Genomic DNA, 72,089 nt, shown 5'->3' with positions numbered 1-72,089 from the left:
GCTGTTGCACATGGCCAGATTTCCTATGGCAGAGGGCAGCAGCTCAGTGGCGTTAGGGCCAAGCCACACAAGTGCACTTCGTGCTTCTAACCAAACAGGGCTCACATCTGCCCACACTCCAATGGCCAAAGCAAGTCTTGTGGCCAAACCCAAAGTCGATGGGATGGGGGAGTATACGCCACCAAGAGCAAGTTTTCCTCAGCCTTAGTGCTGTTGACACTTTGGGCCAGATAAGCCCCTGTAGTGGGCTGTCCTGTGCGTTTTAGGCCACTCAGCAGCATCCCTGGCCTCTACCCTAGATGCCAACAGCACTCCCTTGCAATGGAGACAACCAAAACTAGGGAACAAGATCGCCACCAGCAGAGAAGCACTGACCTACTGGGAAGTATGGGAAGGTACGGATAACTGCAGATAAAATATACAGTCTACCACGCCTAGCCAACTCTAAATGCCCCTATGTCACACACAGTCTCAATTTTGGGTTCAGAAGCGCCAGCCAGCTTATGGGGACTCGTTTTTGAAAAGGACAAGCGAGCTAGGGCCCGCATTTATCAGCCCCAGGATTGCCCAGCATGGCTGCAGATATGGGATGACCCTCTCCTCGCCCCCTCACCTGACACAAAAAGCCATTTGTCGCTCTTATTCAGTGGTTCTCAAAGTGTGGTTCCTGGACCAGCAGCAGCAGCGCCTGAGAACTTGTTAAAAATGCAAATTCTTGGGCCCTACCTCAGGCCTGCTTAATCAGAAACTCTGGGAGTGGGCCCAGCAATCTGGGTTTTAATGAGCCTGCCGGGTGACTCTGATGCACAACAGCATTTGAGAACAGCTGTTTTAGTCTAAAGAAGTGGATTTTAACCTGGAGTATAGAACAGGATATCCTGGGGCCCCTGCACCTGGAGATGCTCCTTCAGCAGGTCTGGGGTGGAGCCTGGTCTGTGAATTTTATGAAATCTCTCCTGGTGCCCAGGATGCTCAGAGATGCCCATTCAGAACCATCAGTGTAGAGACATCTCCAGCTTCCTGAGCCAAAGCATGCTGGACTAAGAGAGGGACCATCATGCATTTGTCACGGCATTTCATCATCTATTTCTTGTGTATTTATTGAGCCTCTATTATAGCTGACAAACCTAACAATGTTTGCTAGGCCACATCACAGTAAAAAAAAATGTGATGTGGAAACACAGCCAGCCAAATATATAGCAATAACAGTGCTTTCAGTAGCCTACCATTATTAATAGCTACCATTACACAGGGCTCTACACAGGTGATGAACTGGGCTGTAGGCAGTTCAGCACCCAGCAACTTAGGAGCTTTGTCTTGTACACACAAAGCTGACTGCAGGAAGGCTGCCGCTGACTCTGCCCTGTAGCGGGTGGTTTTTATCTGGCTGCTTGTAGCACACTCTATGATTTTGTTCTCTTTGTAATGTGGGTTTCTTTTGGCATCTGACTACACTGCCTTTCGATTTTCAGACATTTTTATTTTTTCTATATAAAGCATTTTTAATTTTTAAGTCCCATATCAGTGTTTGCATGTATTTAATCAGCATGTAATGTAATTTGTGTTTTGAGGGCTGACCATGTGCCAGGGAGGGCTTTATGTGTCTTTTTTAATCTTTTTGTCCCACTGTGAGGGGGAAATGATCTCCTGTTTTATAGAAAAGGAAACTGCAGACCAGAGAAGTAACTTGCCCAGGATCACAGAGCAGAGTCAAGTCTGTTTGACTCCAGTGCCCATGACCTTGCTGGAACATACATATAAGTGAATCTGAAAGAGCTAAATGATACTTACGCAATCCTACACTTCCGGCCAACCCAAGTGTTTTCCTCCTTTTAGGGGATCCCAACAAGCCCTCAGGATTCAGAAGTGTTAAGGCTCCAGTCACCAAAGTGGCTGCATCGATTGGAAACGCCCAGAAGCTGCCCATATGTGACAAGTGTGGCACCGGCATTGTGTGAGTATCTGCCTTCCAGGGCATCAGAGGCCCTGCAGGTTGGGTAAACCATGAAAATGTGGAAAGCGCTGGATGTTGCGCATTTTGGGTGTGATGGAGAAAAAAATCCTGCCTGGAAAATGGAGCAGAGAGGCCAGGTAGGTCCTGTGTCCCAGAGCCAGGTGGTGAAAGCTTTCCTTGGCTGTAGAACCCTTAGGGTATGAACATGTACAACCAGAAAAAGCAGGGCTGCTCTGTTGAAGTGGGAAGGACTTCCCGAAGGCTTCAAGGGTAACGTCTTTGGACCCCAGGCATGAGAAGCCCCTTTATGACTGGAGGCCAGTTAGGAGGCTCTGATCTGCCAGATGGGCCCCTTGGGAGGAAGCCCTGATCTGCCACATGGGACCCTTGGGAGGAGCCCCCAAGCCTGGTGCCCCCTTCAGGTGCTTGTCACTAAAGGAGCCCCTCTCCTCCCTCCCTCCTGCAGCGGCGTGTTTGTGAAGCTGCGGGACCGTCACCGCCACCCTGAGTGTTACGTGTGCACCGACTGTGGCACGAACCTGAAACAGAAGGGCCATTTCTTTGTGGAGGATCAGATCTACTGTGAAAAGCACGCCCGGGAGCGGGTCACTCCACCCGAGGGCTACGATGTGATCACTGTGTTCCCCAAGTGAGCCGGCAGCTCAGCACCGAACGCTGGTCTCCCAACGAGCCCCTGCTGCATCTTGTCCTCTGAAAGCTCTGTCTTCTCTTATCTAGAAAGTTCTCGCTTACTTTGGTTTTATCCCTGCTCGTCAGCTAACTGACTCACGCTGGCTGTGTGACGCCCGCTTTTATCATTAACGGAAGATGGTTTTGTTCAGTGTCCCCTTACCAGCATCACTGTGTCTTCTCTTCTCCTCCATTCATCTCTGCTGCAAATGGACACCAGCCAAACTTGAACCAAACCAAATTTAATATGTCTGACAATGATTTCCTTTCACCCAATAAATTAATAGACTTCAAGGCAGTGTGGTGTCTCTTTCATGTAACCATGTATCCTATTTCCTGTCTCAAGCCACACGAGATTTCTGAGGGCTCTCCTCTTGTTTGGGGGTTCCCATACCTCTGAGATTTGCAGGCCTTCTCCTCCAAGTGTGAGAAAACTGGCATCTGAAAACAGTCTTTTTTTTTTTTTTCTGCCCCCCCATGTGACAAATGGGACCTTAAGTTCCCTGAGCAGGGATTGAACCCGGGCCCTTGGCAGTGAGAGCTCGCAGTCCTAACCACTGGACCACCAGGCAATTCCCAACAGCCATGTTCTTACATTTCTTTGAAGATTGGTCCAAATCATCTTTCTCTGATGCTAATGTAAGATAGTTATGTTGTGATGAAATGTTTTCTTTACATCTGGCTGTTTGGGGACTTAGAGGAAATGAATGCTTTCCAAATAATAGATGGTGAGCTTTTTACCAGGCTGGTTTGCTGCCATCACAACCCCTCTCCTTTGTGAAGGGAAGCAAACTCAGGACCGTGGCCAGCAGTCCTAAACCTGCAGGTTGCTCAGGGAAGTGGCAAATGCATTCTCCTCCAGGAAGAGACCCGGAACCCTGGCCGTTAAGGGGCCTTGAGTCAGAGATCTTAGGTTACCGTAGGTCATCTTTTGGTGACCAACCACTAAAGGAGTCATTTGCTCAAACAGTAGCACCCCTGTTGCTCTAGAGACTGATTTGTTAAGAGAGACAGACAGGTCATTCCACCAGCCCTTCTTCCTCTGAAACAGCAAATCATCTACGCTTAAGTAGTATTCATCACCGCAGGCAATAGCTGATGTCCTTTACTGATGAAGGGACTAGCTTTCTAATAGTAAGGATTCTAGTTAGTGGTAGTGCTGGGATTTCACTTGGCAGATCTCTGAAACTTGGACACACTGCAGACAGTTTAGACACAAGCAGTTCTAATCTATAAGACAAAAACTTCCAGGCAGAAAATTACTTCATGTTAAAGCTCTTTTCTTTCTATCTTTTCCTTCCTTCCTTCCTTTCTCTTTCTATTAATCCTTATTTTAAACTCTTTCTAAGTTTGTAAAAGGCAAGGTGGCTGAAACTTTGTAATTTGGGCAAATCAAGATAAAATGAAAGCTCTCTGAACCACAGCAAGTTTGATGCATTTACAAATACAGTAACAACTGTGACCTGGGTTTATTGACTGAGGGGGATGAATGGGTAATATACATTCTTAGAACTTTCTCCAGTCCCTTTCCTCAGATAATGTGCCAAATGTCCGATGCTTTTCTTGTTCAACGACAGTATTACTTCTTAGGAGTGGATCTTACGTACAGGGTGCCTCCCTTCTGGTGGAGGCCAGATACTGGGAGTGTCAAGTGACCACTATGGCTGTTTTCCGTGGCCTCCAAGGCTAATTTGTTTCCCGACAAAATGAAACAGGATGTCAGCATTACTGTCCTCAGTGCAAGTTGTGTCTTGTGGCTAAGAACTCCTCTTTTCCTCCAGCCTTTAGTTTACATTGATAGAGTTACTTCCTGCCAAGAGCAATTTAAGATTTGACCTATTTCTTGTCCTTCTTGCCTACCATGTTCATCTGATTTTATTTCTTCTGTCACGATTACTCTAAAATGAAGACAAAATGGAAGAAATGTATTGGAATATCTCTGATCTGACTTGCATCATCCTTTAATTACTAAGCTTTTGGACAACTTCCTGGAGAGGAAAAACAGTCACAGACTTTGATGAAGTGATTCCCTCTGACTTGGAACGCTCTTCTTCCAGTCCCCCCCCCCCCCCCGGTACGCAGGCCTCTCACTGTTGTGGCCTCTCCCGTTGCGGAGCACAGGCTCCGGACTCGCAGACTCAGCGGCCATGGCTCACGGGCCCAACCACTCCGCAGCATGTGGGATCTTCCCGGACCGGGGCATGAACCCGTGTCCCCTGCATAGGCAGGCAGACTCTCAACCACTGCACCACCAGGGAAGCCCCCAGTTCTTGATTTAGTAAACATCAGTGGTCTTTCAGGATGAAGCCCCAGCGTCCCTCCTCTAGACAGTCTTCTCTGCTGGCCCACCAGGCCTAGGATCTGTTGTGCTCCTGTATCCAGGGCACACCTCCTGGGCACACATCACATGAGACACTAACCATAGTCTCCTGAAAGGAATGAAGCCCCCATAAGAGCTATTCCTCTATCTGTATCAGCTTCGTCTACTCGGCCCTGAGCAGGGAGATAGTCCACAAATGTCTGGTGAATGAATCTGTAAATGGATGCTTCATCATTGTCCAAAGAAGTACAATGAAAGCCACACATGTAATTTAAAACTTTCTAATAGCCACATGGAAAAAGAAAAAGGTAAAATCAATAAATCAATTTTAACAATATATTGTATTTAGTGCCATATACCCAAAGTGTTATCATTTTAATCTATGCCACTAGCCACGTGTCAAATACTCAATAGGCATGTGTAGCTACTGGCTACCTTACTGGACCACACAACCTGCACCTACCTTAAAACAAGACATCTTGGATTTCTGCTTCGCTTCTAGATACCATGTTCTTTTCCCTTGTTCCCATGTGTCCACCAAATCTCTTCTAATTGCCTTGTACTCTGGCTTCTCAATTCTGCCCGTCCTCCAGCAGGACAGCTATTTTGAAAGCATCCCGATGATTTCTCCAGCCAAAACCTATGTTGACTTAAAGAAAAATGCACAACATGAGAATTGTGAGTTTGAGTTTGATTCGGGGTCTTACTGAGGACTCCCGCCCGGGAGACAGCCACTCTAGCTCTGAGGAACTGCTCTGAAGAGGTGGGCGAGGAGCCAGGATACACATGACTTTTTTTTGGCTGGGAAATACGTGTAGTCAGGCATGCATCTTGGTAAAAGATCACTGCTAATCACAAAGAACAGACGTCTCAAGTTAATGATTTTAGGTTTTTCTATGTATGGGAAGATGCAAGAATCTGGGTTCCTTGAAATTCTTCCTGAGATATGCATCTAATTATCTAGGGTCCTGTTTATCCAAAGCAGAGTGCCTCATCCTGTTTTTCATGAATTCACCTCAAGGTGCACTGTTGGTGGCTGACTTCAGTGGGCTGTGATTTAACCCACTTGTGTAACTGGGTGATGACTGATGCTTGTGGTTCTTTGTTGTTCACTTCCCACTTTTGGTCATAAATTTGACCAAGGTTTGGGAGGGATTTCATGACCAATTTGTCCCATGGAGCTGGGAAGACTCATTCCTAGGTCAGGTGAGGATTTCGTTGATAGGCTATTCGTGTGCTATTCTGAATTAGGCCTTGTTATCCTAAAAAGTCTCTGGATCATCTATCTCACTAGCTTATTATGATCCAGGAAGTGTTTCTCCCTTATTGCTTTTTCCCATATTTAGAGTTACACTATTACAATTAATTTTATGGAGAACTATATATACGTGACCAATTGCCTCAAGACATTTAGCCATCGTTAATATTGTCAGAGACCTGGTTACACATTGGGTAATACAAGAAACAACAATCTTATAAAATATGGTATGAATAATAGCACTAATAGCATTAGTACGGCTATAGTACAGCAATGAGAGACACAAAGCATAAACAGTTAAAAAACAACGAAGAACAAATTAGAACAATGATTAGTATAACTGGTTGCAGTCTGGATCACAATACACCACCAAATCCAGAGGGAAGCCAGCTGAAAAAGCCAAATTCTGGATGGATCAGGTAGAGAGAAAAAGATAAATGCTTCATCTTTGTTTACATAGGTATACTTTAGTCAGGAGGAAGTAAAAGGAGGAAAGGAAGGAAGGGAGGAAGGAAGGGAGGGAGGGAGGAAGGAAGGAAGGAAAAGGAAAGGAAAGAAAGACAGGAAGAAAGAAAAGGAAAGAAAAGAAGGAAGGGAAAGAAAGAAAGAAGGAGAACAGGAAGGAAGGAAGAAAGAAAGAAAAGAAAGAAAGAGATTCCACCAAAGAAGAAAAACTTAAATTGATAATTAATTTTGCAACAGCAAAAATGGAAACTGGACCTCAATGGAAAGGTAGTTTTAATGTGCTAAAAGGATATAACAACAAACCTAAGAATTGTATACAAGCAAAAATATCTTTTGAAAGAAGTGAAAACATTTACAGAAAAACAGCAACAGATTTGTCATTAGCATAATGAACTAAAGGGTAATAGTAAAAATATTTTTTAAGAAGAAGGGGGGAAATCCCAGATAAAAGAGTGGAGAAGCAGGAACAAAATTAAATATGTGGGTAACTCCAAATAAATAAAAAATGTATAAAACAGTGATAATATGTGATAGAATTTAAATATTTGTGTATATTATACATAGTCATAGTTAGCAGGTTTCCTCATATCTGGAAAACAAATATTAAAAGCCAGTACTATTTCAGACAAAAAGTCATAAAACTTATAAATCATATTCATCAGTTCATTCGGTCCCATGTAATTAATTCTTATTGATCTTGATCTTTTGTTAGAAGTTTATGAAGCCATCAGGTTTTCTGTTAGAATTCTGTAATTTCTTACCCAGTTCGGTGGTATGATCTAAAAGTTATCAGAAACCTGTTTCTAAAAAGTCCTTTCTATGAACCGTCTTGAAGATCTTCATTTTTGTAAAAGCATCAGAGTAATATAAATGTCAAAGACTTTAAATGGCATGGTTAAAGACCTGATTACAATGCAATTGACAAAGAAACTTGGTTATTTATGCAACATATAACATCTTAAGTAAAATTATGACATAACATTATACCAGGACATATCCAATTTTAGGAATTTCACATAATTTCTAGAACATTTATAACATTTACCCATATAACCTAAGAAAGTTTATCATTACTCATTTGACAATGCTTCCCATGTAATTCAACATACCAAAAAAGCCTAATTAATCTCTGTCTTTGAGATGTTTCAGGGAACTTCTGAAGTATCCCAAATTTAGCTAGAGGTCAAAAGAACTTCATTTAGAATTTGATTTAGGGAAGTTTGTCAAAGATATCAGCAGATTTTAAAACACTTGGTCAGATAGGATAGTAGGTCACTATGAAACAATACTTATCTACTCAACCAATGAGACAAAAAGATTTCAAAGGCAAATACAGAAAGTTTCAACAGATTACTTAAAAGGTTAGAGAAACTTTACAATCTGTTATCAAAAGTTGATCAATATTCCAAGAAAACTTTGCCCTCTTAACAGAAAAAGAAAAACAAATCCTACTTTTACACCACCTTGCTTTTACTATTAAAACTCATTCACTTTTTCAGTCTTAGCCAGTCCTGACCACCCACAAAATTCCTTTCTAAAGATTTCTGTTTTTCTCACAAACCTTCTACAACTTTCTATTTCCATATTAGTTCATTCCTTATTTTCTTTTTCATTTAGAAATAACCAGGGACTTCCCTGGTGGTCCAGAGGTTAAGACTCTGCCCTCCCAATGCAGGGGGCCTGGGTTCGATCCCTGGTCAGGGAACTAGATCCTGCATGCATGCTGAAACTAAGAGACCACACGCCACAACTAAAGATTCTGAATGCCACAAGGAAGATCCAGCACACAGCAATGAAGATCTGGCATGCCGCAACGAAGACCCCGCTCAGCCAAAACAAAAAAAGAAAGAAAGAACCAGCTTCAGGGCAAACTCACTTTCTTTTCCCTTAACAAAATGTATTTCCATTCTTCGTATCCTTAAAAAAAAAAAAGTTCCTTGCATAAAAGATGTTTTCCTTATTAATTTTAGTAGTTTAAATTACATATACTAATCAGAATTGTTAACCTTGTAAACAAAGAATGTTGCCCACCATTCCAATTCTACAAAGATCAAGTCATTAGCCACTGCCGTTGCTGACCTACAAGTACACCCTGAAAGGAATTCGGGATTAAGCATTCTGTGTTTTGGATATATGGGCCCCTAGTCAAGGTGCATATCTAAGGAAGAATTTTAAGGACCCCAGAGTCTTGCATTTTCCATATATAAGCACTAAAATCATGAACTCAATTTCTTTTTTTTATCAACAGTAATTCTTTTTTTACAAAAATATATGTTTGACTACATGTATTTCCCAGCCAAAAACTTCATATATATATTGGCTCCTCTTTTACCTCTTTGGAGGGGTTCCTCAGAGCTATCTGAGAGGCTGTCTGCCAGGCTATAGTCTTCAGTAAGACACTCAATAATGCTCAGCTCATGGCTCTTACATTGTGAGGGTTTTTTTTTTCAGTCAAAAACCTTTAAAAACCTTAATTTCTAGTGAAATCTAGAAAGAGGAAGGAAGAAGCAATTATGAACTATCTTTTACATTACCTTTCTGTAGAATGGTAAACATAAATGCTATTCATTATTTCTAAAAACTCATGCCCCTTCTCAGAAAATTTTTCAGTGCAGCATCAAACATATTTATTTTTTAAATAAATTTATCTATCTATCTATCTATCTAGATATCTATCTAGATATCTATCTTTGGCTGCGTTGGGTCTTTTGTTGTTGCTCATGGGCTTTCTCTAGTTGTGGCGAGCGAGGGCTACTCTTCATTGCGATGCGTGGGCTTTTCATTGTGGTGGCTTCTCTTGTTGCAGAGCACAGGCTCTAGGTGCGCAGGCTTCAGTAGTTGTGGCACACTGGCTCAGTAGTTGTGGCTCGCGGGCTCTAGAGCACAGGCTCAGTAGCTGTGGCACACGGGCTTAGTTGCTCCGCGGCATGTGGGATCTTCCCGGACCAGGGCTCGAACCTGTAATCTCCACACCTGTAATGTGTGCGCTGAGTCATGGACTCCCCTTCCTTTATTCTATGGGGTCTTATTCCTTGCTTTGAGTCTGATACCAACATGATAAGGACGGAGCCTTCTTTCAAGAACTCATATAACGGGGCTTCCCTGGTGGTGCAGTGGTTGAGAGCCCGCCTGCCGATGCAGGGGACACGGGTTCGTGCCCCGATCCAGGAAGATCCCACATGCCGCGGAGCAGCTGGGCCCGTGAGCCATGGCTGCTGAGCCTGCACGTCCGGAGCCTGTGCTCCACAACTGGAGAGGCCACAACAGTGAGAGCCCCGCGTACCACAAAACAAAAACAAAAACACAAAACAAAACAAAACACAGAAGGGATGATAAAAATGGAAAAAATTATCATTTTGCAACAATTCAGCTTAGGACCATCAATAAACGCTAACACTGTTGGGTGAACGCTTTGGGTGTAGGATATTCACAAGGTCTTAAAGTACCATGCCATAAATTTTTATTAATTATGTATTAAATAATGGAACCTCTGCAATGTAGACATCTGGGAGATACCACTTTATTTAGTGAGAAGGTTGACATAACCAATAATGGGGTAAGTGATATTATGTGCCCTCACCTCCCCAATGAGATTCAGTGGGACATGCATATTACCTATGTAGTTCTCTCACCAAAATCATTCCTGGAATCTAATATCTAGAAAACAATCAAACATTTTACATGACTACTAGCCTGGACTCCAAAAAGGTAAATGTACTGAAAAGAAATAAAGAAACAAAGAGAACTGTTCTTGATTACAGGAGACCAAAGGGAAAAGATAACCAAATGATATGCTTGTTCCTTCACTGGAGACTGAATTGCAAAGAGAAAAGGCTATAAAAGATATTCTAGGAAAGTTGGAAAAATTTAAATATAGGTTGTGTATTAGACGATATTGTATCAACAGTAACTCCTGAGCACAGATATTATTACTGTTATGAATGAGAAAATCTTTGTTCTTGGGACATACATATGATGAACTGAGGGACAGACAGATAGATTTCAACACACTTTCATACACACACATTTAAAATATATACATTTTTGAAAGTTATTTAGATTTAAATTTTTTAAAGATCTTTTTTGATGTGGACAATTTTTAAAGTCTTTATTGAATTTGTTACAATATTGCTTCTGTTTTATGTTTTGGAGTTTTGGCTGTGAGGCATGTGGGATCTTAGCTCCCCAACCAGGGACTGAACCTGCATCCCCTGCACTGAAAGGTGACGTCTTAACCACTGGACCGCCAGGGAAGTCCCTAGATTTACATTTTTTAAAATAGAAAACTGGGGGAAAATTCCATCCCCTAATTCTATCAGATAAAAGGTATAATTTTGTTTTAAAAATTATTCCCTTATATATATATATATTTAATTTTATTTTTTTATACAGCAGGTTCTTATTAGTTATCCATATTATACATATTAGTGTATACATGTCAATCCCAATCTCCCAATTCATCCCCCCCACCCCTCCCACCCCCCGCTTTCCCGCCTTGGTGTCCATACGTTTGTTCTTTACAACTGTGTCTCTATTTCTGCCGGTTCATCTGTACCATTTTTCTAGATTCCACATATATGTGTTAATATACGATATTTGTTTTTCTCTTTCTGACTTACTTCACTCTGTATGACAGTCTCTAGGTCCATCCACGTCTCTGCAAATGACCCAATTTCGTTCCTTTTTATGGCTGAGTAATGTTCCATTGTATGTATGTACCACATCTTCATTATCCGTTCGTCTGTCAACACGCATTTAGGTTGCTTCCATGACCTGGCTATTGCAAACAGTGCTGCAATGAACACTGGGGTGCATGTGTCTTTTTGAATTACGGTTTTCTCTAGGTATATGCCCAGTAGTAGGATTGCTGGGTCATATGGTAATTCTATTTTTAGTTTTTTAAGGAACCTCCATACTGTTCTCCATAGTGGCTGTATCAATTTACATTCCCACCAACAGTGCAAGAGGGTTCCCTTTTCTCCACACCCTCTCCACCATTTGTTGTTTGTAGATTTTCTGATGATGCTCATTCTAACTGGTATGAGGTGATACCTCATTGTAGTTTTGATTTGCATTTCTGTAATAATTAGTGATGTTGAGAAGCTTTTCATGTGTCTCTTGGCCATCTGTGTGTCTTCCTTGGAGAAATGTCCATTTAGATCTTCTGCCCATTTTTAATTGGGTTGTTTGTTTTTTTAATATTGAGCTGCATCAGATGTTTATATACTTTGGAGATTAATCCTTTGTTGCTTCGTTTGTAAAAATTTTCTCCCATTCTGAGGATTGTCTTTTCATCTTGTTTATAGTTTCCTTTGCTGTGCAAAAGCTTTTAAGTTTCATTAGGTCCCATTTGTTTATTTTTGTTTTTATTTCCATTAGTCTAGGAGATGGGTCAAAAAACATCTTGCTGTGATTTATGTCAAAGAGTGTTCTTCCTAGGTTTTCCTCTAAGAGTTTTATAGTGTCCAGCCTTACATTTGGTCTTTAATCCATTTTGAGTTTATTTTTTGTATGGTGTCAGGGAGTGTTCTAATTTCATTCTTTTACATGTAGCTGTCCAGTTTTCCCAGCACCACTTACTGAAGAGACTGTCTTTTCTCCGTTGTAGATCCTTGCCTCCTTTGTCATAGATTAGTTGACCATAGGTGCGTGGGTTTATCTCTGGGCATTCTATACTGTTCCATTGATCTATTTTTCTGTTTTTGTGCCAGTACCATACTGTCTTGATTACTGTAGCTTTGTAGTATAGTCTGAAGTCTGGAAACCTGATTCCTCCAGCTCCGTTTTTCTTTCTCAAGATTGCTTTGGCTATTTGGGGTCTTTTGTGTCTCCATACAAACTGTAAAATTTTTTGTTCTAGTTCTGTGAAAAATGCCATTGGTAATTTGATAGGGATTGCATTGAATCTGTAGGTTGAGTTGGGCAGTATAGTCATTTTCAGTGTTGATTCTTCCAATCCAAGAACATGGTATACCTTTCCATCTGTTTGCATCATCTTTGATTTCTTTCATCAGAGTCATAGTTTTCTGCATACAGGTCTTTTGCTTCCTTAGGTAGGTTTATTCCTAGGTATTTTGTTCTTTTTGTTGCAATGGTAAATGGGAGTGTTTCCTTAATTTCTCTTTCTGAATTTTCGTTGTTGGTGTATAGGAATGTAAGATATTTCTGTGCATTAATTTTGTATCCTGCTACTTTACTAATTCATTGATTAGCTCTAGTAGTTTTCTGGTAGCATCTTTAGGATTCTCTATGTATAGTATCATCTCACCTGCAAACAGTGACAGCTTTACTTCTTCTTTTCCAATTTGGATTTCTTTTATTTCTTTTCCTTCTCTGATTGCTGCGGCCAAAACTTCCAAAACTATGTTGAATAATAGTGATGAGTGTGGGCACCCCTAAGGGACTTATGGGACATCAACAAGTGGATCAATATACACATTATGGGAAAAGAGAGAAAGCTTATTTGAAGAAATAATGGCAAAAACTTCCCGTATCTGGGTGAAGATTTATCACTCAGATTCTATAAGGCCAACACACTCTAACTAGGATGAACTAAAGAAATCCACTCTGAGATACATTATACTCAAATTGTCAAAATCAAAGACAAGGAGAGAATTTTGGTAGCAGCAAAACAAGTGACTTGTCACATACAAAAGAACAATCATAAGACTAACAATAGTCTTCTAAGCAAAACCACTGCAGGCCAGGAAGCAATGGGGGACTTCCCTGGTGGCGCAGTGGTTAAGACTCCACGCTCCCAATGCAGGAGGCCCAGGTTCGATCCCTGGTCAGGGAACTAGATCCTATGTGCATGCCGCAACTAAGAGTTCACATGCCACAACTAAGGAGCCTGTGAGCCACGACCAAGGAGCCCACCTGCAGCAACTAAGACCTGGTGCAACCAAATAAATAAAATAAATATTAAAAAAAAAGAAAGCAATGGGATGATATATTCAAAATGCAGAAAGAAAAAAGCTGCCAACAAGGAATACTGTATCTGGCAAAACAATTCTTTAAAAATAAAAGACAAATAAACACTTTCCCAAATATACAAAAGCTGAGGGAATTAATTGCCACTAGACATGTCTTATAAGAAAAGCTAAAAGAATTCCATAACATTGAAACAACAGAACACTGAGCAGCAACAGAAAAGCATATGAAAGTATAAAGGTAGCTGACATAGGTAAATATATAGACAAATCCAGAATACTGTCACAATGTAGAGGTGGTGAATAAACCACTATTACTTCTAGTATAGAAGTTAAAAGACAAAATCGACAAAACTTTATCTAGACTAACTAAGAAGAAAAGAGAGAAGATGCAATAAATAAAATAAGAAGTCAAGAAGAGATGTTAAAGCCAATACCAGTGAAATACAAAAAAAAAAGAAGAGGCTACTATGAACAATTATCTACCAACAAATTGGATAATCTACAAGAAATGAATACATTTCTAGAAACGCACAACCTGTTAGGATTGATTCATGAAGAAATAGAAAATCTGACTAACCAATAATGATAAGGTTGTCAAATCAGTAATAAAAAATCCTAACAACAAAAAAAAGTCCAGAATCAGATGGTTTCACTGGTGATTCTACAAACACTTAAGGATCGGCAAGCATTGCCAATCCTTCTCAAAATCTTTTGAACTTACATAAATCAATAAATGTGATTCACTACATTAAAAGAATGAAGAGTAAAACTCATATGATCATCTCAATAGATGCAGAAAAAAACATCTGACAAAATTCGAAATTCTTTCATGATAAAAGCACTTCTATAGTACTTTACTCAACACAGTAAAAGCCATATACGACAAGCCCACAGCTAACATCATACTCACAGTTGAACAGTTGGAAGCTTTTACCCTAAGATCAGAAACAATATGATTGGGCTTCCCTGGAGGCACAGTGGATAAGAATCTGCCTGCCAATGCAGGGGACACAGGGATCCCTGGTCTGGGAAGATCCCACATGCCGCAGTGCAACTAAGCTTGTGCGCCACAACCGCTGAACCTGCGCTCTAGAGCCCGTGAGCCACAACTACTGAAGCCCGCGCGCCTAGAACCCGTGCTCCACAAGACAATCCACTGCAATGAGAGGCTCGCGTACCGCAATGAAGAGTAGCTCCCGCTCGCCACAACTAGAGAAAGCCCATGTGCATCAACAAAGACCCAACGCAGCCAAAAATAAATAAATAAATAAATAAAAATTTTTAAAAATTAAAAAAAAAAAGAAACAATATGATTGTGCCCACTCTTATCACTCCTATTAAACATAGTACTGGAAGTCCTAGCCAGAGCAATCACACAAGAAAAATAAATAAAAGGTATCCAAAGGAAAAGAAAAAAGTCTGTTTGCACATGCACAAAACCCTAAAGACTCAACTAAAAATTGATAGAACTAATCAATGAACTCAGTAAAGGTGCAGGATACAAAAATCAATATACAAGAATCATCTGTGTTTCTATAGACTATCAACAAGCTCTATGGAAAAAACTAAGGAAATTAATCCCATTTTAAACAGCAACAAAAACAATAGAATACTTAGGAATAAATTTAACCAAGGAAGGAAAAGCTCAAGACGATGTGGTAGATATATACAATGGAATACTACTCAGCCGTAAAAAATAGAACGAAATAATGCCATTTGCAGCAACATGGATGCAACTAGAGATTTTCATACTAAGTGAAGTAAGTCAGAAAGAGAAAGACAAATATCATATGATATCACTTATATGGGGAATCTGAAATATGGTACAAATGAACCTATCTACAAAACAGAAACAGATTCAAAGACATAGAGAACAGACTTGTGGTTGCCAAGGGGGAGGGAGTGAGGGAGAGGGATGGACTGGGAGTTTGGGGTTGGTAGATGCAAACTATTACATTTAGAATGGATAAACAACAAGGTCCTAACGTATAGCACAGGGAACTATACTGAATATCCTGTGGTAAACCATAATGGAAAAAAATATTAAAAAAGAATGCAAAAAAAAAAAAAACAAGAGAAAGCTCTGTACAATGTTCTTTCACAAGACATTGATGAAATAAAGAAGGCACAAATAAATGGAAAGATACATACTGTTCACAGATCAATCTTAGTATTGTTAATATGTCCTTATTACCCAAAGACATCTATAGATTCAATATAATTTCCACCAAAATTCCAACGGTATTTTTTAAGGAAATATAAAAAACAATCCTAATATTTATATGGACGACCCCAAATACCCAAAGAAGTCCTGAGAATGAAGAAAGAAGCTGAATGTATTAAATTTTCTGTCTTCAAATTATATCACAAAGCTAAAAAAAAAAGTCAACACAGTAGTATACTGGCATAAAAACAGACATAGAGACCAATGAACAGAACTGAAAGCCCAGAAATAAACCCACACATATACTATCAACTAATATTTGACAAGGGAGTCAAGAATACTCATTGGGGAAAGGATAGTCTCTGCAATAAGTGGTGTTGGGAAAACTGGACGTCCAAAAGTAAAAGAATGAAACAGGACCCCTATCTTACAGCACTCAGAAACGTCAACTCTAAATGGATTAGAGACTTAAATGTATGACCTGAAACAATAAAACTCCAAGAAGAAAACTCAGGGAAAAGACTTCTTGACATTGGTCTTGGCAATGATTTTTTTTTTTAATATAACAAAAGCACAAGCAATAAAAGCAAAAATAAACAAGGGGACTATATCAAACTAAAAAGCTTTTCTGCGAGCAAGACAAAATGATCAACAAAATGAAATGGCAACCTACAAACGGAGAGAAAATGTTTGCAAATCATATATCTGATAAGAGGTTAATATCAAAAATATTTATTTAGAGAAACCATTACAACTTAATAGGAAAAAATAATCTGGTTAAAAACAGGCAGAGGAACTGAACAGACATTTTTCCAAAGACATACAGATGGCCAACATGTACATTAAAAAAAGTGCTCAAAATCACTAATCATCAGGGAAATGCAAATCAAAACCACAATGAGACATCACCTCACACCTGTTAGAATGACTGTCATCAAAAAGTAAAAAGATAACAAATGTTGGATAGGATGTGGAGAAAAAAGAACACTTGTGCACTGTTGGTGTGAATGTAAACTGGTGTGAATGTAAACAGCCAATTTGTAACACAGTATGGAGGTGCCTCCACATATTAAAAATAGAACTACCGTATTATCCAGGATTCATACTTCTGGGTATATATCTGAAGGAAATGAAAACTGGATATCAAAGAGATTCCTGTGCTCTCACGTTTACTGCAGCATTATTCACAATATCCAACATGTGGAAACAACCTATCTGTCCATAACATGATGGAAGGAATTTTCACATACTGAGGTATGGAGAAGTCATTCTGGCTTATACATGATATGGCTTAGATTTTATGCTGTCTAGAACAGCCTGTTTTGTGGCCTTAAACATGCATTGTACATCTGCTTTAACCATTAAAGAAGAGAACGCATTTATAAATTAAAATGGAGTAACTGTGGTTCAGGCATTCAAAATGGGGCTGGCTGGGTGGCCATGGTGGACGTGGTTTCAGACACATTCCTGCATTACTGAGAACATGAATTTTCCGAAGTGTATCAGACTCAAGGACACCACCAACCATTCTCTACAAAATATCTGCTGACAGCTGCCACCTGCAACCTTATGGTCTCAAGGTCTCCCTTGTAACTGTGCAACCATTTCAGACCCAAACCAATACCTCCTTAACAAGAATCCCTACTTCTTGTCACCTTCAATTATAGTTCTTGACAAACAACCCACGTATTTTGTGGGTTTTGCCTTTATAAATCTCCCCCATTTTGTAGTCTGGCAGAACTCAATTCAACTGCTTCTTGAATCTGTGTCTCCCAGGCTGTAATTCTCAGTTTGGCTCAAATAAAATCATTTTCTATTCCTATTATTATTTCCACTGACAAACAGATGAATGTTTTTCACTTATATCCATTTGATTCATGAACAATATGGGAGTTAGGGGCATGGACCCCCTGCACAGGCAAAAATCCATGCATAACTTTACAGTCAGTCTTCCATATCCACAATTTCACATCTGATGATTCAACCAACCACAGAACGTGTAGTACTGTACTACATATTTATTTTTTTAAATCCGCATATAAGTGGACCTACACATTTCAAACCCATGCTGTTCAAGGGTCAAATATATACACACACACAATGGAACATTACTCAGCCATGAGAAAGGAGGGAATCCTTGCATTTGCAATGACATGGATGGCTCTTGAGGGCATTATGCTGAGTGAAATGCGTCACATAGAAAAAGACAAATACCAACCATATGATTTAACTTAAATGTGGAATCTAAAAAAGCCAAACTCAAAGAAACAAAGAGTAGAAGGGTGGTTTCCAGGGGCTGGCGAGTGTGGGAAATGGGGAGATATTGGTCAAAAAGTACAAACTTCCAGTTAGATTATGAATAAATTCTGGGGAGCTAATGTGCAGAACTGTGATTTCAATTAACATTACTGTATAATATACCTGCAAGTTGCTAAGGGAGTAGATCTTAAATGTTTCCCAAAGATATGGTAATTATGTAGTCTGATGGAGCTGTTAGACAATGCTATGATGGTAATCATATTGCAATATCTGAGCATGTCAAATCAATAAGTTGTATATCTTATACTAACACAATGTTGTATACCAACTGTATCTCAGTAAAGCTGAGGGGGAAATATTGAGTGTAAATCACATCCTTTCAAGAAAGTCGATTTTTTTTTTTTAACCTGGATATGTAGGTGTAGTTACAGCTACAGTGCAGGGAAAATGTGTGCTCCAGCAGAAAACTATACTATACCTCACCCCGTGCTTTATCTGACTGTGATTTTATTGGAGATGTCTGTAATAATTTGTAAATTATCAATACCTAATAGCAGTACAAAATAATTCTTGCCTATAGACATACAAGCTCTGTTCTGTCCAGTAGAGGTTCAATTGACTTTCCCAGCTAGTTCTGTCTTCATTTGCACATTCATGTCAACATTCCTCTACTCTAAGTAAGTCTGTACTTTTTTACCCTTCTCCCTTGAACAGATAGTAACACCTTATTACAACAGGTTGTAACGGATTTCCTCATTAATGAATTAAATAATATCTTTATCTTGTGTTCACTTAAAAAAAGAAGAAATAAAAATGATCAACAGGTACATGAAAAGATGGTCAACATCACTAATCATCATGTTTTGTACTGGTCTCAGCCTCAGGACAAGCCTCACCCACCAGCAGGTAGGTAAGAACCCCAGGAGAATGACAGCCCCACAGCAGGCAGACCCAGTCCACATAGCAGTAGGCTAGCCCTGGGACCAGCTGGGCCCCTGCCTTGTCAACCAGTAAGCCTGCCCTAGCCTTGGGACCAGCCTCACGTACCATGAGTGGACACCAGTCACAGGACCACCACAGGCCCACAATCTGCAAATCCAGCCCAACCATTAGCAGGCCAGCACCAACCGAGACCTACTGGACCTCAGACCTGCCCACCAGTTAGCCTACGCTAGGTCCAGCACCAGCCTCGCCCAGCAGAGGGCAGACGCCCAGCCCCAGAACAATGATAGTCCTGCAGACTGCACACCCAACCCACCCATCAAAAGGCCAGCATGTGCCCCGGGACTCGCTGGGCCCCAGCCCTGACAAACAGCAGGCCAACACAAGCTTCTGGACACCCCAGAACCCACAGCCTGCTCTGTCAGGAACCAGCCCCACCTATCAGTGGTCCCATACCAGCTGTGGGAATAACCTGACTAGGGCCAACCAAGCCTACCAGGTTGCCTACAGTACTCAGCCCACCACAACAGAAGGACCAACACAGCCCACATAGGGGGAAATCCTGAGGAATACAGCTCCAATGATGAGAGGGGAGTGTGCTGCTGGGACACACTGGACATCTCCCACAAAAGGCCATTTCTCCAAGGTCAGGAACTATAACCAACCTAGCAGATACAAAGAAATAAAAACAGCAAGTTAGAAAAAATGAGGTGACAGAAGAACATGTTCCAAATGATGGAAAAAGATAAAACCACAGAAGAACTAAGTGCAGTAGAGATATGTAATCTACTCAAGAAAGAGTTCAGGGTAATGATTGTTAAGATGATCAAAGAACTTGGGAGAAGAATGGATACACAGAGCAAGAAGTTAGTAGTTTTTAACAAAGAGTTGGAAAATATAAAGAACAACCAAACAGAGATGAAGAATATAATAAATGACATGAAAAATACACTAGAAAGAATCAAGAATAGACTAAATGAAAGAGAGGAATGGATCAGTGAGGTAGAAGACAAAGTAGCAGAAATCACTGACAATGAACAGAAAAAAGAATGAAAAGAAATGAAGACAGTTTAAGAGATCTCTGACACCAACAATCATACTAACACTCACATTATAGCAGTTCCAGAAGAAGAGAGAGATAAAGGGGAAGAGAACATATTTGAAGACATGATAGCTGAAAACTTCCCTAACCTGGGATCAGTAACAGACATCCAAGTCCAGGAAGCACAGAGTCCTGAACAGGTCAACCCAAAGAGGAAAAAACCGAGATACATTGTAATTAAAATGTCAAAAATTAAACATAAAGAGAGAAGATTAAAAGCAGCAAGGGAAAAGTAACAAGTTACACACAAGGGAACTCCCATAACACTATTAGTTGACTTTTCAACAGAAACTTCAGGCAAGAAGAAAGCGGCATGATAAATTTAAAGTTAAAAAGAAAAAAAGTGATGAAGAGAAAAAACTGACGGGCTTCCCTGGTGGCGCAGTGGTTGAGAGTCCACCTGCCAATGCAGGGGACGCGGGTTTGTGCCCCAGTCTGGGAAGATCTCACATGCCGCAGAGCGGCTGGGCTCGTGAGCCATGGCCGCTGAGCCTGCGCGTCCAGAGCCTGTGCTCTGCAACGGGAGAGGCCACAACAGTGAGAGGCCCGCATACCGCAAAAAAAAAAAAAAAAAAAAAAGAAAAGAAAAAAGAAAAAACTGACAACCAAGAATACTCTACCCAGCAAGGCTCTCATTCAGATTTGATAAAGACATCAGAAATTTTACAGACAAGCAAAAGCTAAAGGACTTCAGCACCACCAAACCAGTTTACAAGAAATGTTAAAGAGACTTCTCTAAGGGAAAAGGAAAGGCCACAGCTAGAAACAGGAAAATTACAATGGAAAAAGCTCAGTGGTAAAGGTAAATATACAGTAAAGGTATTTTTAAAATAGTGCTGCATTTACAGAGAAATCATAATTGAGAAGAAATGCAATAAGATACACCTAAATGATTAAAACCCTTAGATGTCATTACTATTTGCCAGAATTGTAGGCCTGGGCCCTGGAAGTAACTCTCAGACGTCTCTGTGAGGTTGAAAATATAAATATAGTCCAATTAAGTGAACACACGTGTCACTTGTTTCATGCTGCACAAGGGTCATTCCCACCCTGTTCAATTAACAAGTATTTCCTGGTGAAATGCTCCGGAATAGATAACCCACATTAATGCTACAGGAAAAACATTGTTCTCGAACTCTTTCAGGAAATGACTTTAAACTATTCTTTGTGATTTCTGAATTGAACACAAAATTCAGGATAGAGTATGATTAAAACACATTTATACCCACACTGTGTGCCCCATCATTGGTGTACACACACAACAAGCATAGATACACAAAAGTTCCCTTGGCTGTCTGTGTTCCACATCCTCCCTCCTCCATCTGAGGGGTGACAACCATGACCCCTATGAAAGATGTGGCCACCCCTGTAATGTTTCCAAGGACGTCACTGGAGAAGAGAGCCAACTGTTAAGGTCAGAGTGACAGAGCATAGCATCACCCACTGTTGGTTCTTCTCAACTCCTCCACAAGGCAGTGGGCTTCCTCTTGAACTCGGTCCTCAATGCTCCTCTTCCCCATCCCGAAATTCTGCAGGGTCATGAGGGAGAAGCGCCGGGTCTCCTCCCATATTTTCCCATTGTTGAACATGATTCCTACCGGGAGGGGAAACAGAAACTAGGGGGGAGGTGCTAGGGAAGGAGGAGTGAGCTGACACTTGGCAGCCTTTCAGGTGAACCAAGCTCTGCTGGGGGCTCTTCATATTCCTGTTTGTATCCTCTCCACCCCCACCCATTATCAATGCTGAACATGTGCACATGCACACCTACCATGTCCCTTAGTAGCTCTTTCAAGCGCTGGGACACTGCCTCTTCTAGAAAACTCCTCTCCCAGATCAATCAGAGCTTCCTTCACTGCTTCTTATCCATGCAAGACTACCGTTGGCTTCATTCCAAAATACACAGTGAACACAGGGCCACAGACTTTTGAGAGGTGGGAATGGCCATACATGTAATAGCAAAAGTCAATATATTGTGCCTGACGTGGAATATATTATCATCCTACTATTATGTTTTTATTCTGCCACATGTAGCCTAAAATATTTCTGCATTTATTACATAAATATTATGGTGATTGTTTTATAGCTACCACTGATGTGTCAGGCAATGGCCTGAGTAGTTGGTACACAGATTACAATTAACCCTCATATCAGCACCTTCAGCAGGTTTATTTGCCTCACTTATAAATAAGGAACCTGAGGTTAAGGAATTCTGTTCCATTTCCAGCATCCCAGGGCTACTATATAGAGGATTCAAATTTGAAGCTCTTCGTATTCACCCTCTGATCCTTGAGAAATGTACCGATCCTCAATGCCCACCTCTGGACCAACAGCCGGCTGACTGCTTCAGAATCACCTGTAGAGCAGTCATTAGAATTCTGATTCTGTAGCCCTATGATGAATACTAGAATCTATATTATAAAAAATAAATTCAAATAATTTCAATGCCCAGCCTAGTTTGAGATCTGCTGGTATTACTAACACAGAAAGAAAGCAGGCATCATACAGGCAGTGCCAGGACGTGCAGCATCTCGTGGAAGAAGAGTATCTTCCATCCTGCAGCATTCATAGGCTACAGACAGCAGCTCCCTGCAGAATCCAAATGAACACCATTACCATCAGTTGGACCCTGACTGATGACTACTTTCTTTCATCCACTCATGCTGGTCCTGATCCCAAGCTACTTCCTTAACATCAGGCACAATGCCCTTCTTCAGAAAAGTTCTCTTTTCATGGCCATCTGAACAAAACACACAGCTCATATAGTATATGACTTCTGGAAGAAAATTTCGAATCACAAAACACTTCACCTACCACTTACCTTCAGTGCCAAATCATAGCAAATGGCTGCGAAACAAAGAAGGGAGGAAACACTACAAGCTTTTGACACTTTATTATTTTGATTCTACCATACAAACACCTAAATGTTTCTCTACTCACAAAACACATTACTTTGCTCATCTATTTATGACAATGACAGGCCTGAAGAGGCAAGAAAAAGGTCAAAATTTATAGGAAGTAATTTACCTCACGCTGACCTGTTTTGACAGTGTGCCCATGACAATATGTATTAGTTTCATCATTGGGATTAATTTACTTACCGTTTGCAAGACAGTGAAGAAGCATAAAACCTACTTACGTTGGTTAAGGATTTGCTGATGTCCTTAACATCTAATATCTAAGGATATTTCCAGGAATTGGGAGAGGAGTGGGGGCCAGGAGGGAGCTGCCCTTTCCCAGAGCACTGTTTCCAGAGTGACAGGAGAAGCAGACAGGAGCGACAGAGCACAGCTGGATCCACAGAAACCTTCTCTTCTTACTCAGACAGCTGGGAGCCTGAAATCTAAAGCTTTTATAACAGTCCCTGCTAATTCAGCTTGTGCCTCTCTGATAGAAACAGACCAATCAAGTACAGCCACTTTGCACTCCCATTCTGAGTAGACCTTGCCCCACTGATAAAAATAAACTTTTAGTCTTGTTTTCTCTGTGTCCAAGGACACTCTGGAGATTCTGGTTTAACTGTACTGGGATTGGGTCGAGGTATTGATAATTTTTTTAAAAAGGGGAGAGGGGAGTCCCACTGCGCAGCCAGGATTGAGAACCATTGAAATAAATAATTTGAGGCCGAAAAAAGGCTTATAACTCTGGATTCAAACAATGACCAGTTGGGGATTTATGACTCTGAGGCCAATCGGTGTATTCTATGCCTTTTTTTATTTTGTTTTTTTTAAGAAACAAAACAAAATAAAATGACACAGGATGGGAGAGACCACTACAATACTGATAAATGAACAAAAAATTTATATCCTGAATGTAGAAAAAATTCCTATGAATCCATTAAAAAAAGAAAACATAAATATAGGAATAAAAAACCCTGAACATCTTCATGACGCAGGAAATCCAAATGGTCAACAAACCAAATGATCAACAAAAAATCAAAATGTACTTATTACTTTTTTTCTTTGAATTTTATTTTATACAGCAGGTTCTTATTACTTATCCATTTTATACATATTAGTGTATATATGTCAATCCCAATCTCCCAATTCATCACACCACCACCCCATCCCTCCCCCACTTCCCCCCTTAGTGTCCATACGTTTGTTCTCTACATCTGTGTCTCAATTTCTGTCCTGCAAACTGGTTCATCTGTACCATTTTTCTAGGTTCCACATATATGCGTTAATATACGATATTTGTTTTTCTCTGACTTACTTCACTCTGTATGAGTCTCTAGATTCATCCACGTCTCTACAAATGACCCAATTTCGTTCCGTTTTATGGCTGAGTAATATTCCATTGTATATATGTGCCACATCTTCTTTATCCATTCATCTGTTGATGGACACTTAGGTTGCTTCCATGTCCTGGCTATTGTAAACAGTGCTGCAATGAACATTGGGGTGCATGTGTCTTTTTGAATTATGGTTTTCTCTGGGTATATGCCCAGTAGTGGGATTGCTGGGTCATACGGTAATACTATATTTAGTTTTTTAAGGAACCTCCATACAGTTCTCAATAGTGATTCTATCAATTTACATTCCCACCAACAGTGCAAGAGGGTTCCTTTTTCTCCACACCCTCTCCAGCATTTGTTATTTGTAGATTTTCTGATAATGCCCATTCTAACTGGTGTGAGGTGATACCTCATTGTATTTTTGATTTGCATTTCTCTAATAATTAGTGATGTTGAGCAGCTTTTCATGTGCTTCTTGGCCATCTGTATGTCTTTTTTTTTTTTTTTTTTTTTTTTGCAGTACGCGGGCCTCTCACTGTTGTGGAGCACAGGCTCAGCGGCCATGGCTCACGGGCCTAGCCGCTCAGTGGCATGTGGGATCTTCGCACGAACCCGTGTCCCCTGCCTCGGCAGGCGGACTCTCAACCACTGAGCCACCAGGGAAGCCCTGTATGTCTTCTTTGGAGAAATGTCTATAGGTCTTCTGCCCATTTTTTTACTGGATTTTTTTTTTTTAATATTGAGCTGCATGAGCTGTTTATATATTTTGGAGATTAATCCTTTGTCCGTTGATTTGTTTGCAAATATTTTCTCCCATTCTGCAGGTTGCCTTTTCGTCTTGTTTGTAGTTTGCTTTGCAAAAGCTTTTAAGTTTCATTAGGTCTCATTTATTTATTTATTTATTTTATTTCCATTACTCCACAAGGTGGATCAAAAAAGATCTTGCTGTGATTTATGTCAAAGAGTGTTCTTCCTATGTTTTCTTCTAAGAGTTTTATAGTGTCCGGTCTTACATTTAGGTCTCTAATCCATTTTGAGTTTATTTTTGTGTATGGTGTTAGGAAGTGTTCTAATTTCATTCTTTTACATGCAGCTGTCCAGTTTTCCCAGCACCACTTACTGAAGAGACTGTCTTTTCTCCATTGTATATTCTTGCCTCCTTTGTCATAGATTAGTTGACCATAGGTGCGTGAGTTTATCTCTGGGCTTTCTATCCTGTTCCACTGATCTATATTTGTTTTTGTGCCAGTACCATATTGTCTTGATTACTATAGCTTTGTAGTATAGTCTGAAGTCAGGGAGTCTGATTCCTCCAGTTCCGTTTTACCCCCAAGACTACTTTGGCTATTTGGGGTCTTATGTGTTTCCATACAAATTTTAAGATTTTTTAATGTTTATCTTTTAATGTTATATCTAACACTAGGACGCTTTGTCCTTAAAAATGAAAGGTTTTTAAATATTTTAATGTACTGTATTAATATTACATTTGCCTATACATAATATAGTTAATGATGACATATTTAAGATCCTTTAAAAATCAGAATGGAATAACTATGGTTCAGACACCTAAAATGAAGCCACATACTCATTGTGGATGTGTTTAGACATGTTCCTGCATCACTGAGAACTTGAATTCCCAACTGTGTCAAACTCAAGGACTCCACCAGCCATTTTCAAAACAATATATGCTAACAGGTGCTTGCTACAATTTTGTATTTTCAAAGTTCCCCTCCCCCTTCACAACTATGTAACCATTTCGAACCCCAACCAATTCTTGCTCACAAGCATCCTTACATATTGTCATCTACAATTCTAATTCTTGACGAAAAGTTATGTGCCCTTGTGGTTTTCTGCCTTTATAAATTTCCCCATTTTAGTCTGGAAGAACACAATTTAAGTGCTTCTTGGATCTGTGTCTCCCGGGCTATAGTCCTAACAAACCCCCAATAAACACCGCTTGATTTCAACCAGATCTACATTCTTGGAATTCATGGTTAACACTAACTTAATTCAAACATCTTGAATGACCAAAGATAAAGTAATTACATAAGTAAATGTACATGACTCTTTCCTTGAAACTCCACATCTACCCCACCAAAATAAACATTGGAAGGTAGAGACTGTAATTTTGTATTTTTCAAATGAGTGAAAGGAAGATTCTGGGTAAACAGAAATGTCCAGTGTCACATAGCTCATAATTAATAAAACCAGGACTTAAACTGAGATTTTCTGATGCCCACTGTGATGCACTCTCATATATACCACACCTGCCTCAAGAACGATTTTAGAAAAACAAAACCAAACCCCAAAAATGTTACTCTGAATACACACCCAAATGATTGTTCACAAAACAACATGTTTCACAATAAATAGATGTCCCTGAACTCCAAGGAAAAAGGGTCACAGATTCTCAGCCCCAGAGTGGGCATCATTAAGTTCCAACCAATTCCAGAAAGGTGTCTTGTTCCCTAAGTACCTAAGGAAATTAATTTTTAATACCTGCTGAGAAAGCCATGAAGTAGTCACTCTTCTTAAAGTTGCCACTCTCATCCAGGAAGTGGACTGGGTCAAACACCTCTGGGTTGGGGAATTCTTTGTCATCATGTAGCACAGAACTCAGCAATGTTACTATAGTCGTGCCCTGGAATGAAAGATGAAGACAAATGAATTATAAAGAGGTCGTGGAGCGGTAGAAATGTTACAAGTCATTTAGTCCCATTTTTTGATCTAGACATGAGGAGTCCCAGGTCCAAAGAAGGGCAGCGGCAATTCCAGACAGACAGACCAAGTAATAAACAGGGATGAGTTTAAGACCAGTGGCAGTGATGTTACTAAAGTGGCCTTCAATAGCATTTGAAGTACTGTGTACTTGGTTACTTGGGTGCTAGATCTCTGAATCCCCTTTACTTATCACAACGTTTGGACACTGCTGTCTGTATCCCACCCTTGACTCTATTTCATCATTTCAGCTTTCTTACATCTCATTTGTGGATCATAGTTTAAAATGGAAGCCTCTGAGGGCTCTTGAAAAGTCAGATGTATTTGGAATCTGTTTATAGGGCTTTTTAAAATAGAGGTCTGATCTGATCAAAAATGGCATCTGGCAAATCCATACAGAGACAGATTAGTGGCTGTCGGGGGCTGTAAGGAGTGAGGAATGGGCAATGACTGCTTAACGGGTGGTGGATTTCCTTTTGCAGTGATGAAAATGTTCTGGAACTAGATAGTAGCTATGGTTGCACAACACTGTGAATGTACTAAATTTCACTGAATTGTACACTTTAAAATAGCTAAAATGGTCATTTTTATGTTATACTTATTTTACCACAGTAAGAAAGAAAATTTTCCCAAGAGGAAAAGTGACTTCTTAGATAATATCAACAAGTACACTAACAACTACTGAGCATTTATCTTTGGGATGAAATTTGTTTCTCTTAATTTTAAAATGTGGGGGAACACTTCGTTATGGATGAATTCTAGATTAAAAAAAACAGATGATAAAATTAGAAAAATTCTCATTTTTCAACAATTCAAGTAAAGATCATCAATTAATGCTAAAACTGTTGGATGAATGATTTGGGAAACAGTATATTCACAAGGTCTTAAAGTACCATGCCATAGATTTTTAATTAATTACCTATGAAAACAGAACCTCAGCAATGGAGAGATATGGCAGATTTCTCCTTAATAAGTGATCACCTTAGCATCACCCATAATGGGATAAGCTGACATTACACGTCTTCAGCCGAAATGTGATGCAGTGGGACATACACAACATCACCTAAGTAATTTTCTTGTCAAATACACACAACTGGAATCTAATCTCAAGAAAACAATCACATAAAGCCAGACTGAGGAACGTTTAACATGACAATTGTCCTGGACTCTTCGAAATTGTCAGTGTATTAAAATGAAATAAACATAGGAAAAGGAACTGTTCTTGATAACAGGGGAGTAAAGGGGCAGATAATCAAATTAAATACTTGTTCCTTGATTGGACACTAGATGCCCCCTCAAAAAAAGCTACACAAGATATTTTAGGATAATTGAGAAAATGTAATTATAGTATATATATATATCAGAAAAAAATATTATATAGATGATAATTCCTTTAGTGTGAATGCTTTTATTGTTATGTAGATAAAGTCCTTGTTCATTTGTTCTTAGAAGATACATACTGAAGTATTTAGGTGTTAAGTGTGATAGACAGATGACAGACAGACAGGTAGTTACAATATAGATATATACACAATTTCATATGTATTTCATATATTATATATATATATATATCCATTGTACATTTAAATACTATTTAAATTTTAAAACCTTTTAAATTCAAAATTGGGGGTAATTGCAGGTATATTTTCAGCAAATGGTGCTGGGACAAGTAGATAACCATAAAGAAAAGAAATGAAATATGACCATTACTTCACTCCATAAGTAAAAATGAACTTTAAATGGATCATAGAGCTAAATATAAACGCTAAAAGTATAAAACTTGAAAAAGAAAAGCATAAATATTTGATAGCATGTGCTGGAAAATAAATATGACACAAAAGCCCAACTCATAAGAGAAATAATCGATAAACTGGACTTCATAAAAATTTTAAACTATGTTTTTTTTTTAAACTTCTGCTCATTGAAGGACATTCTTAGAAACCAAAAAAAGAAAGAAAATGACACAAACCGGGAGTAAACATGTGCAACACTGAGACATGACAAACGGATTGCATACTAAAGAACTGCGATAATTAAATAAAGCAAACTCAATAAAAAATAGGACTTTGAGCAAACACTATCAGTGAACACATACGAATGGCCAATCAACACATGAAAAGAAGCCAAATATCATTATTCACCGAGAAAATAGAAGTAAAACAAAATGAGATATCACTACACAACCCCTTCAGTGTCTAAAATTTAGAGGGTGTGGCGGCAAGTGTTGGGGCGTGGAAGTCGGTGGGCACGCAGACGGCGCACCCTGGTTCCATTCAGGGCCAGCGGCCACGTGCTTGCCCGGGTTCCGGCCTCTTAGCCAGCACAATGCAAACCGTAAACAACACAACAGTGCGGGGAGGAGCCTCTGCCTCTCGAGCTTTCTTTGCCTAGTCTCCAGCCTCAAGACGCTTCAGGCGAAGGGCCGTCTTTCCGCCCCCAGTTCCCGCGCTGCGCGGGACCCGCAACTCTGCCACCGGCTCCGGAGCTGAGAGCGCTGCCAGGCTGTCGCGCCAGGATGGGGGATGAGCAAGTCGGGCGCTATACCTGGTCCAGGCAGCACCGCCCCACCTGCCCTGCGCCCTCGGAGGGGAGGCACGTGTCACAGGTTGGACCACGTCGCACGGCGCCTCGCTGCCGCCAACCCCTAGGCACTCCCTGTGCTGCAAAAAAGCGTGTTCGGGGAGGCCACCGCTTCAGCAGTGAGGCCTGCCTCCACCCGCCGTCTGACCCTGTCTGCGCGGGATCTGGAGCTGGACTCCAGCCGGGCTGAGCCTCAGCCCGCTCAGGAACTATGGGTACCACCAGCGAGCGGAAAGGGGTGCGGCTTCACGGGGCGGCGCCAAGGCCCCGACCTTTAACCCCTGATCCCCGCCCCACCTTCCACGTGGGGCGAGCCAGACATCTGACACGCGCCTGCAAGCCCTTACACGGAAAAGCGAGAAAACCTCCAGCGTTAGCACAACAGACAATCAGTTCCACCAAAGTTAACAACGATGCTTTAAATGTTTTATTTTTTTCGCTTTAAAAATATTTACAGATCTGAAATATCTCCCCTTTCGCCCCTACCCATACTCAGGACAAGAGAAACGGAAAGAGGCGTTGAGATGATTGTTCAAAGCCCCCAAGGGCCGGCTTGGCCGGCCATGTGTGCGGGTACATAAATACAGGTGTGTATGTGGGGAGAGGCGTGTACTTGGTTTGGTGTTTTTCTGATTTTTTTTTTTCCCTACCAGTCAATATCGTTCTGGCCAAAACTCCCTTTCCCACCACCACCCAAGAACAGCCCCTCCAGAATGGTTTTCAAAACGTATTGGATTGTTTTGGTAGAACGAGGTGATCTGGCTGGAGGAATGCCGATAAATACCAGAAACAAAACAAAAAATAGGGCAGAGGCCATAAATAAGAAATAATAAATTAAAAATAAAATGAAATAAAATTTAAGAACACTAACAACGGCAAGTGTTGGAGGGTACCTACCTCCAGCAATTGGAACTTTCATATATTGCTAGTAGGAGGGAAAAATGTCACAGCCGTATTAGAAAACAGTTTGGTGCGTTTTTAAAATAAAGTTAAACTTTAAATAAAGTTAAACATTTAACTTATTTAAACTTTAAATAAAGTTAAACATTTAACTTTAAACTCCCACTCCTCGGTATTTACCCAAAAGAAATGAAAATTTATGTCCACACAAAACCCTGTATCAAATGTTTAAAGCACCTTTATTCAAATAGCCCAAAACTAGAAGCAACCCAAATATCCATCAATTAGTGAATGAATAAACAATTTGTGGCACTCCACATGATATCCACTCATCGATAAAGAAGGAATAATCCATTGATATATACAATAACAAGGATGAATCTCAAACATATTCTGCCACATAAAAAAGAGATAAAGGCATATATTGATTACAAGTTATTTCATTTATGTCACATTATACTGCACTCCTGAAAAGGCAAAACTGTAGGACCAAAAGCAGATCAGCGGTTACCAAGGGCAAGAAATGGGGGAAATGGATTGTTTGCAAAAGGAGAATAAGGAAACTCTTTGAGATGATGAAAATGTTTGATATCTTAGTTGTGGTGGTAGTTACATAACTTCACATACTGATCAAAACTCTTTAGACTCTACACTTAGAAAGGTGATTTTTCTTCTATATAACTTATACCTCAAGTAAAAAACAGAGGAATACATTAAGTCACAAAAAGCACATATGGTAAAAAGTAAGTCTCCTTCCCATCTAACTACACAAATTTATTTAGACTTTCCAAAAACAACCATTCCCACCAACTAGTTATATACCTTCCAGAGATATTATGCATATCAGGCAGATAATCCTATATACATTTATGCCACTTACCACTTTCTTCTTTTTTTACCCAATGACAAGCATCCAGTGGATCTTGATTTTTTTCTTTAATTAAAATAATTTAGGGACTTCCCTGGTGGCGCAGTGGTTAAGAATCCGCCTGCTAATGCAGGCGACATGGGTTCGAGTCCTGGTCCGGGAAGATCCCACATGTCGTGGAGCAACTAAGCCCGTGTGCTACAACTACTGAGCCTGCGCTCTACAGCCCGCGAGCCACAACTACTGAGCCCACGCGTTGCAACTACTGAAGCCCACGTGCCTAGAGCCTGTGCTCCACAACAAGAGAAGCCACTGCAGTGAGAAGCCCACACATCGTCACCAGAGAAAGACTGCGTGCAGCAACGAAGACCAAATGTAGCCAAAAATAATTAATTTTAAAAAATACTAATTTAGATATTGTCCCATGTCAACACATGTACAACTGCCTTATCATGCTACATAATATACATGTGCCATGACACTACTAATGAACATTTAGATAGCTCAAAATATTTTTTTATTACAAGCAATGATGCAAGGATGAATTTTTTGGACATTCCTTCATTAGCACTTGTAGTAGATTCCAAGAATTATAATTCTTGCATTATAAGATACTATACTTTATTTTTTAATAGATATTGCCAAAATGTCCCCCCCAAAAAAGATGTACTTATTTATAATCCTGCCAGTGGCACTTGAAAGTACTTGTTTACACATATCCTCTCTAATAAAAGGTTTTCTCAGCCTTTGACTTCATCACACTGATATATGAAAATAGTGTCTCATAGTTTTAGCTTGTATTTTGCATGTTACCTGGTTTAATTCTTGTAACATTTTGAGGTAAGCAAGGTTAGTTTTATCAACAGTTCACAAATGTCTTCAGCAGGACATGAATATTCACATAAAGTGGCATAAATAAGGAATATATATAGATTCACTTCAGTTCAAGTAAGGTTTTGACCACCAAATGAAATTGCATCAAACTTATATATTTGTTTTCAATTTTCCAGGTTTTTAGTACTGCAGAATTAAGGAGGAGGGATTTCTAAACCCACGTTACAGGAAAAAAAAAAACTTAGATCAGCTCTAACACAGTAGCTTTCAGTGATCCATAGCTAGGTATATTTAAAGTAAAGCTAATCAAAAGTAAATAAAATTTAAAATTCAGTTCCTCAGTTGCACTCATCACATTTCAGGCACCCACTAGGCACATGTGGCTAGTGGCTACCATATGGGACAACGCAGATATGCACAATTCCCTCTTCCCCAGAAGATAGCAATAGTAATTTCAACCTTAATAAACTCACAATCCTTCTCCCCTCAAAGTAGACATTTCAGTCATCTTATTTTTATGTACAATAACACATGCAGGCTTCAAATGGCAGCAGCTTGTAGGATACCAACTATAAAGTCTGAATAAAAATAGACACCATGTGTTAGAAAGCACTGGAAAGCTGCAGACAAAAATTAGTCTCCAGGGCTTCCCTGGTGGCGCAGTGGTTGAGAGTCCGCCTGCTAATGCAGAGGACATGGGTTCGAGCCCTGGCCTGGGAAGATCCCACATGCCGCGGAGCAACTGGGCCCGTGAGCCACAACTACTGAGCCTGCGCGTCTGGAGCCTGTGCTCCGCAACAAGAGAGGCTGCGATAGTGAGAGCCCGCGCACCACGATGAAGAGTGGCCCCCGCTTGCCGCAACTGGAGAAAGCCCTCGCACAGAAACAAAGACCTAACACAGCCAAAAATAAATAAAGAAAGAAAGAATTATTTTTTTAAAAAAATTAATCTCCAGATTCCAGAGATAGAAGAAACTTGGAAAGGTTAACTGGCATCTACAGTCAATATCTGACTGTGTTAATATCCAATTCTGAAACAGGAGGTGTTATGTAATTCTGTCCGCCTAGTGAAGGAAAGATGAAAACTTTCTGGAAGAAGATAAACATCACCTGAGACTGCATTTCTTATGCAATATCTGAGCTTAAGCAAAATGTATCAGGTTCAGGGAAGATAGAACTAAGCAAACACCAGAAGAAAAGAAAAGGGGGCAATTATATATATATAATAAAAATATACCCACAATATGGAAAGTTACCCACCTTATTTTATGAGGCCAGCATTACCTTGATATCAGAAGTCTTATTAAAAATTCTTTGAGAAAGAGTAATTGCAGACCAGTCTCTTGTGAATATAAATACAAATGTTCTCAATAAAATGTAGCAAACCAAATTGAGCTTTTTATATATGAGAGACAGACACAGACCCCAACAGAGAGACAGAGAATAAAATATATGCCATATAAACAAATGCAGAGACTACATTTGGTCAAATTTTGTACACACAATTATGAAAACATTATACAGATTGTGAAGAGCAAGGGACGGGAAAATGGGGTGTTTCTAATCAATGGGTATAAAGTGGTTGCTGGGGGTTTGGGGGAGAGAAGGATGAAGATACAGAACACAGAGAATTTCTAGAGCAGTGAAACGACTCTATATGATACCACAATGATGGACACATGTCATTATACACTTGCCCAAACTCATAGAATGTACAACATCAAGAATGAACCCTAATGAAAATGATGAACTTTGGATGCTAATGATGTGCCAAAACAGGCTCATCAACTGTAAAAAATGCACCACTCTGGTAGAGGATATTGATAATGGGTGAGGCTATCTATTCCTGTGTCGAGGCAGGGAGTATATAGGAAATCTCTGTATCTTCAGCTTAATATTGCTGTGAATCCAAAACTGCTCTTAAAAAATGAAGTTTGGGCTTTCCTGGTGGCACAGTGGTTGAGAGTCCGCCTGCCGATGCAGGGGACAGGGGTTCGTGCCCTGGTCTGGGAAGATCCCACATGCCACTGAGCGGCTGGGCCCCTGAGCCGTGGCCGCTGAGCCTGCGCATCCAGAGCCTGTGCTCCGCAACGGGAGAGGCCACAACAGTGAGAGGCCCGTGTACTGCAAAAAAATAAAAAATAAAGTTCATCCCAAAATTTCATACAAAAATAAGATTAGGAATATTTCCCTGATCTGCTTTTTTTAATATTTACAAAAATATACATAAAATATCATTCTCAATGATGAGATATTAAGCCCTCACCTCTTCCTGGATATCATAAATTAAACAATGGCCACTATCACCGCTTCTGTTCAACACTATCCTGGAAATCCTGCCAGTGTGATAATGCAATAAAGAAAATTAAAGTCATGAGAATTGGAAGATAAAACAAATATTAAACCAGGTGGCAAAATTGTATATATAAAAATTACAAATCAATCCACAAATTATTAGCAATGATAAATGAATTTAGAAAGGTTGCTAGATATAAGGTCATCAAAATAAAATCAAATATATTTCCATATAGCAAAAAAGTGGAAAAGGCATTTTTAAAATTATACAATGTAGGGAGTTCCCTGGTGGTCCAGGGGTTGAGACTCCACACTTCCAATGCAAGGGACGTGGGTTCGATCCCTGGTCCAGGAACTAAGATCCCACACGCACCATGGCATGACCAAAAAATAAAAAACAAAAACAAAATAAAATTATACAACATATAATAACATCAGAAATATTATTTATCTGAGAAAAACAGATGTGCAAGCCACTGTACTGCAAACAAAACAGTACTGAAAAATTAAAGAAAGCCCAAATAAATTGTATCTGTGAATTGAAAGATTCAACATGTCAAGATGTCAATTCTTTCCAAATTGATTTAATATCAACCTGATAAAAATCATAGCTGAGTGTTTTGGGTAACTGACAAATGGATACTAAAATTTATCTGGAAATGTAAACTGCTAAGAGTAGACAAAACAATATTAAAGAAGCAGAACAAATATGGGAGACTTAGCCAGATAATCAAGATCTGTCATAAAGATTTATAGCCACAAACTGGAAACAACACAAAACCCATCAGGCTACCCCATGCATGACTTTTGCAATTCTCTCATCTTAAGGACTGCAACCATACTGTGAACATGGGAACTTCAAGAGCATTGAGGCCACAGCAGGAGAAACAAATCTGACCCTGGGGATGAAACACTTTCTTAATTTAACATCACGGGTCACTGCATGGGGCAGGTTGGTGGGGATAAGGTCAATGTATCTCTGGATCTCATGTACCACAGCATCCATGTAGGGCATGTGGCTCCTGTCCTGCATGCAGGGACTCTGGTGTCTGCCAATCACACAGTCAATCTCTTTCTGGACTTTAGCTGATAAGACACAAGTGAGACTGATGGAAAAACAGGAAAATACATACCACATTTGCATACCAATTAAGAGTTACATAAAACTCTGTGAAGGTGTTCCAACATCATTATAAACATCAATTACAGGCCCAGAAGGACACCTAGACATACAGAGTGAGTTGCCATAATATAGGTACAAATGACTTTCATACAAGCTAGGCTTTGAGATAAACCTGTGCACACCTATATATTAGCATACAGGATCATTAATACGAATAGAAATTATGAAATGCTTCAAATATAAATATTACTTTTTTTTTGAGGAAGAGCTATTTTAATTTTCTATTAAACATTCTTCCGAAAACATTATTTTACCCCACATCTTACCGAGTTATTAGAAATAACATTAGCATTAGAAAAACTAGGAAGGTAAAAATAGGGAAAACACATCACATGACAAAGTCTAATATGAAATTTACCTTTAAAAAAAAAAGGAATAAAAAGTAGTATTCCTTTAAATTGAATTAAAAAAACTAGGAAGGGGCTTCCCTGGTGGCGCAGTGGTTGAGAGTCCGCCTGCCGATGCAGGGGACACGGGTTCGTGCCCCGGTCCGGGAAGATCCCACATGCCGCGGAGCGGCTGGGCCCATGAGCCGTGGCCGCTGGGCCTGCGCGTCCGGAGCCTGTGCTCCGTAGCAGGAGAGGCCGCAGTGGTGAGAGGCCCGCGTACCGCAAAAAAAAAAAAAACAAAAAACAAAACTAGGAAGGTAAATTAAATGTGGCTTGTTCAACTAAACATATGAAAAGGGAAAATTATAACAAAGGAAGGAGAGTTTTACAAATTTAATTAAATTAATACGAGATTATAATTTGAAAACTGTGCATCTCAAAGCAAAATTTATTTGTTCAATTATTTTTAACAACAGTGTTTTATGATTCTAATACATTGATTTTTTTTCCAAGAAGGAAACTCACTTAAAAATATTTTTGTTTTAAAAAATAGGCCTTTTTCCAGCTATATATTTTTTCTCCCCAGCCTTGATCATATTTCTTTGATTTGGAAGAAAATACTGTTTTGATGGCATGAAATGCAAAACTGTAAAGATTTTTAAAAAAAAAATCCCAGTACAGAATTTTATAAATTATCAGTGGAAAACAGATTAAGGTCATTAAGTGCACAACACTAATTACTGGCCAGCTACTGGTATTCTGCTTCTTCCCTAGTTCTCCCAAGGAAAACTTAAATTGAGTCTTCAGCAGAATAATCCTCAAATATACTTTTATTTTTTTCTTTTTTTTGCGGTACGCGGGCCTCTCCCTGTTGTGGCCTCTCCCATTGCGGAGCACAGGCTCCAGACGCACAGGCTCAGTGGCCATGGCTCACGGGCCCAGCTGCTCCGCGGCATGTGGGATCCTCCCGGACTGGGGCACGAACCCCTGTCCCCTGCATCGGCAGGCGGACTCGCAACCACTGCGCCACCAGGGAAGCCCCTCAAATATACTTTATAGGCAAAATGAGAGCTTTTGTTTACATAGTTTTTGGATTTTGCTATTCCTAATTTTATTCTAAAACTCAATTTTACCCCAAAGCATAATTACCATATTAACTTTGTAATGCACAGTTGTACGCAATTCAGCAAAGCAGTAGTACACCATCAGGTTCTATTCACCCAGAGCTTAGGAAAAACAGGATTGGTCACACCCATTTAAAAACAAATACGCTATTTGCCAATGTGTAGTTTCAATCTAAGTTCTGACAATGAAATATATGGACATATATCTATATATCTCATCTTGATTTTCAAAGTTAAGCAAAGAGAGTTCTTCTCAGCTTAGCTTTGCCTGGCTGAAGCTGAAGATTTTGTAACTTCATAGCCAGACCCATGTTGCCAGTGATTTTCAATTTACCTTGAAAGAAGGCCAACTGAGGATTCATTTTACCAGTCATCAAAGCCAGTAAGTCCGAGTCAGCCACTGTAATTGTGCAGTCGCCCTTCTTATCTGAGTTAGGGAGCACTGATCCTTTGCCATTCTTCACGTCCACCACCCAGGTGGCTTCTTTAGCTCCAGGGCCATCCTTCACCTTGAAGGCAAAAATACCACCGATTTTCTTCACAAACTGCTCCCCTTCCTCTTCAAGCTTCTTCTCAATCTCCTTAAAGACAAGACTTGCCTTAAATCCATCAACTGCAGAGCTGGTTGGAGCAGCCTCAGTTTGATGAGTTCTAAAAGAACCAGCAGCTTCAGGAAAACCCATCTTGTACAGCGTGACCACTACTGCTCCTCCGATGCCTAAATTATGCTGCAGAGCAACCTCTGCACCAGGAACTTGCTTTTTTCCGGCTTCCTAAATACTACATTATTAACTCAAGAAATTACTGTCCTCGCAGAAAGAAAAAACAGGAATCAAGTATTAATTTCATTTTAAAAATCAAATTCTGTAACTGATGTATATGTATGTATGGTTTGTGTGACTGTACATGTGTTGTGTATTTATTTGCAACTTTGAATGCTATCTTCTTTAATCCTCATACTCCTCCCAAAGGTGGCCACTTTGAAACATTCTAGCAGTTTCTTCTGAAATTTAAATTTCATATTTCTAAATAATTACTAGGGCTTCCCTGGTAGTGCAGTGGTTAAAGAATCTGCCTGCCAATGCAGGGGACACAGGTTCGAGCCCTGGTCCGGGAATATCCCACATGCCGTGGAGCAACTAAGCCCGTGCGCCACAACTACTGAGCCTGCACTCTAGAGCCCGCGAGCCACAACTACTGAGCCCGCATGCCTAGAGCCCATGTTCTGCAACAAGAGAAGCCACCGCGATGAGAAGCCCTCGCACCGCAATGAAGAGTAGCCCCCACTCGCCACAATTAGAGAAAGCCTGCACATAGCAATGAAGATTCAATGCAGCCAAAAATAAAAAATAGAAAAATTTATTTTAAAAATTACTACTTTTATTTCCTGATTTATCCATTTTTAGACAATGTATAATGACTTTCTGATAAGTGAGATGAGGGCTTACATCTCAACCACCACCCCATACAAAATAAGTACCCACAAACAGACACAGACACAGACACACACACACACAACTTCCCCTCACTCAATTTTCCACAATATATTTATATCACAATTTTTTATTATATCACTATTCATTGTTTATATCATTATGACTAAGACAACTATGATTATGTTGACTCTTTTGTACATTCTTGGTCTTTTAACATGTATTTCAATTCCTAATTTTTAGATGCCAATTTAGAATTATTGCAAATGCTCAGGCAGATGTTTCAAACTCTTAGTAATTAATTTTCTAATTACTGGGAAGCCTCAATTTATCATTTCTCTTTTGTTCTTGGTGTCTCCTCTCCCAACTGCTTTATCCACCTAGTCCATTTTGAAATAGAAGTTTTCTAAACCTTGTGCCCAGCACCCTCTCTGAAACCTCCATTTTCCTACATGAGATCTCCTGAATCTTCAGGAATAACTCTCATTTGTAATTAATTTATCATCATTTCAATGGGGTTCTGACCCAGAAAAACATAATTTGCTTAAAGATTTTTTTTTAATTTAAAAAAAAATTGTTCATAAAAGTTAAAACTATTGCCCTGAAAGGAAATTCTTACGGCAAACACCATTTTTCTGGACTCAGACTTCTGGAATAATAAAATTGCTTTTTAAGTGTGACATAAGTACAAAAAAAGAAAATTACAGGCCAATATTCCTGATGAACATAGATGCAAAAATTCTCAACACAATGCTAGCAAACTGAATACAAGAGCACATTAGAAGGATCACACACCGGGCTTCCCTGGGGGCGCAGTGGTTAAGAGTCCGCCTGCCAATGCAGGGGACATGGGTTCGAGCCCTGGTCCGGAAAGATCCCACATGCCGCGGAGAAACTAAGCCATATGCCACGACTACTGAGCCTGCGCTCTAGAGCTGGCGAGCCACAGCTGCTGGGCCTGTGAGCCACAACTGCTGAAGCCCACGTGCCTGGAGCCTGTGCTCCGCAGCAAGAGAGGCCGCCGCAGTGAGAGGCCAGTGCACCACAATGAAGAGTAGCCCCTGCTCGCCTCAACTTGAGAGAGCCCGTGCACAGCAGCGAGGACCCAACACAGCCAAAAATAAATAAATAAATAAATAAATTTTTTAAAAAATTAAAAAAAAAAGAAGGATCACACACCATGATTAAGCCGGATTTATCCTTGAGATATATGGGTGGTTCAAAATATGCAAAATAATAAATATGATGTACCACATTAATAGAATAAAGGATAAAAATCATATTGTCATCTTAATAGATGGAGAAAAAACATTGGACAAAATTTAACATCCTTTCATGATAAAAACTCCTCCCAACAAATTATGTATAGAAGGAATGTATCTCAACAAAATAAAGGAATGTATCTCAACGTATATGACAAGCCCAGGGCTAACATACTCAACGGTGAGGGGAGTGACATCAGCATTACAGCAGTGTGAGACACTCCCTTTGTCCCCACCTTCAATCTACAACCGGTTAAACGTCCATAACTCAACAAAGGGAACTCTGCCCAACACATGAGGATGCCAGAGAATTCCACACTTCTCTACATTTAAAGGTGGGTGGATTGGAACACATAGAGGAGGCAGAATGGAGAGAACAGGTGAGGCAATGCCTGAGATCCTGGCACCCAGTCATGGCATCTAAGCCCACAGCCCCAGAGAATCCAGGAGTAGCAAGGGGGCATTGCACACAATTCTGACCTCCCAGTCACAACAGCATCCACAGCCACAGGGAACTGAGAAGTGGCAGCAGGACCTGTGACTCTGTCCCGTCAGCTGTGGAAGCACCTGCAACTCTGGACCCCCACCCTCCCGCCCACAGCAGCAGCACCCATGAACCTGAAAGCCCCTAATGCAGCAGAGGTGACCATAGCTCCAACTGCCCTCCAACTCCCACCCTCCCCCCTCGGCAGTGAAGCCCACAGCCCAGACGACCCTGGACAAGGTGCCTGCCCTTCTGGTGCCCCAGGCGGCAATGCCAGCAATAGCAGTGACACCAGCAACAGCAAGGCACCAGTGACAATGAGGCACCAGTAGTGACAATGAGGGCACCGAACAACACCTCTGGCAAAGGCAGTGGGGTGGAAAGTGCCAATTCTCAAATATAGCCAGAGGCAGCTGAAGTAAGAGAAACCAAAAACCTGTGCTATAGTGTCATCTACTGAAAACAAACAAACAAAAAGGCCTCCAATTACAAACCTGTTGAATTGTTAGAAACAAGGTTAAAAGAAAGATAAAACACCTTTACCTAATGAAGAAAGGTGTTTGCTACTTCAAATGCACCAGTAGAAGAACAACTCATCAAGCACCATCTTAACAATGGCATAAAAATTCTCCAGAAGCCAAACTGAAAATTACAGAATATTGAGATCTAATTGATAGACAATTCAAGACAGCTGTCGTGAAGAAACTCAAACTCAACATGATACAGCAAAACTCAGACAGGCAGTTCAATGAGCTAAGGAATGAAATTAATGAATAGAAAGAATACCTTACCAAAGAGACTGAAACATTAAAAAAAAAAAATCTGGAGCTGAAGCATGCAATAAATGAGATGAACAACACATTATAAAGCAGGCGTCCCCAACCCCTGGGCCACCTGTTAGGAATCGGGCCGCACAACAGGAAGTGAGTGGTGGGCCAGTGAGCGAAGCTTCATCTGCCGATCCCCATCGCTCCCCATCGCTCACATGACTGCCTGAACCATCACCCACTGCCCCCGTTTGTGGAAAAACTGTCTTCCACGAAACCCGTTCCTGATGCCAAAAAGGTTGGGGACCGCTGTTATAAAGCATTGGAAATAGGGCACCCCATGGAAGAGAGAATTAGGGAGCCCGAAGATAGAAACCTAGACATGATTCTGGTTGAAGAGGAGAGAGAAATAGGGTGTTAAAAAAAATTGAAGAAATTCTAAAAGAACTATTGGAATCTATTAGGAAGGACAACATAAGGATAATGGGTATCCCACAAGGAGAAGAGAGGGAGAAGGGAACAGAGTTCATTTAAAGAAATAATAACTGAGAACTTCCTAAACCTGGGAAAGGAACTGGATATATAAGTGCATGAAGCTAAGAGAATACCTAATTACCTCAATGCAAAAAGACCTTCTCCAAGACACATTATATTAAAACTGCCAAAAGTCAATGACAAAGAAATCCCCATATGCTGTTGGTGGAAATGTAAACTGGTTCAGCCACTATGGAAAAGAGTATGGAGATCTGCTTCATTTCTGGGTATTTATACAAAAAATATGAAAACACTAATTTAAAAAGATATATGCACTGCTATGTTCACTGCAGCATTAAAATAGCCAAGATATGGAAACAACCTATGTGGCCATAAACAGATGACTGGATAAAGATGATGTGGTATATATACAATGCAATACTACTTAGTGAAAGAGAGAGAGAGAGAGAAAGAAAGACAGGAAGGAAGGAAGGAAGGAAGGAGGGAGGGAGGGAGAAAGGAAGGAAAGAAAGAAATCTTGTCATTTGCAACATGGGTAGACCTTGAGGGTATTATGCTAAGTGAAATAAGCCAGTCAGAGAAAGACAAATACTGTATGGTTCCATTCACATGTGGAATATACAAACAAACAAACAAAAACAAAAACATAGATACACAGAACGGAGTAGTGGTTACCAGAAGGGAAGCAGAGTGAAGGGAGGGCAAGATGGGTAAAGGGGGTCAACTGTATGGTGAACGGATGGAAACTAAACTTTTGGTGGTGAGCACACTGCAGTGTATACAAAATGTGATGTTGTACACATGAAACATATATAATGTTATAAACCAATGTTACATCAATAAAGCATTTAATTTTAAAATAAATAAATAAGGGAAGAGTGGATGGTTAACCAAAAAAAGGTAAAATGCTATAAGCTATTTTTTTTTTTAAGAGGTAAAATATATTAGCTGTATAATTGTATTTATTTTAAACCATTTATAATTTTTAATGAATATTGGAGACCAAATGAAATGTATAGCATGATGTTTTTAATCCAGTGTGAGTGGGAAACAAATAGTACATGAAATTATGACCCCACCATTTTGTTCCTGCTCTTTTGAGCCAGAACCTTTTAACTCTCAGTTTATTAAAGAATATTTTAACCCATTTATACCAACATTGATGGATTTTCATCAAAAGGTGTTTTCTGATATTATTCCAATTAAGCAAATATAATTCTTTGATTAATATTACTATAAGCTATTCTTCTAAGATCAGGAACCAGACAAGGATGCCTACTCTCCCCACTTTTATTTAACATAGTACTAGAAGTCCTAGCCAAAGCAATTAGACCAGAAAAATAAAGGCATCGATTTTGTAAAGGAAGAAGTTAAATTGTCTCTATTTACAATGATAGGATCTTATATGTAGAAAATCCTAAAGACTACACCAAAAACTGTTAGAACTAATAAACAAATTCAGTAAAATAGCAAGATACAACTTAGTGTATAGAAATCAGTTATGTTTCTATAAACTAACAATGAACTATCTGAGAGAGAAATGATAAAAATAATCCACTTAGGGCTTCCCTGGTGGCGCAGTGGTTGAGAGTCCGCCTGCCGATGCAGGGGACACGGGTTCGTGCCCCGGTCCGGGAGGATCCCACATGCCATGGAGTGGCTGGGCCCGTGAGCCATGGCCACTGGGCCTGCGTGTCCGGAGCCTGTGCTCCGCAACGGGAGAGGCCACAACAGTGAGAGGCCCGCATACCGCAAAAAAAAAAAAAATCCACTTATAAAACCATCAAAAAGAACAGAATACTTAGTAATAAATTTGACCAAAGAGGTGAAAGATCTGTACATCAGAAACTATAAAACACTGATTAAAACGAATGGAAGAAACACAAATAAAAAGATATCCTGCAGTCATGGATTAGAAGAATAAATATTCTCTAAATGTCCACATTACCTAAAGCAATCTACTGATTCAATGTAATCCTTATCAAAATTCTAATGACATTTTCACAGAAATAGAAAAAGGAATCTTAAAATTCATATGGAACCACAAAAAAACCTTGAACAAACCAATCTTGAGAAAGAAAACACAGCTGGAGGCACCACACTTTCTGATTTTAAACTATATTACAAAGATACAGTAATAAAAACAGTAGAATACTGGCATAAAAACAGACACATAGATCAATGGAACATCATGAATACAGCAGAAATACAGATGGTCCCCAAATTATGACAGTACTATTTACAGTTTTTTCCACTTTACAATGGTAGAAAAGCCATATGCATTGAGTAGAAACTGTACTTGGAATTTTGAATTTTGGTCCTTTCTTAGACTAGCAATATGCAGTATGATACTCTCTCATAATGCTGGGCGGCAGCAGCAAGCCACAGCTCCCAGTCAGCCATGCAATCATGAGGATAAACAACCAATACATTTACAACCACATTCTGTACCCATACAACTATTCTGTTTCTCACTTTCAGTACAGTATTCAATAAATTACATGAGATATTCAATGTTTATAATAAAATAAACTTTGTAGCAGGTGATTTTGCCCAACTATAGACTAATGTATGTGCTCTAAGCATGTTTAAGGTAGGCTAAACTAAACTATGCTATTTAGTAGGTTAGATGTATTAAGCACATTTTTGACATATAACATTTTCAACTTAAAATGGGTTCACTGGGATGTAACCCCATTGTAAGTTGAGAAAGATCTGTAAATCCATGTATCTACAGTCACTCTCTTTGACAAGGGTGCCAAGAATACACAGTGGGAAAATGACAGTCTCTTCAATAAATGGTGCTGGGAAAACTGGATTCATTCAATAAATGGTGCTGGGAAAACTGGATACATACAAAAGAATATAATTTGATCCTTATCTTACACCATTCATAAAAATTAATTCAAAATGGATTAAAGACTTAAATGTAAGACCTCAAATCATAAAGCTCCTAGTAAAAAACATAGAGGAAAAGTTCCTTGACATGGTCTTGGCAATAATTTTTGATACGACACCAAACACACAGGCAATAAAAGCAAAAATAAACAAGTTAGACTACATCAGTATAAAAAAGCTTCTACACAGGAAAAGGAACAATCAACAAAATGAAAAGGCAACCTACAGAATGGGAGAAAATATTTGTGAAATATATCTGACAAGGTGTTAATACCCAAATTATATAAGGAACTCAAACAACTCAATAGCTAATAATAATAACAGTAATAATAACCCAATTAAAATGGGTAAAAGACCTGAATAAACATTTTTCCAAAGAAGACGTACAAATGGCCAACAGGTATGCGAAAAGGTACTCGACATCAGGGAAATGAGATATCACCATACACCTGTTAGTATGGCTATTACCAAAAAGACAAGAGATAACAAGTATTAGTGAGGATGTGGAAAAAAGGAAACCCTTATACACTGTTGATGGAAATGTAAACTGGTACAGCCATCATGGAAAACAGCATAAAAGTTCCTCAAAAAATCAAAAACAGAACTACCATGTGATCCAACAATTTCACTTCTGGGTATATATCCAAAGGAAATGAAATCAGTATCTCAAAGAGATATCTGCATTCCCATGTTCACTGCAATATTATTCACAATAGCCAAGATATGGAAACAACCTAAGTGTCTATCAATGGATAAACAGATAAAGAAAAGATGATGTATACAACAGAATATTATTCAGCCAATAAAGGTGAAAATCCTGCCATGTGCAAAAACGTGAATGAACCTGGAGGATATTATGCTAAGAAAAAGTAAGCCAGACACAAAAAGACAAATACTGCATGATCTAACTTACATGTGAAATATAAAAAAGTCAAACTCATAGAAACAAAGAGTGGAGGGATGGTTGTCAGAGGCTGGGGTGGGGGAAATGGGAAGATGTTGGTCAAAGGGTACAAACTTTCAGTTATGATATGAACAAGTTCTGGGGATCTAAAGTATCAATACAACATGGTGACCATAGTTAACAATGCTGTATTGTATACCTGAACTTTGCTAAGAGTAGTTAATTAGCTCGATTGTGGAAATCATTTTGCAATTTGATTTCACAATATGAAATGATGTTGTACACCTTAAATATATAAATTTATATTTGTTAATTATATCTCAATAAAATGGGAAAAATTAAAGTTGTTCAAAAAGGGAAAAAATTCCTTTAGGCACTTCTTTTGTCTAAATAGCATAGATCTTTTTCTAAATCTAACCTTGTAAAGAACTTCTCAGACTAGAAATTTTCTCAGCCTTTCTTATCAAATTTCTAGAATTTATGCTATACTTCAACAAATATAGTTCCCATCTCCCCTACCCTAGCATTAGAATGCTGCATATTCAGAATAAGGAAAGATTTCTGCAAAAACATACCTACCATTCAAAGTGGACTCTTCTTAAGAAAACTAATATTCAATCCTAGGCCAATTTATGCTGGCTGTGCCTGCTGCAAATCCCTTCCCATGAAGTCCAGACACTTATCCAGAATTTTTTATTGATGAAATCCATAGCTTTACTGCCTTTGCTACTGCTCACACTGTCTTCACTTTTCTCAGTCCTTCTCCCCTATTGTACAAATTTGTCTCACTTTTAACCTTTTTAAAATATTTTAATTTTAAACTTATAGCTGGTGGCACAGAAATTTCAAAAATAAAGCTTCTCTAAGAGAAATAAGATGGAGGACCCAATATCTTCTCTGAAATTCACTCTGCCCACCATCTTGCTCATACCTGTGACCTCTCGGCACTTTAGCAGGAGGAGAAGCCCATATCTCAGTGTGGCGTTCGTTTTCTCTGTCCCAGCTCCAAACAAATCAGTTACAGTGGCTATCAAGTTTTCAAAAGTAAACTCCATCTGTTGATTGTGCTTTTCCTAGGAATTATTTGATGTAATTATCTGATAGTTTGCCAGCATATATAATTACAGTCAATCCAAAATAACATACATTGTTATGAAGCTAAGCAAACTTAGACGCTGGAGTACAGTATTGAAACAACAACTGTACGGTATGGCAAAGTGTGTGGATTGGGCTGACACAATCTTCATTACCTACTCCTTTTCCCTTGCTTGCCTAAAAATTTCATTCCAAGCCTCTTTTGCAGCTACATTGGCCAAGCAACACACTTCTTACCAATGGCCTACTGATGCCAGTTTCTCCCTTTCTTTCTTCATACTCAAAACACAGATATGGGGCTTCCCTGGTGGCGCAGTGGTTGAGAGTCCGCCTGCCGATGCAGGGGACACGGGTTCGTGACCCGGTCTGGGAGGATCCCACATGCCGCGGAGCAGCTGGGCCCGTGAGCTATGGCCGCTGAGCCTGCGCGTCCGGAACCTGTGCTCCGCAACGGGAGAGGCCACAACAGTGAGAGGCCCGCATACCGCAAAAAAAAAAAAAAAAAAACAAAACCCACAGATATGAAGGTGAAGGTGGTGTAGACGTCATCTTGGAACATGAGTATCTGAGCATGAAGATGAAGCCTATATACTTAAGAATGCTGAAGAAAAATGGAAGGCACTTGAGTCCATGATACTTCAAGGCTAGCTCTGGACTGCCCAACATGAGACTCTCTCTATGTGAGATAAATAAGCCCACTGTTTCTTTAAGCCTTTGTTAATTTTTTTTCTTATTGGTAGGCAAACACAATCTTAATTGATAGAAATGAGCAAATTAGAGCTATATTTTGAAAACCATTATAAGAGAGAATGAAGAGTTTGCAATTCTCTTCTCCCACTGAAGAATTTATGTGGATTCTGTGTTGCCTAAAGATCCATTATGAAGTTGAAAATGTGCAAAAACTAACATGGCAGCACATCCTAGAATAGATTATAGAGAAAGAGAATGGATTCACAAAGACAAAACGGGGCTGGCCACTACTGTATTCCAAGATATGAGGCAATAGGCAACTTGGTCTAGGAAACAAGTGCAGATGCTAAGGGTCAGGAAGTGACTGAATAAAGCTCTCACAAGTCAGAAGTTGGGAGAGTAAAAGCCCTTCACAGGGACAACTAAGGTTCGTTTAGATGAGGGATATATGTGATTCAAAATAGAAAATAACAATGGGACAATCTGTAATAATGACTACAGAGGTCATTAACAAACCAAAAAATAATTTCTTCCTATCCAGTCCTCTAGACCAGCACTAATTTAATAAGGCTCTTATAATCCCCAAATGACCTGTGGCATGCCCAATATTATGTAATCCAACACCATTAAGATAGACAACCCTATCGACAGTTGTACTTGGTAGATAAAAGTAGTCATCCTCATTGGTAACATCAACTTCACACAGTTTTCTAACCTTTTCAACTCAAAATTACTCTGAGGCCAAGAAGGAGAGCAGAGTTCTTATAAACCATTATTACTATTTCCATCTGTTCAAGTGAATTTGAAGCATCAGTGGTTATGTACACATAGCCTATCAAAAATAAGTTAGCCTGTACAAAACCTTGCTGAAAGAAATTAAAGAAAAACTAAATACATGGAAATACATCCCATGTTCATCTATTGAAAGACTTAGTATTCTTAAGATGGCATTACTCCCGAACTGACCTACAGATTCAACATGATCCATATCAAAATCACTGTTAGCTTTTTGCAGAAACTGATGAGATTGTCCTAAAATTCATGTGGAAATTTAAGTGACCAAGAATAGATAGAACAATCTTGGAAAGAAGAACAAAATTGGAAGACTCACACTTCCCATATTAAAAATTACAATAAAGCTATGGTAATCAAGATTGTGTGGTACTAGCAAAGAGCAAGATATATAGACAAGTGGAATAGAACTGAGAGTCCAAAAGTAAACCCTTCACATCTATAACTAATTTTCAACAAAGTTGCCAAGATCATTCTATCTGAAAAGAATAGTCTTTTCAACAAATGGTGCTGGGACAAATGGACACCCACATGCAAAAAAATGAAGTTGGACCCATACCTCACACTATTATCAAAAATTGATTTAAAATGGATCATAGACCTAAATATAAGAGCTAAAACTATAAAACTATTTGAAGAAAACTTGGAGGGAATCATTGTGACCTTGGATTAGATAACAGTTTCTTAGATATGACACCAAAAGCACAGGCAACCAACGAAAAAGATTAATAAATTGGATTTCATGAAATCGAAAACTTCTGAATTTCAAAACACACTATCAAGAAAGTAAAAGGACAGGGACTCCCTGGTGGTCCAGTGGTTAAGACTCTACACTTCCTATGCAGGGGGCGCAGGTTCAATCCCTGGTCAAGGAACTAAGATCCTACATGCCTGCATGGCATGGCCAAAAAATATATAAAATAAAATAAAATAGGGCTTCTCTGGTGGTACAGTGGTTGAGAGTCCGCCTGCCGATGCAGGGGACAAGGGTTCGTGCCCCGGTCCGGGAAGATCCCCATGCAACGGAGCAGCTAGTCCCGTGAGTCATGGCTGCTGAGCCTGCGCGTCCGGAGCCTGTGCTCCGCAACGGGAGAGGCCACAACAGTGAGAGGCCTGCGTATCGCAAAAAATAAAAAATTTAAAAAATAAAGTAAAAAGACAACCCATAAAATGGGACAAAATGTCTGCAAATTATATATCTGATAAGGCACTCACTTGTATCTATAACACTGAAGAACTCTTACATCTCAACAATTTAAAAATAAAAACAGAAATAAACAAATAGGACCTAATTAAACTTAAAAGCTTTTGCACAGCAAAGGAAATCATAAACAAGACGAAAGAAAACCCTTAGAATGGGAGAAAATATCTGCAAATGAAGCAACTGACAAAGGATTAATCTCCAAAACATACAAACAGCTCATGTAGCTCAACATCAAAAAAACAAACAACCCAATCCAAAAATGGGTGGAAGACCTAAATAGACATTTGTCCAAAGAAGACATACAGATGGCCAACAAACACATGAAACGATGCTCAACATCACTAATTATTAGAGAAATGCAAACCAAAACTACAATGAGGTATCACCACACACCCGTCAGAATGGCCATCATTTAAAAATCTACAAACAATAAATGCTGGAGAGGGTGTGGAGAAAAGGGAACCCTCTTGCACTGTTGGTGGGAATGTAAATGGATACAGCCACTATGGAGAACAGTATGGAGGTTCCTTAAAAAACTAAAAATAGAACTACCATATGACCCAGCAATCCCAGTCCTGGACATATACCAGGAGAAAACCATAATTCAAAAAGACACATGCACCCCAATGTTCATTGCAGCACTATTTCCAAGAGCCAGGACCTGGAAGCCACCTAAATGTCCATCAACAGAGGAATGGATAAAGTAGATGTGGTATATATACAATGGAATATTACTCATCCATAAAAAGGAACGAAATTGGGTCATTTGTAGACATGTGGATGGACCTAGAAACTGTCATACATAGTGAAGTAAGTCAGAAAGAGAAAAACAAATATCGTATATTAACGCACATATGTGGAATCTAGAAAATGGTATAGATGATCTTATTTGCAAGGCAGAAATAGAGACACAGGTGTAGAGAACAAATGTATGGACACCAAGGGGGGAAGGGGGGGTGGGATGAATGGGGAGATTGGGATTGACATTTACACACTATTGATACTCTGTATAAAATAGATAACTAATGAGAACCTACTATATAGCTCAGGGAACTCTACTCGATACTCCAATAAAAATTAATTTTAAAAAATAATAGCCAAATTCAAAAATGGGCAAAGCACTGAAATAGACATTTTTCCAAAGAGATACATAAATGGCCAACAAGAACATGAAAGATGCTCAACATCATTAGCCATCAGGGAAATGCAAATCAAAACCACAAGGAAAGACCACTTCACACCTACTAGGATGGCTAGAATCAAATGGACAGACAGGACTTCCCTGGTGGCGCAGTGGTTGAGAGTCCGCCTGCCGATGCAGGGGACATGGGTTCGTGCCCCGGTCCGGGAAGATCCCACATGCCGCGGAGTGGCTGGGCCCATAAGCCATGGCTGCTGAGCCTGCGCGTCCAGAGCCTGTGCTCTGCAATGGGAGAGGCCACAACAGTGAGAGGCCCGCGTACCGCAAAAAAAAAAAAAAAAAAGGACAGATAATTAGAAGTACTGTAAAGGATGTGAATAAATTGTACCCTTCATACACTGCTGATGAGAATATAAAATGGTGGAATTTTATGCATAAGTTTTCTTCTAAGGGTTTTATAGTTTCAGCTCTTACATTAAGCCTTTGATCTGCCACACTTCCTCCAAAGGTTAAATATAAATTTATCATAGACCCAACAATTCTACCACTAGGTATATACCCAAGAGAAATTAAAACATATGTATACACAAAAACCTGTACACAAATGTCCACAGAAACATTATTCATAATAACCAAAAAGCGACGCGACCAAAATGTCCATCAACCAATAAACAGATATATAAAATGTGGTATATCCACACTGAAATATCATTCAACCATTTAAAAGAGTGAAGTACTGATATATGATACATCATCAATGAACCTTGAAAACACTGTTAAGTGAAAGAAGCTAGACACAAAAGATGTTATCATACATATTGTATGAACTATACATATTGTATAATTACATTAATATGAAATGTCCAGAATAGCAAATCTATAGGGATGGAAAGTAGATTGGAAATGTTTAGAGCTCGGGAGGTTGGGGAGGAAAGGGGGTGACTCCTAAAGCATACAGGATTTCTTTTCAAGGTCATAAAAGTGCTCAGAAACTGAGTGTGCTGGCAGCTGGATAATCTTCCCCAGTAATTATTTGCATTCTACTCTTGTTCTGGCTCATACATCTACCTGATCAAATCACAACTTCTCCTGCCAACATTCACGTTTACAGTTACTTGACAGACACCAACCTCCCACTCCACATCTGTCCAAATTTATTTTTGGTTACACTCGTTTAAGCCTTCTCTCTTCCATCCATCTAGTCTCTTTACCACAACACACCTCTGAACCTCTCATGACACCATTCTACCAACCTGAAATTCCCTCCCCTATGACTTATTGCAAATATTTGAAGATCTACATCAAACCTCAGGACATTCAGGAAGCCCACCCAGGCTAAGCCCTTCCTTCTCACTCTCCCACATGCTGTGTGAAATGATCACATCCACCTTCCTTTTATGGCTCAGTATTTTGTATTTCTCATTTGTTTGTATTTCCATTTCACCCGAGACATATGTTCTCCTTCTCCTCAGGTAGCCTATTAGTACCTAACGAACAGGGTCCATGTATTGTTATTTAACAATTCAATTTTAAATCTCCTTTGATGCTCAATCCAGATCCATGCACACATAAGTACCCAAAGTGCTGGTCAAGCATTTCGTCCGTAACCATTTAAATATCCCTAATAAGTACAGAACTAGTCAATGAACAAAAAAATTCAGGCAAACAGACAACCAATCTGTCATTAATATTTTACCTGTTCCATTTTGATCGGGAAACAATCAATGAAATCCCGAGGATTGTTAATGTCCAGAGATGCTTGGTGTTCTTTTATTTCTCTAAAACATAGCTTTTTACATAAGCAAACATTTTAAGTACTTTGTTATGACTCCCTGGGAGATAGTCCATGAGAGCAGGGAAATTATTGCAGACCTTAAAGATTTTAAAAATATATTTATTAAACTGAAAACACATATTGAAGACATATCTATCATATGCCAAGCCCTGGTTAAAAACTGAAGCGAATATAATATGGTCTCTTTCTTCAGGAGGAGCATTTTATAGTGTACATGTAAAATAATTCTTCATGCTGCTAGAGTATTTAAGGGAGAAAACTCTGACCAGATGATGAAAGTTGATAGGTTGATACATCAACCTTATGATATTAAAGCATATTTATATCAATTCTCTCACTTTTTAAATTAATTCTTCCTTATAACCTTGAAACACAGAATAAGATGAATTACTATGATTCACATTTTGTAGAAAAGGGCAGAGGTTAAGGAATTTTGCGTAACCTGATACTGAACACAAACCCACTCCCTGCTATTTCTACTACTATCAAGCAGCCTCAGAAATAGAATCGCTATATTATAACCCAGAGGGGTGCAAAAATGGCATGAAACCCACCTCAGCATTTTAGGGATAAAGCAGCTGTGCACCAGAGCAGGTAAGTGACTTTTCTAATATCATGTGATTTTATTTAGGCAGAGGACAGGACATATCAGCTCAGCACAGGGCAAAACTGTGGTGTCTGTTTATGATTCATACACCATAGAACCAATCATTTTGTCATCCCAAGCCCAATTACGCTGTCAGCTAGGATCCCAACTGAAGCAACAAACACCCCTGCCCTAGTCAGTGTTCCCTGGCAGCACCTCTGTTCATAAACATTGTCCCTCCTTGAAAGAGATATTCTCTTCCTTCCTAAATTAGGATATTTCTGCTAAGTAACGTGATGAAGAAATCACTGCATATTTGAGGATAAGCCTTGTGGGTAATGGAAACCTTTCAGCAAGGACCTGGATGTCCACTGGGTGCTATGGCCATCCTTTTGGGCAGTCACCAAAGTAGTTTATGGAAATTGGGCTTTGGGGGGTAGTGGAAAAACCACTGGCCAGGGAGCCAACAAGGCCTGAATTCCAGCTTTATACTCAGGCATTTCTTTTCTTCGTAAAATAAAGGCTCAGCCACCTTTCCCAGATGTTAACTCTATGACAGTAAGGCAGGACTGCTGTGTTCAAACACTCACTTACAGCATAACATCAGCAAAACTGATGCAGTAGACAGTTCTAAAGGCCTATCCCTCTACACAAATGTCAGAAAATCAAGCAGAAACTGTCAGAATCTACTTAAAAAATGGCAGCAGAGATCTGTGGCTTGTTTTTTCTTTTTCCTTTTTTTTTTTTTTTGCCCTTGTCCCACTTCCATCCTCGGCTTGGCAGTGGTCTTAACAAGGGCAGCTTGTGGTGTGGGAGCCTGGTTCCTGGTTCCAGAGGGACCAGAGCAGACCTCAGTCACGAAGACTGTGTTTCTGTGTTCTAAACTGTCTGGGGCCACCTGACAGACTGACACAGGCACTTGTTTTTGTTTCATCTAACCTAGAGTGGAAATGCAGCAGGGATGTCTCAAAAACCTTGCAAGATTAATGAACAGCCCACAGCCACCTGGGGCAAAATATTACAGTTAAGGCATACAACAGAGCATCAAACTCCAGGAAGAAAAGCTGCAGAGGGAGTGCCTTTGGGAAATTAGGACATTCAAAAGCACCCCTGTATACTGAAAAATTTAGAAAGCTACACACATGCACAGAGCCAATCTGGAAGAGTTATTTCCTTCCTCCCTCCCTCCCTCCCTCCCCCTTTCCTCTCTTCCTTTCTCTCTCTCTCTCTCCCCATCTCTTTCTCTTCATCTTTTTTTTCTTTTTGCCTCCTCACATTCAAAGATATCAATATCCGTAGACTCCAGATAGAGAACAAACTAGTGGTTATCAGAAGGGAGAGGGAAGGAGGGAGGGGCAGTATAGGGGTAGTGAGGGAAAAAGGGTTATTACAGGATTATATGAAATCATGTGTGTGAAACTTTTGAAAATTGTAAAGCAATACAGAATTTAAAGACCCTTTCATTCAATTTAAAAGAATGAAACAAAAAGAAAAGCAAAAGAAAGATCTATCACTCCTAAAAAAAAGGACATCTCTCTCCAAACACTAGCTGGACGTAAGCTAAAGGAACAGAGATTCCAGTGACCACACGAGGCAAAAAAGAAAAAAAAGAAGAAAGTAAAAACATGGGGACAGAGAGAGAGAAAAAAAAAAAAAAAAAAAGGGGAGAAAAAAGAAAAAAAAAAAAAAAAAAAAAAAACCAAAGGGAGGGGAGAATCTGATTCCCAGAGTTACCACGTTGTAATATCCAAAATGTCCAGTTTTCAAACATTCACTTCATGGCTTGGTCCATATAGAATTTTGGACTTGTCAGAGAAAAGAGCATAAACAATTTCTCAGGAAGAGAGGATCCTGACCTCACCTGGATCCATGGGGAGCGCATAAATCCTGAGGTTTTCATTAAAGTTTCCTAGCAAGTTAAGAAAATTCTGATCTGTATAATCAAAACGATTCTGGAAAATAATGGAGCAGATCACATTGCAGGGAGCACAGCCCAGGATGAAAGTGGGGTCACAGGGTGACCCTAAAGAATTGAAAAGATTTATAAAACACTATTAAGATATAAATATAAAACTCTGTTGTGGATAACAGATAATTTTAGAATCTCTGAAGCAATATCTACCTAGAAATTTCCCTATCAGCAAACATTTAAGCATGCTTAAAATCAACACATCACTGTTCCCTTAAACATGAATTGACAAAATGGATTAAAGACCTAAATGTAAGGCCAGACACTATAAAACTCTTAGAGGAAAACAGGCAGAACACTCTATGACATAAATCACAGCAAGATCCTTTTTGACCCACCTCCTAGAGAAATGGAAATAAAAACAAAAATAAACAAATGGGACCTAATGAAACTTAAAAGCTTTTGCACAGCAAAGGAAACCATAAACAAGACGAAAAGACAACCCTCAGAATGGGAGAAAATATTTGCAAATGAAGCAACTGACAAAGGATTCATCTCCAAAACATACAAGCAACTCATGCAGCTCAATATCAAAAAAACAAACAACCCAATCCAAAAATGGGCAGAAGACCTAAACAGACATTTCTCCAAAGAAGACATACAGATTGGCAACAAACACATGAAAGAATGTTCAACATCGTTAATCATTAGAGAAATACAAATCAAAACTACAATGAGATATCATCTCACACCAGTCAGAATGGCCATCATCAAAAAATCTACAAACAATAAATGCTGGAGAGGGTGTGGAGAAAAGGGAACCCTCTTGAACTGTTGGTGGGAATGTAAACTGATACAGCCACTATGGAGAACAGTATGGAGGTTCCTTAAAAAACTAAAAATAGAACTACCATACGACCCAGCAATCCCACTACTGGGCATATACCCTGAGAAAACCATCATTCAAAAAGAGTCATGTGGGGCTTCCCTGGTGGCGCAGCAGCTAAGAATCCGCCTGCCAATGCAGGGGACACGGGTTCGAGTCCTGGTCTAGGAAGATCCCACATGCCGTGGAGCAACTAAGCCCATGTGCTACAACTACTGAGCCTGTGCTCTAGAACCCGTGAGCCACAACTGCTGAGCCCATGTGTCACAACTACTGAGCCTGCACGCCTAGAGCCCGTGCTCCACAACAAGAGAAGCCACCGCACTCAGAAGCCCGCACACCGCAACCAAGAGTAGCCCCCGCTCGCCGCAACTAGAGAAAGCCCGCGCGCAGCAACGAAGATCCAACGCAGCCAAAAATAAAAATAAAATTAAATTAAAAAAAAGTCATGTACCACAATGTTCACTGCAGCTCTATTTACAATAGCCAGGACATGGAAGCAACCTAAGTGTCCATCGACAGATGAATGGATAAAGAAGATGTGGCACATATATACAATGGAATATTACTTAGCCATAAAAAGAAACGAAATTGAGTTATTTGTAGTGAGGTGGATGGACCCAGAGTCTGTAATACAGAGTGAAGTAAGTCAGAAAGAGAAAAACAAATACCATATGCCAACACATATATATGGAATCTAAAAAAAAAGAAAAAGAAAAAAAATGGTCAGAAGAACCTAGGGACAAGACAGGAATAAAGATGCAGACCTACTAGAGAATGGACTTGAGGATACAGGGAGGGGGAAGGGTAAGCTGGGACAAAGTGAGAGAGTGACATGGACATATATACACTACCAAATATGAAATAAATAGCTAGTGGGAAGCAGCCACATAGCAAAGGGAGATCAGCTCCGTGGTTTGTGACCACCTAGAGGGGTGGGATAGGGAGGGTGGGAGGGAGGGAGACGCAAGAGGGAAGAGATATGGGAACATATGTATATGTATAACTGATTCACTTTGTTATAAGGCAGAAACCAACACACCATTGTAAAGCAATTATACTCCAATAAAGATGTTAAAAAAAACCAAACATGAATTGACCATTCCATCCTAGTTTGTTTAATAATAGTTCTCCAAATACTCCATTTACATCACTGCGTTAAAGTCAAGGTGCTGGTTATTTTGTAGAGCGAAAGAAGAGAAAAAATTTTAAGGGTCAGTTTTTTAAGACAATAATTCAGGTTATCTATCAGTGCAAAATCACGTCTGTCTGGTAAACTTGTAGACAATTAAGCACTGACGTAGGAAGGAAGCAATAGTTAGGAACCTGGAAACGTTTTATATATAGTGAATAGCTGAAGGAACAACTTGTACAATCAGGAAAGGAAAAGATTAAAGAGAGAAAGATTATGGAAAAAGTCAGGTGTTTGATGGTACAAAGAAAAAAAAGCAAAAGCTGTCCATGTTGTACGAGAAGAAAACTAACACAAATGAACATGAATTGTAAGATAGATTTGTTTGCCGAAAATAAAAATAGGTAAGAATTCTGCATTTCAAACAAATCACAGGGCAAACAAGAAAGATTAAATTGAGAAATGGAGTCCTTTTGTTTCTTTATTGCAGTATGCAGAGCAGGTGTGGGGAGGAACATCCTGCTCTAAGATATAGTGTCCCTCATCACCAATCAGGCCTCACATTTAATTTATTTGGACAGAACACGCCCTCTTGTGGAATTCTGGGATATTGCTACATATAGCCATCAACGGAATACCATATGTTGTTACAAATTTTTTAATTTGAATTTAGATGAAGTCCATCATTTTACAGACAAATAAATTAAAGCAGAGGAAAAGTAGTTTTCTTTTTTAGTGGTTAATATTTACATGAAATTGCTATAATCGGATGATCGATAAACTTTATATGCAAAAAACCCAAATCACATCATACATGTAATTAAGGGTGACTTGAATCAAAGTGTTGTGATGAAATGATAGGGAATTAAGTAATAGGAACCTATTTAGTTAAGTGCTCGTATGCCAGGCTCCTTTTCAGCTGAACCAAGTCATGGTTGTTAGTGTCATGCCAAGACACTAAGCTTGCAGAAAAACTTTTACTTTAGAAGGTAGGGGATAATTTGAGAAGGCCTTAAGATTTGTGTGTGTGTGACAGCTAAAATCTGATTTTTAATCTTTCCTTTCACTTGAGAGAGAGACTTACAAAGCAGGGTAATTTGGAATTCAGACGGAAAATAAGATCCATCTTAACAAGCACTTCATAGGTCAGTACAGCTGACAGTAAGGGGTAAAATATTACCAAAGTACCAAAATTGGTAAAAAATTACCAATTACCATCCAATTGTTTTAAAATGTACTTGGGTTTTACTTTTATTCAGATGGTAAAGCCAACAGATCAGGAGATGATAAGGTAGTTTATTACTCATACTTCCCAAGAGGAGGGGGCACCCTACACAAGGCCACATGGGGAAGCACCGAGGTCAGTCAGGAGGCAGAAGGAACAAGGGGAGAGCATGGGCCAAAGCCTTTACTGGGGTTTTCATGGAAGAAATGAGCAAGGCTGGGTAGGTATGCTCAGTAAGTTTAAGACTGGATAGTTTGGGTAATTTCAGAGGGCTCTAGGCCCCAGGGGTGGTCCCTAGCTGTCCTGTAACTGGCCCTGGGTTGATTTAGGGCAGGGAGAATATTGGCTTGGCGTGTGAGGGTTTCATAAAGGAGGTTTCCTGGGGGTATCGGCTTTGGATAGGCTAGTTTGAAAATCAAAGGAGTGCTCACATACAAGATGCGATGCTTTACCTCAGAATTAGCTAACCCTGGGAGAGGCAGTTGCTCCCTGGGTCTGCAAGTCCCCCAAAATGTCAAAGTATCATAAAGTAGAGAAAAGAGAAAACATGATTATTATATCAATAATGGGGGAGGGAAGTATAAAGAAAGCTGAAAACAGAAGAAACTAATAGGGAAGGCAGGGTAATGAGTTATTAATAATAGTTGAAATCTGTTTAAACAGATCATTTTATAACCTGGTATTTGTGTAATGTTCAGGATTAAGCCACAGCATCTATTTCTTAAAATATATAAAACAACACTAAATAGGGAGCAACATTAAGTAACTGAAGCTGCTAATTTTAAAACAGTTATTTATAAGGAAATCACAATTGATGAGGTCTGCACTAAGGGATGCCTAAGCAATTAAAATCATAGACAATTATCATTACTGGCCAGAACAGTAGGCAATGGGTCTCAGAAGAAACCCTCAGACATGTGCCTGAGGCGACCATACAAATATAGGCCAATTAAGTGAAAGCACATGTCATTTGTTTCACGCTCCATAAGGGTGTGATGAGGTCATTCCCACCATGTCCACTTGATGAAATGTTCTGGAATACATAACCCACATTTACACTATGGGAAAAAACATTATTCTTTAATGCCAGAAAAAAACGAGACTCAAAACCTTCCACCTTCATGACCTAATGATTTGAAAACAAAAAGTTCAGGACAGGATAGGATTAAATGACCTTTAATCCACACTATATGCACCATAGTGGGTGTACACACACAACAAGCACAGATACACAAAAGCCCTCTAGGCTCTCTCCTCTCTCTCCCCACTCCACAGGAGGGCTGACAACCATGACCCATATGAAAGATGTGGCTGTCCCTGAAATGTTTCCTAGGATGTCACTGGAGAAGACAGCAGTCTGTTAAGGTGAGAGTGACAGAGCGTAGCATCACCCACCACTGGTTTTTCTCAACTCCTCCACAAGGCAGTGGGTTTCCTCTTGAACTCGGTCCTCAATGCTCTTCTTCCCCACCCCGAATTCCACAGTGTCATGAGGGAGATGCGCCAGATCTCCTTCCATCTCTTTCCATTGCTAAAGAGGATTCCTACCAGGAGGAGAAACAGAAACTAGGAGGGAGGCCCTAGGGAAGGAGGAGTGAGCTGACACTTGGCAGCCTGGCAGATGGACCCAGCTCTGCTGGGGGGCTCTTCAAATTCCTCTTTCCCATCCTCCCCACCCTCACTACCAATGCGGAAGATGCGCACACGCACACCTACCATGTCCTTTATTAACTCTTTGAGACACAGGGAGACTGCCTCTTCCAGAAAACTCTTCTCACAGATCAATCAGGGCTTCTTTCACTGCTTTATAACCATGCAACACTATGGTGGGCTTCAAGCCAAAATACCCAGTGAACACAGGGCCATACACTTTTTTGAGAGCTGGAAAATGTATATTAGCAAAAGAAGTCACAATTTGGTCTATTTTGCTCACGATTAAGATTGTTATCAACATCATGTTGTTGATGTTTTATTCTGCCACACATAACTTCAAAGATTTCTGGATCTTATATATGTATGATAATTCAACATCCATTCATGATTAAAAAAAAAACCTCTCACCAAAGTGGTTGTAGAGGGAACATATCTCAACATAATAAAGCAGAAGACCTAAATAGACATTTCTCCAAAGACAACATACAGATGGCCAACAGGCATATAAAAAGCTGCTCAACATCACTACCTATTAGACAAATGCAAATCAAAACCACGATGAGGTACCACTTCACACCAGTCAAAACAGTTATCAACAAAAGTCTACAAATAATAAATGCTGAAGAGGGTGTGCAGAAAAGGGAACCCTCCTACACTGGCTGCAGGAATGTAAATTGGTGCAGCCACTAATGGAGAACAGTAGCGACTCCTTTAAAAACTAAAAATAGAGTTACTATATGATCCAGCAATTCCATTCCTGGGTATTTACCCAGAAAAAAACAAAAACTCTAATTCGAAAAGATAATGCACCCCAGTGTTCACAGCAGCACTATTTACAATAGCCAAGTCATGGAAGCAACCCAAGTGCCCATCAACAGACAACTGGCTTAAAAAGATGTGGTGTATTTATACAATGGAATATTACTCAGCCATTAAAAAAAAGACCAATAAAAAAATAAATATATATTTTTAAAAAGTGAAATGTTGCCATTTGTAGCAACCTGGATGGGCCTAGAGGATAATATGCTTAGTGAAATAAGTCAGATAAAGAAAAATACTACATCATATCACTTATATGTCAACTCTAAAAAATAATACAGGGCCTCCCTGGTGGCGCAGTGGTTGAGAGCCCGCCTGCCGATGCAGGGGACACAGGTTCGTGCCCCGATCCAGGAAGATCCCACATGCCGCGGAGCGGCTGGGCCCGTGAGCCATGGCTGCTGAGCCTGCGCGTCCGGAGCCTGTGCTCCGCAACGGGAGAGGCCACAACAGTGAGAGGCCCGCATACCACCAATAATAATAATAATAATGAGTTTATATACAAACGAGAAAAAGACTCACATAGAAAACAACTGTATGGTTACTAAGGTGGGGGGGGGACAAATTAGGAGTATGGAATTAACAGATACAAACTAATATACATAAACTAGATAAGCAACAAGGATTTACTGTATAGCACGGGGAATTATACTCACTTTCTCGTACTAGGTCACCAGGAAGGAAGATGGCGGCACCCAAATCGCGGTGTACTTCCCGAGGTGGTGGTTTGGTAACACAGGCGGGTCAAGAGTCTTCCCCTGGTACTGCGTGAGGCCAACTCGGGCGCTCGGGGGTTGCTGGAGGTGCCGAAGGCCCCGGGTCTGTTCAAGGAGTTCTTCCCAGAGAGGGGCACGAAGACAGGGCTCCCAGAGCTCTTGGACGGTGGTATGGCGGGCAACTTTCCCCAGACCATCTACTGCACCTTCGACCCCATGACTCGCTTCCTTTGGGGCATCTGCTGGCACTGTTGGGCCTGTTTCACTTCCACCAATAGGGCCACAAAGCGAGCGCGTCGGGGGGTGGGGGGGGGGGTGCTACCGCGCGCCTGGGAGACCGGAGCGGCGGTACCCGGGCGCACAAGGCCCTGGACGCAAAGCCCGTGCGAAACAACGTGCGCGCCCTGCGCCGGGCGCTCTAGGCTGCTGATGACCAGCAGCTGCTCACTAACTGGCTGACGCGGGACAGCTGCTCGGTGCTGGACAGCTCGGCGTGGTATCAGAAGCAGCACCTGGTGGACTTCTTAGCGGCAGCGGGCGGCCACGTCCGCGCGGCCACGCTGCTGAACCGGCCCAGCGTGCGCACTCGGCTGAAGACCCAGGTGGCGTGAGTTTGGCCGAGTTTTTATACCAGGTGAACCCTGGAACAAGCGTCCTGGGTAATACATGCGGCAAAGCAAACGCCGTTTCAGACGGTCCTAGAGGGTATCGGATGATAACGGAAGGCGGAGTCAGTATAAATCACAAGCAAGTAACGGATCCTGAGAGTGTTTTAGTTGTTGGACAACATATTCTCAAGAATGGACTTTCGTTACTTAAAATAGGAAAAAGGAATTTCTACATTATAAAATGGCTTCAGCTATGATGAAAAATCCTTCCGGTGGTTCAAATTTATCCATCATTCATTCTCAAGACATACGAACGTATAATCTTCGCTTATGCAAATCAAACAACAGAGAATGGAGTATACTCCAGGCCTCACAGCGTGAGTGATTTCATTATTTATATAAGTTGGTTCTGTTTGTGTAGTAGTGGGATATTTCATTTCCTGGTCCTTAAACATTAAGGGCTACCACAGAAAGGCATGATTTCCGGGGTTAATCTCTTTTCATAATTATTCTCCATGAAAAACTAAGTGCTATCTTTCCTATCCTGTCTTTCTTGTTCTTTTGAAGACAAGGAAGAACAATGAAAAAGAGGTAGTATAAGAAATTGTGGGGCTTCCCTGGTGGCGCAGTGGTTGAGAGTCCTGCTGCTGATGCAGGGGACACGGGTTCGTGCCCCGGTCCGGGAGGATCCCACATGACGCGGAGCAGCTGAGCCGCTGGGCCTGCGCATCCGGAGCCTGTGCTCCGCAGCGGGAGGGGCCGCAACAGTGAGAGGCCCGCGTACCGCCAAAAAAAAAAAAAAAAAGAAATTGTAAGGGGGGGACTTCCCTGGAGGTCCAGTGGTTAAGGCTCCGTGCTTATCCTGCAGGGGACACGGGTTCCATCCCTGGTTGGGGAACTAAGATCCCACATGCCAAGCAGCGTGGCCAAAAAAAAAAAAAAAAAAAGGAACTGTGGGTACTTTTATATCAGGTGACTATCTCACTGGATTTTTTTGTTGTTAAGGAAACTAGTACAGTTCTCCTTTAAAAAGGAGAAAAGTTAGAGGAAGCCATATTTGACATTAGAAATTACGGTAGAAAGTTTCCTTTGGAAAAAAAAAAAAGAACAAAAATCAGTACTTGACTTTTCAGGAAGTTTCTAATTCAGTTTTCCAGTCCCTTGCCTGTGTTCCATAGAATTAAATTTACTCACAGCCTTGTTTGTTTTTTTTACTTAGTAAAAAAGGTATCAATGTTTTATAAATTTATAGGCTTTTAGTTTTTAAAGTTTCAAATTCTGCCCCCAGGCAGATTGCAACTTGAGATAAACTGAAAAGTTAAGTAACCAACAAGATAAAATAGAGGATAATCATATGAGTATATCAAAAGATAAAAGGGATAAAGAAATTTCAGGTCAAATTTAAAGTATTTGGAATCAAGACTTAGTTAAATTAAGCTCTACATTCACTAGGCAATTTGATCCTCCAGAAATGTTTCTAAAATCTGAAAAATCAAGGTAATAGTACCCCTGTTTCCCCTGAGGATCAAGTGAAACACGAACACAAAATGTTTTACAATCAGATTTGTTCTAGAAAATCTTACAGGCAGCAAAGCATGGCTTTAGAGTTCAAATTCTAGCCATTTACTACCTGGGGATTACTTGGAGCAAGTCACTATTTTCATATGCAAAAATGGAGATGTAATAATTAGGAAAATAATTAGGAAAAATCTAATAGAGAAAAAAAGCCATAAAACTTTCGTACAGTGTAAGCTGTATTGCTATGTTCCAAAGTAGATTTAAATGTTAGAAAGCCATAGTTTATCCAAACCTTCATCTGGGAGTAAAGTTAGGAAGAATTCATTTATTGACAAACTTTAATGTCACTTCATAGCAGCAATTTTATTTACACAGTAAGAATGAACATACAGGTATCCATTATAAATGTCAGAGATCATCGCTACATTTCAAAACTTCACTCAGTTTGAGGGCCAACAAAAGAAGTTTTTCTCTTTCCATACCTATCTTGCCTCTGTTTTTCTTTGTACAAGGTGTGTAGTACTAGCAAGCGCATTACTGTAGCAGGTCACATTTTCAATTTGAAATTTGATGTGCTGGGGAAAGGTGCATGACGAGGTGTTTTCCCCCTTACAAATTCAAAAAGCTAGAATAGAATGGTCATCATCTGACCTACCTGAAATAAGTAAGTCACGGATTGCTATGATTTCAAAATTGATGTCTAATGATGGCAGAGTAATTTTAAAGTGTGCTAACAAACATCTTGGAAGCCTATATTCTACGAAGATGGTACTACTAACAGATTCAAAGTAGTACCGTATCATATCAGACCGAAACTGGTTTTTTATGTTTGAGATGAGTTGCTGAGCCTATTGTTTCTTAGTAAATGGGTACCGTTAGCTAAAGGTAATGGACATATCCATATTGTTCCTGCCAGTAGTCCTTCATAAATGTCATGACTTTAAAAATTTTAGTATCTACAATATGTAATTGATCTTCAAATTTATAATGTAATTCATATCAAGAACCACCTGGAGAATTTTAGTAAAATGTTTATGTTCTAAACCTCACTCCCAACACCCTGAAAGCCTTTAGGAGTATGTGTATGTGTGTGTCCAGATGTTTTTCTTTAAATAACAAAGCTCCACATTATTTTTATTTAAAAAATATCTTGTGATCATATATAATGGAATATAATCTGCAAAAACAAACAAACTGAATCACTATGCTGTACACCTGAAACTAACGCAATATTGTAAATCAACTATACTTCAATAAAAATGTTTTAAAAGACTAAATATGATGGTGATTATTATATCACTTCTGTTGTGCCGGGCCATGGCCTGGGTAATTGGTACTCAGATTATTACTAATCATCATATCAAAACTTTGAGCTTGATTTATTTACCCTGTTTTATAAAGAGATTAAGGTTCAAAGGCTTTCCTGTTTATTTCCAGTGTCTCACAGTTAATAAATAGAAGACCCCAATTTTTTTTATTGAAGTATAGTTGATTTACTTCAACTATAATGGTGTGCCAATCTCTGCTGTACAGCACAGTGACTCAGTTTTACACATATATACTTTTTTAAAATATTCTTTTCCATTATGGTTTATCCCAGGAGATTGGATATAGTTCCCTGTGCTATATGGTAGGACCTTGTTATATATCCATTCTAAATGTAATAGTTTACATCTACCAACCCCAAACTCCCAGTCCATCCCTCTCCCTCCCCCCAGCTCCCCCTTGGCAACCACAAGGCTGATCTCTGTGCCTGTGAGTCTGTTTCCGGTTCATTTGTGCCATTTTAGATTCCACAAATAAGTGATAACATATGGTGTTTGTCTTTCTCTTTCTGACTTACTTCACTTAGTATGATAATCTCTAGTTGCATCCATGTTGCTGCAGATGGCATTATTTTGTTCTTTTTTATGGCTGAGTAGTATTCCATTGTATATATGTACCACATCTTTATCCATTCATCTGTTGATGGACATTTAGGTTGTTTCCATGTTTTGGCTATTGTGAATAGTGCTGCTGTAAACATAGGGTGCATGTATCTTTTTGAACTATAGTTTTGTCTGGGTATATGCCCAGGAATGGGATTGCTGGATCATATGGTAATTCTATTTTTAGTTTTCTGAGGAACGTCCATACTGTTTTCCTTAGTAGCTACACCAACTTACATTCCTACCAACAGTGTAGGAGGGTTCTCTCTTCTCCACACCCTCTCCAGCATTTGTTATTTGTAGACTTTTTAATGATGGCCGTTCTGACCGATGTGAGGTGGTACCTCATTGTAGTTTTTATTTGCACTTCTCTAATAATTGGTGATGTTAAGCATCTTTTCATGTGCCTACTGGCCATCTGTGTGTCTTTGGAGAATGTTTATTAAGGAGAAGACCCAAATTTCAACACAGCTTAGTTGACCTCTGATGCCTAAGAAACTTATCAGTCCCCAATGCCTACCTTGGAACCAATATCCAGTTGACTGCTTCAGAATCACCTGTAAAGCTCATCCCATGGGAATTCTGACTCAGTAGTGATAAATACTAGAAATCTATATTTTTTAAAACCACCCTAGATGATTCAAATGCCCAGCCCAGTTTAAGATCCGCTAGTATTACTAACAGAAAGAGAGCAAGCATCACAAAGGCAGTGCCAGGACATGCAGCAGCTCATGGAAGAACAGTTTCTTCCATCCTGCATCATTCTTGGTCACAGACAGCAGCTTTGTGCAGAATCCAAGAGGATTTTATTACTACCCAGCTGGCTCTGACTAATTACTTTTTTCTTTCATTCACTCATACTTGTCCTGCTCCCAAGCTATTTCCTTAACATCAGGCATAATTTGCTTCTTCAGAGAAGTTCAATTTTCATAGCTATTCTTAACAAAACACAGTTTATATAATAGACGACTTCTTGAATGAAATCTCTAATCACAAAACATTTCCCTTACCACTTACCTTCAGCCAAAAATCATAGCAAATGGTGGTGAAACAAAGGGAAGAAACACTTCAGTCTTTTGTCACGTTATTGTTTTGATTCAACCATACAAAGACCTAAATGTTTCTCTACTCACAAAATGCATTCCACTATTATTGACAATGACAGACCAAAAGTAATACTCCGAGGGAGTGTTTGCCTTAAATAATATCTTTTAATAATTTTATTTTAATATATTGTAATGTATTTTAATATATTTTAATGAAGATATTTTATTTAAAAGTAGATGTTCATGGGCTTCCCTGGTGGCGCAGTGGTTGAGAGTCTGCCTGCCGATGTAGGGGACACGGGTTCGTGCCCCGGTCTGGGAAGATCCCACATGCCGCGGAGCGGCTGGGCCCGTGAGCCACGGCCGCTGAGCCTGTGCATCCGGAGCCTGTGCTCCGCAACGGGAGAGGCCACAACAGTGAGAGGCCCGCGTACCGCAAACAAACAAACAAAAAAGATGTTCATTTACTTTCCCTTTGCAAGCCACTGGATGAACATAAAACCTACTTACATTGGTTAAGGATTTGCCAATGTCCTTAACATCTAACTGTAGGATATTTCCAAGAATTGGGAGAGGAGTGGGGCCAGTCGGGAGCTGCCCTTTCCCAGAACTCTGTTTCCAGAGTGAGAGGAGAAGCAGACAGGAGAGAGAGGCAGAGTACCAGGACCACAGCCGGATCCACTGGAACCTTCTCTTCTTACTCAGACAGCTGTGAACCTGAAATCTAAAGCTTTTATAACAGTCCCTGCTAATTCAGCTTGTGCCTCTGACTCATAAATTGAACAATCAGCTAGGTCTACTTTAATTTCTCTTTTGAAGGAACTTTAGCCTTGTGATAATTAAAATATGGTGTTCTCTACTCCTGCCCTTTTTTTCAATGCCCCACCTGGGCATTCCAGTTTAAGAGGTCTGGGGTGGAGCCCAGGTACTGGTAATTTTTTTTAAACACTCCAGGTGGTTGACAACCAGTGAAGTAAATCATATGATCAAAAAGTTGCTCAACATTCTGGATTCTCAGATTAGTAACCAGTTAAGAATTTATGACTTTGAGGGCAGTCCTTGTATGTTAAAAAAAAAAAAAGTATATCCTTTAATGCTTTATCAAACACTAATATACTTTGTCCTTGAAAATGAAAGCCTTTTGAGATATTTTAGAGTACCATACTAACATTATAGCTTCCCAAACATAAACCAGCTAACATAACTCATACATTTTGAAGGTCCAAACATGTATCAAGGAAATAGCTAAGTAAATTTACACACATTTTACCATTAAACTCTCCCCCTCCCCTCAGAAAAAACACTAGAAGAAGAAATTTTTATTTTTCAGATGGGGAAAGGGAAATTCAGAGAACAGGAGGTCCGGCCAGTGTCACACAGCTAATAAATGACAAAACTGGGATTTGAAATAATATCCTCTAATGCCCATTGTGGTACACTGTGGCTTACACCACAGCTGCCTCGAGAACAATTTTAGGAAAACAAAACCAAACCCCCAAAACATTAGTTTCTCTGAACATATACCCCGTGAATGTCTACAGAATAACAAGTTTCACACTAAATAGATGTCCGTTACTTGACTGCAAGGATAAAAGGGTTGTGGGTTCTCAAGACATAAAAGATAGGGATTCTCCCCTTCCATCACTGCAGAGGTGAAACTGGCTCAGGTAACTAAGGGAAGGACTAATCTCAGGGGGCAGAGCTTGAGAAACCATGACATCCCCCCCCCTCCCAGTCACCTCCAGATAAATCCGCTTTGGTTGCTTTCTTTGTTCTGTCATTGTCAGAAATAATGGAATGAAGTATGCACAGCAAGGAAAGGAGATTTTGACAAAACAAAAGGTGTGGATTCAGTGGAAGATGGAAGACAGGGACTTCACAGAACAGACTCATGGCCCAGAACCAATGCAACAAGCAGACCTGAACAGGAAACAGCACTTAGTGGTCATGAGGATCTAAATGTCACTGGAATTATATACATTACTAGATCACTAATAGTAATGCTTATACAAAGACATATTCTATAAAGATATCATCATATTTAGTTTTTTACTGAAGTATAGTTGATGTACAATATTATATGTTAAGTACATGTATAAAATACAGTGATTCACAATTTTTAAAGGTTATACTCCATTTATAGTTATTATAAAATATTGGCTGTATTCCCTGTGTGGTACAATATATCCTTGTAGCTTATTTTATACATAATAGTTTGTACCTCTTAATCCTGTACCTTTATATTACCTTACTCCTTCCCCCTTCCCTCTCCACTGGTAACCACTAGTTTGTTCTCTATGTTTGTGAATCTGTTTCTCTTTTGTTATATTCACTAGTACAGGAGTATGTACTTTTCCAGTGGAGTTTTAAGCTGTACTTGAGGGAAGCTTCTATGGAGTCCACAGAGTGCACTGGACATGCTCAGGGAGAAGAAAAATAGCCACCCTATAAGCAGTTCTTATATTTTCCTATCAAGTGTTCTGATTTTCAGAGCTCTAACATACTTTATGCTAAAACTTCTTATTTTTGTTGCTCTGCCTTCTTTGTATTTCCTTTTCAATTCCTAGCTTTTTAAGCTACATTATTCATTGTTTGATTCATTTTCACGTGTTTGTCCTAAGTGTTCAGAAGTATTATATGGTATGAATTTTCTTCATTGAATAATATTATCTCTATTCTACGTATTGTGGGTATATCTGTTGTTAGGATTTTAAAAGTATTGTGGAATATTGTTTTTGGTGCCTTCTTTGATCCAAAGATTGTTTTTTTGGCCACGTGGCTTGTGAGACCTTAGTTCCCCGACCAGGGATTGAACTCAGGTCCACGGCAGTGGAAGCGCAGAGTTTTAACCACTGGATCAGGGAAGTCCCTGATCCAAAGATTACTTAGGAGAGTTCTGAAATCTCCAAGCAGTTGTTTTATTTACTTCACACTTTGTTTTTAATTATCCTGAAATTGGATTACAGGAAATCCATTACACTATTTAATTTTTTTTAAGCTGAGGATCTTTTATAGTCCTTTATAGGACTATAGTCCTTTTGGACTATAGTCTTTTTTTTTTTTTTTTTGCGGTAAGTGGGCCTCTCACTGTTGTGGCCTCTCCTGTTGCGGAGCACAGGCTCTGGACGCGCAGGCTCAGTGGCCATGGCTCACGGGCCCAGCCGCTCCGCGGCATGTGGGATCCTCCCGGACTGGGGCACGAACCCGTGTCCGCTGCATTTGCAGACGGACTCTTAACCACTGCGCCACCAGGGAAGCCCATGGACTATATAGTCTTTTATAGTCCAAAATGGTGAATTTTCATTAACATTACATGGTCAATTGTTATTAACATTTGTTTGACATTTTTAATTGTATCACTCCTTCTTTCTACATCGACCAGAGTTTTAACTGCCTGATGGGTCAGCAGAACATGAGGTATGAATCTCCAGTGATGGCAAAGGATGGCTTTCTCCTTCCTTCATTCATTCAAATGCTCATTCATGTATTCCTCTCACAAAAATGCATGGAGTACTGGGCCCCTAATCCCAGTCAGGCCCTGCCCTGAGCACTGAGGACATAGGAGCAAGTGAACACAATTGCTAAAGAAGGGGTGTGACCCCACATTGGCAATGGGAGGAAGATTTTTCCAGGCTGAGGGTACAGCATGCCTAGAGGATTGGATGGGCCTGCTGGGGCCACAGAGGGAGAAGTGTAAGTAGAGAAAAGAAAATGCCAAGGGCAGGGTGGAGGGTGTGTGAGTTTTCATTGCTTTGGTACTGCTCACTCAACCTTCTGCAGGCATGGTCTGCCCAGTTACCTGTCACAGGAGTGATTCTGGGCAGAACCCAGCTCGGTGATCTCCACAGTGTGGTGTGGTCCAGCTGGCCATGGGAGCAGCTGTATAGGGGACTCTGCTTCAGGCACCACTGTGGAGGAACCACATCCTAGTAGGAATGTGGACCTGGAGCAATTGTGGCAAATGCTGAAGAGTTTCCTGGCAGAATGCACTGACACTGAGACACCCAGGCTCGCTGTCCCTGGATATCAATGGGAGACGGTGGAGTGTGCTGGGATGGGTCAGGTGTTCATAGCTCTCTTGAGTTTAGGCAGAATTTTTCAGGTAGTCAAAGAACGGCTTTCTCTACAGGGAAACAAGGAATCTGCCAGTCAGCAGTTCAGCACAAGCTGTAGCAAAATGTAATGCTCCTGACAAGTTTCATCCTGTGAAGGAAGAGGATGCAAATGCAGAAAAGTCTGGTGACCTGGACTTGTTCAACCCTATGATGAGGAACATCATATGCGTTGTAATAAAACATGCGGGGAAAGAAAATCCTCACTATTCACAACAAGAACGGTTGATATTTGTTCCTGAGGAAAAAAAAAAAAAAAAAAGATCTAGCCTCTGGGAGATGAAACCAATTCTATCAAAAAAAGTGGAAAAAGCTAAATCACAATTAAAACTACTGTGGGCGACTGCGAAAAAGGCTCAAGGTCTCCACTGTGAGCCTGAGTGTAGAGTCCAGTCATGTCTCTGCGGGATGCTCCAAAGTCAAATGCATATTCAAACATTCAAAATAGCAAGAACGATCTATCCTACACCAACATGGCTAAAACAGAGAAGAACAATCTATCCTACACCAACATGGCTAAAAGAGAAGAAAAAGCCCACCTGACAGATCCTCATGAAGGTGTCCAGACTGAAGAATCTTCAATCAAATGGGCAGATCAACATCCTAAGGGGGGAGGAAATGAAATGACTGAGCTTTAACAGAGACAAGAAGAAGAGCGACTTAGAATGACCTGTCATGGCAGATCGTGACTTGGCAGCAAGAAATGGGAAGTTCTGAAGCAAATGACCTAATGATGCGTGAAAATGATGAGCTCAAGACCTACAGGAAACAATTCAAAGATCTCAAAAAATAAGCTGGCAAGAATCGTTTCTTCTTCACAGAGGCAGCCTGTCCGTGGAACTAAAACCTCAGGAGAGTTTTGGAGGGAACTGAATGAAACTTCATCATCTGCAGAGAAGAGGTTGCAAACCTGAGACAAAGAAAAATCCTGTGATTAAACTTGAGCTCCTAGAAGTGGTTCCTTGGACATCTGATGATCCCAAAGGAGCATTTGGCAAGGACCATTTGCTCCCCAATCTCTGTGCATGGGTGCTGCTTCCCTTTCCTCAGACCCTCCCCCTGAATGCCAGGCTGACCTCCCCCTGCAGCTCCGTTCCCCAGCCCATGTTTACTGTGAGTCTAAGGGGAGAGCTCCTGGCAAGAGGATATTCACCACCACCCCAGGAAGCCTACATACACCCCTCTGAATCATATCCTACCAAGGGGTTTTTGTCTGCCTTTTTGTCCACCATGGCCTGGCTTTTTTCCCTGGACACTGCCATTCTGAAATTTGAAGTGTGTTACCTGTGGCCTCCCTCATGACATGAGTCGTAAAAATCCTAATACACTGGTAGACTTTTATGTCACTGAGTTTCTTATTTTCCTGAAAATATTTTGGAACTATGCGTGTATTTAGTTTTAGAATACAAAGCTCACTTTTGGCAAGTGGTTTTACTTTCTTTCATCCTGATACTAATGTATCAGGATCGATTCAGTTTAAGTCATTCCCATTTTATCGTACATCTAGAAATAACAAGCAGTAGATATTTCTTTGATGAGTCAGTTCATTTTTGTTTAAACAATACAATATCTGTGAGCAGTTTAATCCACAAAGACACTTGAAATTAAAAAATACTTTTCTCTGTTAATGTTTCTATCTACCAGTGTTACAAGAAAGAGCTGAAAATTGCTTCTTGGTTTCAGTAAATTATGGTTGTATTTTTAAATGACTAGTGTGTGGTGACTGAGTGGAGAGGGCAGTCTGTGGAGTGGGAGCCCAGCAGGACTGGACCCATCCATGTCGAGTGCCCTCTGGCTGTGGGGAGCTCTGGAAGGGACTGCACTAATTGTAGATGTTCAT

The 72,089-nt window shown here is 40.0% G+C and overlaps 2 protein-coding genes and 1 pseudogene across 3 annotated transcripts in view; 1 reads left to right on the top strand and 2 right to left on the bottom strand.

The window, feature by feature from the left end:
* Positions 1-2,938, top strand: part of PDLIM1 (PDZ and LIM domain 1) — a 46,262-nt gene extending 43,324 nt beyond the window's left edge. Inside the window, exons 6-7 of the mRNA XM_027112107.1 lie at positions 1,837-1,954; positions 2,421-2,938. Of these exons, the coding sequence (XP_026967908.1) occupies positions 1,837-1,954; positions 2,421-2,607 (305 nt within the window). The 3' untranslated portion in view covers positions 2,608-2,938. The remainder of the gene's footprint in view (positions 1-1,836; positions 1,955-2,420) is intronic.
* An 18,584-nt stretch (positions 2,939-21,522) lies between these two features.
* On the bottom strand, positions 21,523-69,921 carry CYP2C18 (cytochrome P450 family 2 subfamily C member 18). Its single transcript, XM_027113072.1, is given in 19 exon segments — positions 21,523-21,680; positions 21,855-22,019; positions 23,225-23,258; positions 23,261-23,296; positions 23,298-23,374; positions 26,820-26,961; positions 35,414-35,601; positions 46,326-46,467; positions 52,013-52,095; positions 52,098-52,188; positions 54,559-54,579; positions 54,581-54,720; positions 59,245-59,331; positions 59,334-59,393; positions 59,566-59,718; positions 64,037-64,042; positions 66,644-66,788; positions 66,790-66,833; positions 69,909-69,921. Coding segments are annotated over 19 exon segments (1,785 nt in total).
* On the bottom strand, positions 37,270-37,873 carry LOC113623233 (non-specific lipid-transfer protein pseudogene; annotated as a pseudogene). The gene has a single exon (XR_003433834.1). The product of XR_003433834.1 is annotated as a non-specific lipid-transfer protein pseudogene (transcript).
* Positions 69,922-72,089: the final 2,168 nt, after the last annotated feature.

The sequence above is a fragment of the Aethalodelphis obliquidens genome, unplaced genomic scaffold, assembly GCF_003676395.1.
Source record: "Aethalodelphis obliquidens isolate GAN/ISIS:26980383/991018 unplaced genomic scaffold, ASM367639v1 scaffold11, whole genome shotgun sequence".
NCBI lineage: Eukaryota > Metazoa > Chordata > Mammalia > Artiodactyla > Delphinidae > Aethalodelphis > Aethalodelphis obliquidens.
Note: the sequence above shows the minus strand (reverse complement) of the source record. Positions and strands in the feature narration are given on the sequence as shown.